Source organism: Petromyzon marinus, chromosome 8, assembly GCF_048934315.1.
Source record: "Petromyzon marinus isolate PM22_M1 ecotype Great Lakes invasive population chromosome 8, UKy_Petmar_22M1.pri1.0, whole genome shotgun sequence".
Lineage (NCBI taxonomy): Eukaryota > Metazoa > Chordata > Hyperoartia > Petromyzontiformes > Petromyzontidae > Petromyzon > Petromyzon marinus.
The window spans coordinates 1043649-1115737 of record NC_133674.1 but is presented as its reverse complement, the minus strand read 5'-3'; the positions used below and the strand labels follow the sequence as shown (position 1 = coordinate 1115737).

At 45.7% G+C, this 72089-nt stretch overlaps 1 protein-coding gene across 1 annotated transcript; it reads left to right on the top strand.

The window, feature by feature from the left end:
- The first annotated feature begins 29500 nt into the window (after nt 1–29500).
- Nucleotides 29501–51851, top strand: LOC142924066 (fructosamine-3-kinase-like). The gene is made up of 7 exons (XM_076065513.1): nt 29501–29634; nt 39944–40061; nt 43169–43291; nt 44149–44306; nt 45047–45235; nt 48001–48129; nt 50448–51851. Exons 3-5 carry the CDS (start codon nt 43235–43237, stop codon nt 45063–45065), a joined length of 234 nt encoding a protein of 77 aa, XP_075921628.1. The 5' UTR covers nt 29501–29634; nt 39944–40061; nt 43169–43234; the 3' UTR covers nt 45066–45235; nt 48001–48129; nt 50448–51851.
- Nucleotides 51852–72089: the final 20238 nt, after the last annotated feature.

The window sequence follows — 72089 nt, the reverse complement described above, 5'->3', positions numbered from 1 at the left end:
ACCACCCACTAACTCAACCACCGATCCACTCACCCACTCAGCAAGCCACCCACTACTATATCTCTAACCCACTATTTCACTCACACACCGACTCACTCACCTATCCACTTATGCACTCACTCACCCACCTCCCACTCACCTACACACTAAACTAAATCTAAATTATGTTTATTTTTTTAGGTGTTTATTTTACCAGGTAAGGCACACTGAGCTATACAGCTCGTTTTCAAAAAAACCTTCACCACAAATGATAGCTCAACAATTTGGCGTATCACGGATACATTTATAGCAGACAACTCCTCTAAATGCATGTTTCTAAATGTTTAGGGAAATAGAGACGCAACAAGGTAGGGATTGAACCTAGAAGCTCCTGGATACCAGGCAAGATAGTATCTCGTCACCATGGCGCTTCGCTCTTGGACTCTCTCACCCACTCAAACACCTACCCACTAACTTAACCACTCACTAACTCAACCAGCCACTTACTCAACCACCCACAAACTCAACCACCGAGCCATTCACACACGCACCCACTCACCATGCCACCCACTGTTGTTATTCTGTCTCTCACTGTTCAAATAAACCTACCATTAAAATTATAGACTGATCATTTTTTTTGTCAGTGGGCAAACGTACAAAATCAGCAGGGGATCAAATACTTTTTTCTCTCACTGTATATGTGATAAACCACTTTTTTCCTGTCATTTGTAACAAGGTCGCTTTTGAAAAAGATCTATATATCTCTGTGGGCCTTAGCTAGTACGATGAAAAATAGTTCAGTTTTAGTTTATTGAGTGGGTAGGTGTGTGATTGAATCATGGGTGGTTGGGTAGGTGGGTGAGTAGGTAAGTGGCTGGGTGAGCGGGCGTGTGAGTGTGTGAGTTAGAGAGTGGGTGGGTGGATGGGTGGGTTTGTAAGTGGGGGAGTGAATAGGTGAGTGGGTGGGTGAGTGGAGTCTTGAGTGAGTGGGTCAGTGATTGAGTGAGTCGGTTGGTGGGTGGGTCGTAGAGTTAATGAGTGGGTGTGTAGGTGGGTGCACAGGTAAGTTTTTGAGTGGCTGGCTGTGTCCATGAGCGAGTGGGTTGGCGGCTGAGTGGGTGGCAGGGTGACTGGATTTGTGAGTGAGTTTGTGAGTAAGTGTGTGGGTGGCTTTAGTAGTTGACTGGGTGGTGAGTCAGATAATGAGGCGCCACAGTGGCGAGATGTTAACTCCCTCGCTTGGTATATTGGACATTGTAAGAAATAAAATTAATCCCCTCTTATGGATGATATTGGTCGCGAAAGCTGACGTGTTAAACTGGTATATTGGAATTAATAGGTTTGACCCCAACCCTGATGGCTGTTTATTTGGAGTTTGCATGTTCTCCCTGTGGTCGTGGGCATTTTTCTCTGGGTTCTCTGGGTTTTCCCTCCACATTTACAAACATGCCTTTATAGGAAATTAGCTGCTATACATTTATATGTGCTAACCCACTTGGTTGAGCCATCATTTGTGGCCACGTCGCTGCTGAAAAAGATCTATATAACTAACTTGTAGTTTTTGTTTATTGAGTGAGTGAGTGGGTTCCTGGGTGGTTGGGTGGGTGGGTTTGTGGGTGTTTGAGTGAGTGGGTCATTGTGTGAGTGGATAAGTTAATATGTGAGTGGTGAGTAGGTGAATGTGTGGGTGGTTGAGTGAGTGGGTGTTTGGATAAATGGTTGGGTGACTGGTGGGTGGGTAATTTAGTGTGGGAGGTTGAGTGGGTGAGTTAGTGTGTGAGTGGGTGGTTGAGTCAGAAAATGGGTCACTACGGTGTTGAGATGTTAACTACCTCGCCCAGTATACAGGAAGTCATCAATCCCAACCCTGAGCCTGTATATTTGGAGTTTGCATCTTCTCCCGTGGTTGCGTCGATTTTTCTCTGATTCCTTCGGGTTTGTTTAACACGTAGACTTTCATGACCAATATCATCCATAATAGGTTTCTTTGGGGGTTAGATCGCGTAAATCTATAAATGTGTCGTTAAAACCCACCACCACCCGACACAGCCAACTAGTAAGGGTTGTCACGTAAACAAAACATTCCAATTTGTAACTAGTACAGCACACCGGTGTGTTGGAGAGTCAAGCCACAACATTTACAATCTGAGTACGACGTTTCGCCAGTAATTACAACTAGCTTCAGCAGGCGACTGCCAGATTTGTGGAGGCGTTCACCCTGTTTCGTTCCTTATATAGAGACGTAGATGTCGTGCCCGTCTTTATCATTTGCCTGTTATCAATTTAAAAGTAGAAATAGTTGTTATTATTGTTGTAATCACGTTATAAGGAGAAAAAATTGTGATTATTTCGTTAAAAGAAGAAATAAATATTGTTATCAAGTTGTAAGTGGAAATAATAATTATTGGTATCATTCGCCTGTTCTTACCATTCGTCTGTTCTCATTCGCCTGTTGTTCTCATTCGCCTGTTGTTATCAAGTTATAAGTAGAAAGTTATTATTGTTATCATTTGCCTGGTGTTGGTAGCGCACGTCTCTAATCCAGCACTGTGGAAGGTAGCGAGGGTTGGCGAATCACCGCACAATGATGTTGTCAAATCCCCTTCCCGTGGGCGTCAAGGTGCTATAACCTGACTCGCCAGGAGAACGCAGTAGAGCAAGTGGACTAATCACCATCTTCACCTTGTTGTATATCTGTACAGGGATAGAGTGTTTCACCCTCGCACGCATGGGTTTTCTATGGGTACTCCGGTTTCCCCCACGTGTATAAACACTCGTAATTAATTGGCGCATAATGCCTCCATAGAGGACTGCAGAGCTTGGACAATCGTTGGTACTGGCTCACCACGTGGCTTCCTTCCTGCACTGTGTGGTTCCTCATGCCTCTGAGTCGTTCTTGTGCGCGCTAATGAACTTTAAATAATTACTATTATTCACCAGGCGGTCGTGTTGCAAGCCTGTAATCCAGCAGTGGAAGGCAGCAAGGGTTAGTGGACCACACAGTGAATGTTGTGAAACCCCCTTCCCGTGGGCGTCGAGGTGCCTTCTCCTGGCTGGCTGGCCAGGAGAAGACGGTACAGAAATTGGGATAATCGCCATCTTTGCCTGTACGATTTAAAGTGCTGCCCCCTCGTATGCGTGGGTTTTCTCCAGGTGCTCTGGTTTCACCCACTTGTGTAAGCACTCATCATTCATTATAGCTTCAACCGAGAGGATGGTTTAAAATTAAGCAACCACTGGAAGGACGTTTTAAATCATACCAAACGTCAACTAATTTCTAACAGTAATTTCAAGTAGTGGTATACCAAGCATATTCCTTCCGAACTTTCTATTTCCCTTTTTTATACTTCCCCCTTACATCACTTTCTTGCCGATCTTTAATTTTTATATATTTTTTCCGTTTCTATTGCACACACACAGTGACCCATCCCACGCACCCTCTACACAACAAAAGACGGATTAACTCAGCCCCGCACCCCACCAAGGTCCCCCTACATGGCTCCTCCCCCCCCCTTAACCTGCATTTAAGCTGTTCTATTTCCACGGTTTTCTACTCTGCACCTTGCAGCACATTCTTGCCGATCTTTAATTTTTTCTATTGTTCCTTTTCTATTGCACACACACAGTGACCCACCCCCTCACCCTCTACACAGCAAAAGACGGATTAACTCAGCCCCTCACCCCACCAAGGTCCCCCTACATGGCTCCCCCCCCCTCCCTTAACCTGTATTTAAGCCAGAGGTTCCCAGAGCCTCGCCACTTGGTGCAGCAATTTTTTGCTGTGACTGTTTCCACCTGAAGACGGAAGCTTGTGTTGCCTCCGAAACGTCGTTTTAATTTTTTCTTTTATTTAATTTTAATTTGTTTTTTACCTACGTGACTTAACCGAATAAAACCAAAGAGTATGAATTCTTGCAGTCACGAAAGCTTCAAATCTAGAATTAACAACTTCTACGGGGAAGATTTTCACCTATCTGTCAGAGCTTTTAACAGACGAGACAAGAAGTCACAGCTCATCGAGATGCTGACCTTCCTCAAAAAATGCCGCGACCAGAAGGTAATACCCATCACTTTCACTCTCACATCTGCAGCTGTATCTTCACCGAACTCTAAACAGATTCTATTTAAGGCAAGTCTATCATTAATCTCAGAGAGGATTAGGTTAATTCTAGATTTAAAGCTTTCGTGACTGCAAGGATCCATACTCTTTGGTTCCATTTGGTAAAGTCACGTAGGTAAAAAATAAAACAGCAAAAATCACGACGTTTCGGCCACAACACAAGCGGCCTTCATCAGGTGAAGGAACCAGGCTGTCTCGAGGACAGCGCTGGAGTGAAACACAGCCACGCTCAGACCGCGACCTTTAAGCTGTGTGCGAGGAAACAAGATGCCTTGACAAAGGAATTAGCATAAAAATAGCATTTGATTGGCCGACTTAGCATGATGAACGGTGTACATGCGGGTGCACATGCCGGTTGGCGCGGGGGGGGGAGGGGGAGTTTACCTATTGATGGTGTGAAAAGGGAATTTTTAAGAGCTGCGAAAGTTTGGGGTACCACTACTTGAAAAATATACTGTACCATTGAAAATTAGTTTAATGTTTGGTTCGATTTAGAACATCTTTCCAATGGTTGCTTAATTTGAAACCATCTTCTCGGTTGAAATTGTGTCTGTGTTTGTAGATCTGAATTGCCTCGTGAACAAATCTCTGATAAAAACCCGTGGGTTTGCAAAGAACCTTGGTATCGGATAAAATTATATCATGATCAATCACAGCGTTGTAACAGTGATCAGCTACGGCAGAAGAATTCGTTCTGCCGTGTTTCAAATCTGATTTGTGCTCGCGAATTCGGCCAGAGACATGTCGCTTTGTCTCCCCGATATAGCAATCACCGCAGGTACAACTCAATTTGTAAACCCCGGGGTACTGTAAGTCAGGAATGACATCCTTCATGGATGTGATCAGATCACGAATTTTGTCTACTGCATTGAACCGGACCTGGATCTTGTGTTTGTTTAGAATTTTGGAAATCTTTTTGTAACGCCTGCTATATATGGTAATGTGATGGTTTTGACCGGAGTATCAAGTGGTTGTTTCTGTATGGAGGGAGAAACAGCTTGGCGGATGGTACGGTCAGGGTATCCATTCCTTTTGAGGGCCAGTTGTACATGTTTTTCATTCACTGGTCAGGTGGTGTTGGTCCGAAATGCAATGAACCCTATGGTATAAAGTTTTGTTGAGATAATTCTTTTGGGCTGGGTGGTGGTGGGAATCAGGTTTCAAGTAGGAATCTGTGTGGGTGGGTTTCCTGTAGACAAAATGCCCCAATGAGCCATCAGGTCTCCTCTCAAACAGAACATCTAAGAATGGTAGCTTGCCATCTTTCTCCACTTCCATGGTGAATTTGATGGCGGGATGTCTGGAATTGATGTGGTGTAGGAAAAGGTTCAGAGCTGGGAGGCCATGTGGCCAAATGACGAAAGTGTCATCCACATATCTCTTCCAAAGGGAAGGTCTGAGGGTGGAAGTCTGGATGGCATCTGATTCAAATTTCTCCATGAAAATATTGGCTATCACTGGTGACAAGGGGGATCCCATGGGGGTACCCTTATTTTGTTTGTAGAAGGAGCCATTCCAAGTAAAGTAGGTATTGGTGAGGCAGTGCCTAACCAGTGCAGGTGTATCGGGGTCTAGTCCATGTTGGACCAAATTTTCAATTATTTCAATGGTATCAGGTACTGGGACCTTGGTGAACAAAGAGACCACATCGAAGCTGACAAGAATATCATCAGGGGACAGTACAACGTCTTTGACCATAGAGACCAATTGGGCTGAGTTAAGTACTGCTGAGGCGGTCTTGCCAGTGAAAGGCAGCAAGGTATCTGACAGAAAATGGGCTAGTCTATAGGTAGGGCAGTTGATCGTGGATACGATGGGTCGTAGTGGGGTGCCTTCTTTATGAATCTTGGGAAGACCATAGAATCTAGGAGTTCTTGCAGTAGAAGGTTTTAGGGAGGGACGTTTAGTTGGGTCGATTAGGGAGGTCGAACTTGTGATGATCTTGTTGGTTTTCATCGCTAGGCTATTGGTAGGGTCATTTTTTTATTTTTGAGTAACTTCCATCGTTGAGCAGATTCTGAATTTTGTTGTTGTATGAATCTTTATCCATAATTACAGTAGTGTTGCCTTTATAGGCTGAGAGGATGACTATATCACTTCTGTTTTTTTTAATTCGCAAGTTCATGACATTCAGTTTTGCTGATGTTACTAATGGGTTTCTTAGCATTCTTAAGAAAAGTGGCTATTTCAGCTCTCGCAACGTCTGCTTGGATGTGTCCTACGCCTTTGAGGGCTACATCGACCTGAGAGATCATATCATCTACTGGTATGTGTTTTGAGGTGACAGCAAAATTCAGTCTTCTAGCCAGTACTGTTTCCAGATTATCCGAAATTGGGGTGCTACTCTGATTAATGACGATTTTGTTGATGTCTAGTTTTGTTATATGTGGAACTGGGTTCTTCTTTGATAGGTGGTTGAATTTAGAAATCAGGTTAGCTTTACATTTGACTGACAGTGAATCAGCAGAAGAAGCAGTCATGTTGTCTACGTGATTCCAATCCGCACCAACCGGCATGTGCACAGGCATGTACACCACCTCTACACCGTTCATCATGCTAAGTCGGCCAATCAAATGCTATTTTTTATGCTAATTCCTTTGTCAAGGCACCTTGTTTCCTCGCACACAGCTTAAAGGTCACGGTCTGAGCGTGGCTGTGTTTCACTCCAGCGCTGTCTTCGAGACAGCCTGGTTCCTTCACCTGATGAAGGCCGCTTGTGTTGTGGCCGAAACGTCGTGATTTTTGTTGTTTTATTATTTACCTACGTGACTTTACCGAATAGAACCAAAGAGTATGGATCTTTGCAGTCACGAAAGCTTTAAATCTAGAATTGATAACCTCTACGGGGAGGGCTTTCACCTATCTGTTAGAGCTTTTAACAGACTACGGGACAAGAAGTCACAGCTCATCGAGACGCTGACCTTCCTCAAAAGATGCCGCAATCACAAGGTAATACCTATCGCTTTCACACTCATTTCTTCTGCTGTATCTTCTCCGAATTCTAAACAGATTCTGTTTAAGGCCAGCCTATCTTTAATCTCAGAGAGGATAAGGCTACTCCGATTTGAACTCGATACTTTAGACAGGACTCTCCTACAAGCTCATTTAATGTTAACACAAAAAATGTCACCTTCTGATTGGAATCACATAGACAACATGACTGCTTCTTCTGCTGATTCACTGTCAGTCAAATGTAAAGCTAACCTGATTTCCAAATTCAACCACCTATCAAAGAAGAACCCAGTTCCACATATAACAAAACTCGACATCAACAAAATCGTCATTAATCAGAGTAGCACCCCGATTTCGGACAATCTGAAAAAGTACTGGCTAGGGGACTGAATTTTGCTGTCACCCCAAAAAACATACCAGTAGATGATATCATCTCTCAGGTCGATGTAGCCTTCAAAGGCGTGGGACACATCCAAGCAGACGTTGCGAGAGCTGAAATAGCCACTATTCTTAAGAATGCTAAAAAACCCATTAGTAACATCAGCAAAAATGAACGCTCTGAACTCGCGAATTAAAAAAAACAGAAGTGATATAGTCATCCTCTCAGCCGATAAAGGCAACGCTACTGTTATTATGGATAAAGATTCATACAACAACAACATCCAGAATCTGCTCAACGATGGAAGTTACTCAAAAATTAAAAATGACCCTACCAATAGCCTAGCGATGAAAACCAACAAGATCATCACAAGTTCGACCTCCCTAATCGACCCAACTAAACGTCCCTCCCTAAATCCTTCTGCTGCAAAAACTCCTAGATTCTATGGTCTTTCCAAGATTCATAAAGAAGGCACCCCACTACGACCCATCGTATCCACGATCAACTGCCCTACCTATAGACTAGCCCGTTTTCTGTCAGATACTTTGCTGCCTTTCACTGGCAAGACCGCCTCAGCAGTACTTAACTCAGCCCAATTGGTCTCTATGGTCAAAGACGTTGTACTGTCCCCTGATGACATTCTTGTCAGCTTCGATGTGGTCTCTTTGTTCACCAAGGTCCCAGTACCTGATACCATTGAAACAATTGAAAATTTGGTCCAACATGGACTAGACGCCGATACACCTGTACCGGTTAGGCACTGCCTCAACAATACCTACTTTACTTGGAATGGCTCCTTCTACAAAAGATATGAGGGTACCCCCATGCGATCCCCCTTGTCACCAGTGATAGCCAATATTTTCATGGAGAAATTTGAATCAGACGCCATCCAGACTTCCACCCTCAGACCTTCCCTGTGGAAGAGATATGTGGATGACACTTTCGTCATTTGGCCACATGGCCTCCCACCTCTGAACCTTTTCTACACCACATAAATTCCAGACATCCCGCCATCAAATTCACCATGGAAGTGGAGAAAGATGGCAAGCTACCATTCTTAGATGTTCTGTTTGAGAGGAGACCTGATGGCTCATTGGGGCATTCTGTCTACAGGAAACGCACCCACACAGATTCCTACTTGAAACCTGATTCCCACCACCACCCAGCCCAAAAGAATTATCTCATCATAACTTTATACCATAGGGTTCATTGCACTTCGGACCAACATCACCTGACCAGTGAATTAAAACATGTACACCTGGCCCTCAAAAGGAATGGATTCTCTGACCGTACCATCCGCCAAGCTGTTTCTCCCTCCATACAGAAACAACCACTTGATACTCCGGTCAAAACCATCACACTACCATATATAGCAGGCGTTACTAAAAAGATTTCCAATATTCTAAACAAACACAAGATCTAGGTCCGGTTCAATACAGTACACAAAATTCGTGATCTGATGTCATTCCTGACTTACAGTACCCCGGGGTTTACAAATTGAGTTGTACCTGCGGTGATTGCTATATCGGGGAGACAAAGCGACATGTCTCTGGCCGAATTCGCGAGCACAAATCAGATTTGAAACACGGCAGAACGAATTATTCTGCCGTAGCTGATCACTGTTACAACGCTCTGGGTGATCACGATATAATTTTCTCCGATACCAAAGTTATTTGCAAACCCACGGGTTTTTATCAGAGATTTGTTCACGAGGCAATTCAGATCTACAAACACAGACACAATTTCAACCGAGAAGATGGTTTCAAATTAAGCAACCATTGGAAAGATGTTCTAAATCGAACCAAACATTAAACAAATTTTCAATGGTATAGAATATTTTTTAAGTAGTCGTACCCCAACTTTCGCAGCTCTTAAAAATTCCCTTTTCACACCATCAATAGGTAAACTCCCCCTCCCCCCCCCCCGCACCAACCGGCATGTGCACCCGCATGTACACCACCTCTACACCGTTCATCATGCTAAGTCGGCCAATCAAATGCTAATTTTTATGCTACTTCCTTTGTCAAGGCACCTTGTTTCCTCGCACACAGCTTAAAGGTCGGGGTCTGAGCGTGGCTGTGTTTCACTCCAGCGCTGTCCTCGAGACAGCCTGGTTCCTTCACCTGATGAAGTCCGCTTGTGTTGTGGCCGAAACGTCGTGATTTTTGTTGTTTTATTTTTTACCTACGTGATGTTACCGAATAGAATCAATGGATTAGGTTACTCTGATTTGAACTCGGTAGTTTAGACAGGACTTTCTTACAATCTCATTTAATGCTAACACAAAAAATAACACTTTATGATTGGAACCACTTTGATAATATGACTGTTTCTTCTGCTGATTCACTATCAGTCAAATGCAAGGCTAACCTAATTGCTAAATTCAACCACCTATCAAAGAAAAACCCAGTTCCACAGATCACAAAACTAGACGTGAACAAAATTGTTATCAATTAGAGTTGCACCCCGATTTCGGACAATCTGAAAACTGTATTGGCTAAAGGGCTAAATTTTGCTGTCACCCCAAAATATATACCAATAGATGATATCATTTGTCAGGTCGATGTAGCTCTCAAAGGTATAGGACACATCCAAGCAGACGTCTCGAGAGCTGAAATAGCCACTATTCTTAAGAGTGCTAAGAAACCCGTTAGCAACATCAGCAACCATGAACGCTCTGAACTCGCTAAATTAAAAGAGAGAGATGATATAGTCATCCTCTCAGCCGATAAGGGCAATGCCACTGTAATTATGGATGAAGACTCATACAACAATAAAATTCAGGACCTACTCAATGATGGGAGTTATTCAAAAATTAAAAATGTCCCTACTAACAGCCTAACGATTAAAACCAACAAGATCATCACAAATTCGACCTCCCTAATTGAATCAACCAAAATTCCCTCCCTAAAACCCTCCGCTGCGAGACCTCCTAGATTCTATGGTCTTCCCAAGATCCATAAAGAAGGTACCCCACTACGACCCATCGTGTCCACGATCAACTCCCCTACCCACAAACTGGCCCGTTTTCTGTCAGATACTCTGCTTCCTTTTACTGGCAAGACCTCCTCAGCAGTACTTAACTCATCCCAATTGGTCTCTATGGTCAAAGACATTGCACTGGCCCCTGACGATATCCTCGTCAGCTTTGATGTGGTTTCTCTGTTCATCAAGGTCCCAATACCTGACACCATTAAAATAATTGTGGATCTGGTCCAACACGGAGTAAACCCCGAGGTACCCACGTTGGTTAGGCACTGCCTCACCAACACCTACTTTACTTGGAATGGTACCTTATACAAGCAAAATGAGGGTACTCCCATGGGTTCCCCCTTGTCACAAGTGATAGCCAATGTTTTCATGGAGAAATTTGAATCGGACGCCATCCAGACATCCACCCTCAGTCCTTCCCTGTGGAAGAGATATGTGGATGACACTTTCGTCATTTGGCAACATGGCCTCCCAGCTTTGAACCTTTTCCTGGACCACATCAATTCCAGACACCCTTCCATCAAATTCACCATGGAAGTAGAGAAAAATGGCAAACTGCCATTCTTGGATGTTCTGTTTGAGAGGAGGTTTGATGGCTCGTTGGGACATTCTGTTTACAGAAAGCCCACCCACACAGATTCCTACTTGAAACCGGATTCCCACCACCACCACCCGGCTCAAAAGAATGCTCTCATCAAAACGTTACACCATAGGGCTCATTGCATCTCGGACGAACACCACTTGACCAGTGAATTAAAATTGGTACGGCTGGCCCTCAAGAGGAACGGATACTCTGACCGTACCATCCGCCAAGCTGTTTCTCCTACCACACAGAAACAACCACTTGATACTCTGATCAAAACCATCACACTACCATACATAGCAGGCGTTACAAAAAGATTTCCAAAATTCTAAACAAACACAAGATCCAAGTCGGGTTCAAAGCAGTACACAAAATTCGTGATCTGATCCCATCTGTAAAGGATGTCATCCCTGACTTACAGTACCCCGGAGTTTACAAATCGAGTTGTACCTGCGGTGATTGCTATATCGGGGAGGCGAAACGACATATCTCTGACCGAATTCGCGAGCACAAATCGGATCTGAAACACGGCAGAACGAATTCATCTGCTGTGGCAGATCATTGTTACAACGCTATGGGTGATCATGAGATTGTCTTCTCCGATACCAAGGTTCTCTGTAAACCTCTAGGTTATCACCAGAGATGTGTTCACCAAGCCATTCAGATATACAAATACAGGCATACCTTCAACCGAGAGGATAGTTTCAAATTAAGCAACCACTGGAAGGACGTTTAAAATCATACCAAACGTCAACTAATTTCTAACAGCAATTTCAAGTAGTGGTGTACCAAGCATATTCCTTCTGAACTTTCAATTTCCCTTTTTTCTACTTCCCCCTGACAGCACATTCTTGCCGATCTTAAATTTTTCTATTTTTTTCCGTTTCTATTGCACACACACAGTGACCCATCCCCCGCACCCTCTACACAACAAAAGACGGATTAACTCAGCCCCGCACCCCACCAAGGTCCCCCTACATGGCTCCTACCACCCGCCCCCCCCCCCCCTTAACCTGCATTTAAGCTTTTCTATTTCCACGGTTTTCTACTCCGCATCTTACAGCACATTCTTGCCGATCTTTAATTTTTCCGTTTCTATTGCACACACACAGTGACCCACCCCCCACACCCTCTACACAACAAAATACGGATTAACTCAGCCCCTCACCCCACCAAGGTCCCCCTACATGGCTCCTCCCCCCCCCCTCCCTTAACCTTTATTTAAGCCAGAGGTTTCCAGAGCCTCGCCACTTGGTGCAGCGATTTTTTGCTGTGACTGTTTCCACCTGAAGACGGAAGCTTGTGTTGCCTTCGAAACGTCGTGTTTAATTTTTTTATTTAATTTTAATTTATTTTTTACCTACGTGTCTTAACAGAATAAAACCAAAGATTATAAAATAAAACCCCAATTCAGGACCCTACTGTGACTCAGTGTGGATTTCTTGGAGTAAGTCTTTTATTATTATAAAGAATTACAGGGGCTGTTTGATGACACGACTAGGGAGCTGGCTTGCACTGCGGGGAACTTAATATTCAACTTGGATTCTGCAACCCTCAATGGCCTTTTTAAGTTCCATTTGTGCATGTAAAACTCGCACAAACAACCATACCCAGAAACCCATAGACTCCAACAGAGACCCACACATTCCTACAGACACTCAGACTCACACGGCAACCCCATAGACTCACACAGAGTCATTTTGACATGCACAGAGACCAATAGCCTCACACAGAGATCCATACACTCAAGAGACCCAAAAACTCACACAGAAATCCATAGATTCGCACAGAGGTCAATAGAATTTTAATCTGAATATTTATTTATACTGGATGAATCTGATGAGCCATAACGATCTGTTTTCACAGACGTCCAATCGGGCGGGTCAGAACATAACAAAAATACAATACAAAAACACGACAGGAAAGGTAAACAAATTGTTTAAATATATACAAATTAAACTGAACTGTTTTTATCTTACCATAGACTAAAATAAACCTGTTGGACTTGCACAGAGACCTTAACCACTAAACCTCGAACAAATAAAACCCTCTAAACCTCTAAACCCCGTAACTATCTAAATCCCTAACCATTTAAACCCATAACCATCTAAACCGCTAATCCTCTCAAACCCTTTACCCTTAACCCTAACCCTCCAAAAACCCCTCACTCTCCAAACCCCTTAGTCTTTTAACCCTAACCTTCAAAGCCATTAAAAACCAAACCCTCAACCCTCTGAATCCCTAACCCTCTAAACCTTGAAACTCTATCCTTCTAAAACCCTAAATCCCTAATATTCAAAATACCAACCAATCTAAACCACAACCCTCTAATGAACTAACCCTCTAGACCCCTAACCCTCTGAACTCACAACCTTCTAAATCCTCAACTTCTAAAACCCTAACCCTCAAAACCCTAACGTTCTAAAACCCTAAATCCCTAATCTAATCCCAACACATTTAAACCCCAACCCTCTAAAGAACTAACCCTCTAGATGCCTAACCCTTAAAACACCTATACCCCTAAAATGCTAACCCTCTAAACACATAACCCACTAAACCCCTAACCCTCTAAACCCATAAATGTTTTTTGGGGGTTAGCTTGTGTAACTATAAATGTGTCGTTAAACCAGCCACCACCCGACACAGCCAATTAGGAAAATTTGTCACATCAACAAAAAGTGCCATTTAGTGTTGGAGACTAACCCAATATTAGTTGTGAAAGTCTAGGTGTTAAACCCTCAACTCTCAAACCACTAAACCCCTAACACTCTAAATCCCTAACCCTTGAAACCCCTATACCTCTAAATCCCTAAACACATACCCTTATAACCTCCTCAACTCCTAACCATCTAAACCATTCAACCTCTAACAATCGAAACCCATAAACCTCTAAACACATAACTCTCTAAACCCTCTAAACTCAAAACGTTCTAAACTCTAACCCTCTAAACACCAAATTCTCTAAAGGACTTTACCCTGAAGACTCCAACCGTCTAAACACCTCACCCTTTAGAACCCTAACCCATAAACCCCAAAAACTCTTAACTGTCTAAACCCTTAACCTTCTAAACCAGACATGGGCAAAGTACGGCCCATTGGGCTTTTTAATCCGGCCCGCCGAACGTGTACAAATATTATTATTAAATTAAATTTTACCTTTCTCCTGTAATGCCCCCATTTCCCCATTAGATGGTGCACTTTGACCGGGAGTTACGACATGTTTTTGTATTTTTCATGTTGGTGCAATTTGTTAAATTGCCTTGCAAATAAATGCTTTGCTACCTGTTAAAGGCCAAATCCTTTCATGTTATTATTTTTACATGACATTTATATTAGTTCACACAAACACTCCATCCATCTGTTCCTGGCCCGGCCCCTCTGTCAAATTTTAGAACCCATTGTGGCCCGCGAGTCAAAAAATTTGCCCACCCCTGTTCTAAAACCCTTAAACCCCAAATTGTCTAAACCCATAAACCTGTAAAACCATAACCCTTTAAACCCCTCACCTTATAAGCCTCTAATCCCCGAAACCTCTAAACCCATAACCTTCTCAAACTCGTAACCTTGTAAACCAAAACACCGAGCAATCAAAACCCATAAACCCCCTAAACCTCTAAACACCGACAGTAACTCTAAACCCTTAACCCTCTAAACCCATAACCTTCTAAACTCTACCAAATAAAGACCTCAACCCCTTCACCATTAAAACCCTATCTGTCTAAACTCCTCACCCTTTGAAATCCTAACCCAAATACCCCGAAAACCCCAACCCTCTAAACCCCTCACCCTCTAATCCCCTAACCCTCTACACCCTTAACCCACTAAAACCCTAACCCTCAAAACCCCTAATACGCTCAAACCCTAAACATCATAACCCTTAAAACCCCCCAAACCTCTAAACTGCTTACCCCCTAACAACCCCAAAACCTCTAAACCCCTAAGCCCATAACCTTATAAACTCCTAACCCTCTAAACCACTAACCCTTTAACAATCAAACCCCATAAACCCTCTAAACACCTAATTCTCTAAACCGAGAACCCTTTAAAACCATAACCTTCTAAACTGTAACCCTCTAAAACTCAACCCTCAAAACCTCTTTACCCTTAAAACCATAACGGTCTAAACCCATCACGCTCTAAAATCCTAACCCATAAACCCCCAAACCTCTAACCTACTGAACCCCTAACCTAAACCCTTAAACACAAAATCTTTAAACCCAAAACCCTCTAAATCCTAACCCTCTTAACCCCTCTACCCTTAAAACCATAACCCTCTGAACCCCTAAACCCCTAACTCTTTAAACCCCTATACCCATAATAGCCTAATCCTCTAAACACCTAACCCTTTAAACCCCTTTACCCTTAAAACCCTAACCCTCTAAACCCCTAACTCTAGAATCCCCTAAACCCCTAACACTCTCAACCCCTAAACCCTATAACCCTCGAAATACCTAAACATATAAACCCCTTATCCCCAAAATACCCCAAAACCTCTAAACCCATAACTTTATAAACCCCTAACCCTCTAAACCCCTAGCCCTTTGTGTAGTGTGTGGTGGGTGTCACGGGGTTGGTGGGTGCAGGGTGTGTGTGGTGGGTGGTGGGTATCACAGGGGGGTGTATGTGTGGAGTGTGCATGTGGTGGGTGTGGTGATAGTGGTCGTGGTTCACAACGATCCATGACCACCACCTCTACTGTGTGGTGGACCGGCCACCACACAGCAGCGCGCGTCGGAGGAGTGAACGGATGGTTCTCCCTATGCGGGCCAGGCCCCCTCGCTTCCTCTTCTCCTCCTGCATCACCATCGCCTGATCCTCTTTCCTTGTCATCTCCTTCTCCTCCACCAATATCTCCTGCACCACCATCTCCTCCTCCTGCTCCTTCTTCATCTCCACCTCCTCTGTCTCCCCCTCCATCTCCTCTTCGTCCTGCACCACCAGCTCCTCCATCAAGGTCTCCTCCTCCTGCACCACCAGCCCCTCCACCAGACTCTCCTCCTGCACCACCAGCTCCTCCACCAGGGTCTCCTCCCCCTCCTGCACCACCAGCTCCTCCACCAGTGTCTCCTCCTGCACCACCAGCTCCTCCACCAGGGTGTCCTCCTCCTCCTGCACCACCAGCTCCTCCACAAGGGTCTCCTCCTCCTGCACCACCAGCTCCTCCACAAGGGTCTCCTCCTCCTGCACCACCAGCTCCTCCACTAGGGTCTCCTCCTCCTCCTGCACCACCAGCTCCTCCACCAGGGTCTCCTCTTCCACCACAAACGTCAGCATCCATTTAGAGGCCAGGGCAAGCGCGGAGGATGGGGGCAGCGCCGGCTCCGCTCTGTAAAGAGATGCGCACGACACCGTTCCAACTTCCTGCTACAGCAGAGATCACAGCCCCCCCACCATCGTCCGCGTACGGACTAACTGTGTGCAGAGATAGATTAACCAGGCTAATAACGATGCTGCAATAATGCAGCATACCTTTGCCCATCGTGGGTCTGGTTACAGAATGGGCATTAGTCTTACGATATCACAAAGGATGAAGGGCTACATGGCAAAGATATGGCTGTCTCATTATTTGTCCTCACCCAGGAACCAATTATAAAAATACATCCGTATATAACCGAATGTATACGTGGGGTTTGAACTGTACATGTGTTCGTTTGCAGGCGGCAGGGCTGGAACTCATTCAAAGAGGGACCTGGGTTTGATTCCCATACTTGGGCCACTTTCTCCGTGTGGAATGTGGAGTGTGTTCTACCCCCTCCCCCCCCCCGTTTTGTCCTGCATTGGTTTCCAAAATCAGAATACATTATTTAGACTGGATGAAGAGGAATCCGATAAGCTATGAAGCTCTTCTTTCACAGATATGCAGTCGAGGCACACGGTCAGCAAGTTACAACAACAAACAAAAGGAGTGCAACGTGTAAAAATGTAAGCAAGTCACAAAAAATTGAGCACATAAGCACAAAGTACATAAAATTCTGCCAGATTTTCAACACTAAATGTAAACTTGGGCAAGGCAGCAAAACATCAACAAAAACAGCCCCAGACCCCTCCAAGACAACACACAGTCCCTCAATAAAATTGTACATTAAAATGTAACTTTCATTCCTTTGGGTTTGGCATTTTCCTCCACGTAACTGAACCCTGACACACGCCACGCAACCAGTGTTGGATGGACATCCTCGCCAGTGTTAGAAATTGAACCTCCAAATCATTCAATCGGGATCGCATAGCAGCAGTAGCAAAAGCAAATTTGTTCTGTACTGCAAACAACTTGGCAGGACTCTACTGAAAAAGAGTCTTGAGACTGAGTGAGGCTCATGCTGGCTAAATAAGGGTAGTAGTAATAAATATAAATACATTAACAGGAGCAGAGCCGTCCCCCGGGTACGGTGTACTGGGGAAACCGCCCCAGGCACCGTGCTTTTGGCGGCCCTGTGCTTCGATGTCACGGTGTCAGACGTCAAATGTCTTTTTAACACGTAGGCTTTTGCACCAGATTGGCTCACAAATGATGACATCACATTCACATTTATCACTATTTACGACCGAAACAGGAGTATTTCTCCACAATTCTGGCCGTCACCTTATGAGGCTGGTTGCAATCCCCGGCAAAATGTCGAAATCGAATAGTAAATGTGGTGGGTTTACTTTCCAACACTGGTGTGCTGATCTAGTAACTAATTGGCACATTTTGTTTACATGATACACCTTACTAATTGGCTGTGTTGGGTGGTGGTGAGTTTAACAACACATGTATATCTATGCGATCTAACCGAAAAAACCCCTGTATTGTTGCTAATACTTCCGATTTAATTGTGACTTGCCCCGGGCCCCACACCTCCCTATGGACTGCCTTGAACATTGGACAAGCAGCTCGTGGCTTACCGTCGCTCAGCAGCTCCAAAACACTGTACCCTGCCAGGAGCAGCAATGGTGGTGGCGGTGGCGTTGCTGGTGGTGCTGGTGGCCACGGTCCGGAGCCAGCTGTGACCCAGCGCCTGCGCTGGCGTCATACGACAATCCGGATCCCATCTGTTGAGAGACGCACGGGGGTCACACGCAGCGCACATGGTGAGAGAGGCGTGGTGAGAGGATTGACGTTCCTTCCCTTCTCCCACGAGGTCCAGGAATGCACGGCAGCAGCGGTAGTCTTGGTAGCAGCGTCAATCCTTCAATACGCAGTACTCTAAAAATGCCCTGAGCCTCACACTGCCGAGGAGCATCTTTAACGGACCTCCAAAGAGGGCGATCTTAACACCGGTGGTACTGGTCATCGGCAGGTTAACTCAGCTCCACATCTTCCTGGTTATCGGTGGAGAGCGATCGTTGATCACCTTGGTGGGGGAAATCCTCATGGGGAGGGGGGAGGGAGTGGGGGATGATTCTTACCGCAGGCAGGAGCTGACAAAGTCAACAAACTCCGGGTCGTGGCTTCTGAGTGCCCTCTGAAGTGACAAGCTCCCTGGCACCCTTCTCTTGACTGGGCAGAACATCATGCCCAAACGATCTGCAGGAGACATGCACAGCAGGAGAAACACACAGTCACCAACCACCACTTTGCCCACCTACCCACTCGCCCACGCCCCTATTTACCCACCCACTCACCCAAGGAATTGAAAATACAAAGAGACCCCCCCCCCCCATGGCCACCCCCCCAAAAAAACTACAACAGCTCCAGGCCACACCCTAACACTGAATTCGGTCGGATGCTCGCCCCACCCTTCAACTCACCAAAGTAGTGCATTCCGTCAGGAGCTGCATCCATCATGCATTTTGGAGGCAACCCGAGGATCTGCACATGGTTGAGATAAAGGCAAAAGTCACCCATGTAGCCGCAGCAGACTGTAGGGGCAAGTGTTTTTAGTAGTGAGTAGAAACAGCAGCAGCAACAGTAGCGGCACCTGTTGAGGGCTAGGACTGTGGCACACACAGAGAGGGGATGGTTGGCCATATTGAAGCAGGTACACACGGCACCAGGTACTCATTTGAGGCTGATTTGTACTAGGGGATGCCCAGTACCGGTTCAGATAATCCTCACTGATGTTGGCCGTGAATTGGAATCAAACTCGCATTAGCAGGTTTGTAGCTGAGCACGCTAACCGCTACACCACTGCTCCCCCCACACGTACAAGACACACACGTGTACACACATAAAACATACGATGGCTGCCATTCGCCAGATCACCAAGTAGCCAATCGCCCCCCCTCTCCTGGCACCCCCCCCATAGCCTACAACTTCAAGAAAGGAGGGGGGAATCACGAGCGGGTGAACGGCCAGTTGGAAATACCTCCATGCAGCACGGGAGGTGGTCGTCGCAGCTGTCCGACTGGAATAAATTCCTGCCGGTCGCCAACTTCGCCACTGTGCAGCCCAGTGCCCACATGTCCACTGCACACGTTAATCTGTAGCCCAGCAATACCTCCGGAGAGAGGTATTGCAGGGTCCCACCCACATGCAGAGCTGCACAACAACAACAAATATATATGTAGGTGTGTGTGTATACTCACTGTGTCATGAACAGCATCGTTATCACACACTGTCACATGTACAGACACTAAGAGACTTGCACACACACACACACTGGAACACAGACACACCCACAGGCAGAAACTCACACCCAGGTGAGGTTACTCACGTTGCCTTTTCACAAAAAAGCTGGTGCCAAAGTCCGTGACCCTGACGGTGCCGGTTACGGGATCCTTGAGTAGAACATTTTCCTAAAGGAAGAAAGGCAGAAGGAATTCACACTCGGAGGTTACGCCGATAGCATTCAGCCAGCAGTGGATCAATCACGTACCACGGTACAAGCTAAACAGGGGAACTAGGTGAGGCGTAGCGCCGTCATCAACCTTGAGTCCAGTGCAACATTCGCTGTTTTCTGACAGCTGCCACTGGGGGTGCCCCTTTCAAATGCGTCAAGATGAGCGATGTTAGTCGAGGCTCTATAGACAACTTATCCTAGTTGCTCAGCTGCCCGATAACGAGTTACGGACCAAAAACCACGCTCGAGGGCGCATGGATTTCGTGACGCCTTCCACCGCGCGTTTGTCTTGGGAAGTTTTCCATTTACAGCATGGAAGCTGACAACGGGCAGCTGTCAGTTCAAACGCGTGTTTGGCACGTTTTGAAAATCATTCTTTTCAGCTCCGGTTTGTGTTTCCCAAAGTTTGGGGCAACGCTGTGATCTACATTGCTAGTTTTATCTGTGGTGAGTCCCCCAATAGCGACACGACTCTACACGACAGTTTAATTCATACCAGATCATCACCAGAGGTAACGTGACCCTGCTTCCTTCCAGATAGACGGACAGAGCTAACACATCGACCCTGTGACCAACGTGGTTAGTTTTCTCTATGGACCGAGTCCCCAATAATGACACAACTCCGGAACAAAGTCACGCTGAATGCTGTGTCCACTCACTGGCTTGATGTCCGCATGGATGATGCTCCTGGCCTTGGTGTGGCAAAGGAACTTGAGGATGCCCCTGGTGTAAGTTTTCACCATCCCCATGTGCAATTTCCGGAACCCCGCTTCCGTAATCACATCATAGAGGCTCTCCCTGTGAAAGAGGCAGCAGCAGCAACAACAATGACAACAACGAAGCAGCGTCAGTGTCATACCCTGCAATACTGCGTGGATTCTGATAACGACAATATTAATATTATATTTGCACATTCACGACTAATATGATTCATAGCTCAGTGTGGGTTTAGGTCATCGGTTTGCTGATGAACCAAATCAGTTAGCACATCTGTCCACTTGCTTTCATTGGCTCTGTTTCTGGGTGGTGGAATTATCCATTAGGAGATACAAACTCCACGCAGAAAGGCGTCCGAGTTGAGAATCGAACTCAGGGATTTTCACCGAGGGGCACAAGCGTCACCACTGTGCTGCAGCCAACCTGCTGATCGAGTGGAGGCGTGGCTATATAAAAGTGGGCAGGGCTGATTGAGAAAAGAGGAGTGGCCTCGTGCACCCGGGACACATGACAGCTCCACAGTACCGCAATGCGTGGGTGGCACAGGAATCCCAAAAGTAACATCTAGCCCCGGTGGTGTGACGTTACCACCCTCCCCTGGTGTGGAAGAGATCGGGGCTTTGATCCCGACCGTGACGCATGTATATTTTGAGTTTGCATGTTCTACCCCTGGTCACGTAGATTTTTCTCCGGGTTCTCTGGTTTGTCCCTCCACATTTAGAAACTTGTGTTTAGAGTATTTGGCTGCTATACATTTCCACATAAGCCACTTTTTTTAGCTATAATTTGTAACCAGGCCGCTTGTGAAAAATAACTGATAGGGCAGTGGGCTTTACCTGTTAAATAAAAGTTTTAGTTTAGCTAATGTAGTTAACCACGCTATGGGGGGTGGGGGGGCGGTGGGAACACATGGTACGTACTTCAACAGCTCCAGGACAATGCAGTGGTGTCCTCTGAAGTCAAAATGGTTCAGGACTTTGATAACGTTGTACTCCTCATCACTGCCCTCGCCCTGAAGTTCCAGAGCCATCTGGAGCTCCTTTCTCTGAAATGTATCATCCTTGGAGCTGTGCAGAGAAAATCCACAAATGAATCATGACTTAGACTTGCTAAAGGAATGACCAGAAACAAATTCTATTCCGAATTAAATAAATAAATATGCGTTCCCCAAGTGTAATGGCATTGTGAGTTCCGATAGCGCGCTCATGGAAGGTTCCAGAAAGGAAGGGGGTTTGGGGTGTTGCCTGAACGTAGTGATTCCCTAATGTGTGAATTGAGCCGACTCCGAGCATGGCCCCAGCCACACTCAGGATTCCCAGAAGCTGAGCCAAGCCACGGCTGAGCCACTCATGTATCTTTAACAGCAGCTGAGCGGCTCAACCCTGAGCCAAACCACGGCTGAGCGAGAGCTGAGCCTGAGTTTTAGAGACTGAGCCACAGCTGAGTCGTGACTGAATGTGGCTCTCACAGAGCAAGGCATTATAACGTGGAATATCATGGGACCTCCTTTGCCAGTACCAAAATATCAGAATAGATTTTCCATTTTTTTCTGGCAACAAAACAGGTGTTAAGATGTTAAAACACCAAACTGAAACCTTTTACAAGGAATCATGTCTGCATTAACCATAATACTTGTGGTCAGAATGCAAACAAAAACATACTCTGATAATATATGCATTGTCTTTGAAACTGATTGGTCCACACCAGAGACAGCTTTCTTTTGAGCCTCGTCTCAAAAACGATGTTAGACCAGAGGACGCCAAAAGGCGTACAGCACAAAGACAAGCGTTATCAGAGTAATGAGAGCTCAGGGTGAACGGCTACATCATGGACCTTCTTTGGGAGTATATTTTGGTATTGGCAAAGGAGGTCCCATGATGTAGCTGCTATAACGCAGAACGCACACGTTATAACACGGAACACGCCCGTTATGACATGGGACAACCCCATTACAGCGTGGAACACGCCTTTTATAGCGTGGAACGTGCCCATGATAACATGGAAGGCTCCCGTTATAACACGGACCGCACCCATTATAATCCGGAATGCTTCTGTTCTAATGCAGGAAAGCGCCCATTATAACGTGGAATGTGCCCGCTATAAAATTGCAAAGCTGAGCGGTATGACACAGTAGGCGGAATGCGGAATGATCACGTGACGTGACAGCATGCCCTCCGTTATTGATCTCTTTACATCACTGTGTGCGTGTATTTTATCTTGCAAAACTTTATCGTTACATTATATATGGGGATATTATGTTTGCTTAATGTGCTTTCCCTTAATGCGGCACTTTTCAGGAATGCATCTACCGGGTTAAATGAAGACTTAATGTAATGTAAGAGTGAACTGATCCAGAACAGGGGGAGAACATACAAACTCCACACAGGAGGACACCCGAGTCAGGAGTCGAACCGGGGACCCTCTACGTGAGGCACGACTTGTCACCACCTCATCACACGGCCGCCCACAGCACTTGACGTAACAACAACGTCGTCCTTGTGACGACACCACTCTGAATTCTTACCTCAATGGTGATCTCAAGATCTTCACTGCCACCAGGGTGTTCATCTTGTGGTCAAGGCACCGGATCACCTGGCCTTGAGCTCCATCCCCAATCTTCTTCAGCACCTCATAGCGGTAGTGAAGGTGCTCATGGTGGACCTGCACAAAATTACACAAATTTAGACTGACTATATTTTGAAAATCACAACATGTGAGCATTATTTTACGGAATAATTGCTTTTATTAAGTATTTGGTTTTCTTAAATCTGTAATTGTGGAATGCTCTGATGTCTGCTGGCCGAGTCACCCTAAAAAAAGCTCTTTAGCTCAATGGGCTTAACTTGGGAAATAAACTTGTGATTGTGAAGTGTGTGGGAGAGTGCACGTGTGCTTTCTCTGGTTGGTTGCTGCTTAAATTGCAATGACAAGAAGCCACGAACCCCGCGACCGCTGCGCCCTGTGACCGCCCTCACGGCGCGGGCTTTGTGGCGAGTCTCACCGGAATGTAATGATGTTCGTGGTCGTCGTATCCATCGTTGTTGTGTCCCCGGGATCTGTTACGGAGCGCAAAGTACCATACTTCCTGTATGGCGACAAGCTCCAGCTTCTCCCGGTGGGTCATTTGTGGGCCAAAGAGAGCCAGGATTGCTGCAGGCAAGAGAATAACAACAGCTGTCGGTGATCTTTCATTTAAGCAGCACAGCCTCAAAAAGTCTCAAGATTCCTTTTCAGGAGGTTCCTGCAGATGCTTTACAGAGAATGGGGGCGACGCTGCTGCCATTACGTCTGCTGTGTGATCCCAATTTGAGGAATTTGCAGGGGATTTGGATGTTTTGGCCAATACCAGTTATGTCCGTATGTTAAACCGTGCTTCGGCAGCCCTGCTAATCAGAAGTGAGGGGGAAAGGCAACAAACTAACAAGTTCGCAAAAATTATTGATTTAAAAGTGCATCGCTCCAGTGGCTGCCTAATGTCGGAAGAGCATTCCAGATGACTGCAGAAGCACATCTGAAAGCGTGCCATGCAGTGATCATCTTTGTTCGATGTCCAGCTATATGCAGCTCTGAGGACATCTTAGGTTGCTTGGGTTTGAAAACGGGGTTAACGAATTAGATAAATATAACACAGGTATGCCAAGAAGGATTTTATGAAATAAGAATAGCTTTTACCCTTTCTGGCACAAAAACAGGTGTTAATATGTTCAAACACCAAATAGATACCTTTTGCAAGGCATCAAGTCTGCATTTACCACACGTACTTGTTGAAAAATATGCAAACAAACATGCTCCGATAATATATGGGCATTGTCTTTGAAACTGACTGGCCCGCACCAGAGACAGCCTTCTTTATGACCTTGTCTCGTCGGTGTTAGACCAGAGAACGGCAAAATTCGAACGGTACATCACCCATGCAACATGGCCACCATGAAGTCCCCCATGCATCATGGTCACTGTGACGTCCCCCTTGAAACATGACCGTCGTGATGTCCCACCATTCAGCGTGGCCATCTTGACGTCACTCATTTCTATTCTTACCTTGTGGCGATTTGCTGTGGATGGAGCCGGTGCGCGCTGAGGACAGCGCACTCCACGTGGTGCAAGACTCGCCGTTACTCCGAGCCTCTCCAGCTCGGCTGATCTACACACACAAAAACAAAGGTCCACCACATGGGCTTGATTAAGATGTTGGAGCAAGTGCAGTGGGCGAGCACTGAGCCAGCATCTCTGACATCCTGGGCTCCACATTCAGGAGGGTCCTGCCGAGATGTTGCCAGTTCTCAGCGTTGGGATATTTGGCCAATATCAGTTGCCATGCTTGGATTTACAATGAAAGACGTGTGGATTTCGAGGTCACACGCAGGTCAATGGGATCGTTCAAACTGTTAAGAGGAGTGAGTGGGACTCGGGCCGGACGAGCCATGGCTAGGAGGGACAACAATGGCTCACGGTCAAGAATAATAACGGAGCGACAACCAAGGAACAGAACACATCAGAGAGGAGAGCCGCCAGAGAGATGGTGCGACGAAATCGGCGCTTGGCGGATTATTCCATCACAGGATGTGAGGGGTAGTAGGGTCTCAGGGAGGGAGGCGTTCATCCATCAGTGGATAGATAACAGCGCTGTAGATGCTCACGCGTAGACGGGCACGTACACCAACAGGATCTCGGAGAGACACTCTGATAGACCCGCACACACTTAGGCGGGCAAGGAGAAGCACACCCAGGTATACAGGTGACAGGTAGGCACACGCAGAGGGGAGAACACACGTCCACCCATACTTCACCACACGAGTCGAGGAGCCACATGTACCTCCATGGTAGCAACTTGCAGACGAGGGTGCTCAGAGCTCACGGTGTCTCTCGCGCGGTCCGGGTCTCTGCGTGGAGAGCGGCAGACAGAGGCAAGGGACACGCAGAGTTGAAGGGGCATGACACACCCACGTCTAAACCCACGTCACGTCACAATGCGGACTCTCATCAACACGGACTCACATCCTCACCAGTCACACAATACGAAAAATACAAAAAACAACAACTGCCATTCGCCACTAAGTAGCGGTGATGTGACCACGGCGCCTGTGCCAGGCCAGGTGCACTTTGAGACCACGTGAAGTGCCGAAGGCTCACTGACAGGCGGTCACAGGTCAGACCCAGGTGCCATGAGTTGTCTGACTGAGATGACTGTGCCAACTTGCTGCATTTTAGATGCCCGGCTCAAAGGTTGTTGTCGTGAGCGTTGCTCCTCTGTTCGGACACCACTACTAACACTACTCCTAACACCACCAACACCACCACTACGAACACCACCACTACGAACACCACCACTACGAACACCACTACTACGAACACCACTACTAACACCACAATTAACACCACGAACAAAGATCCCCCGTATAGCCTTAACAGACTGTTGGGGTAAGTGCTGTCCGCGAGCACCTATGAAGGCCGCCACGGCACACGAGGGGGTGGGTAGCCAACACCACGCCCGGCCGCCTTTGTCTCCCCAGTGGCAATGTTTGCACCTCGCACCAGATACTCATTTAAGGCTGAGTCAATCTAGGGTGAGGCCCAGGACCAGTTCAGATAATCGTCACCAATGTTGACTGTGAGCGGGAATCAAACCCAGGTCGCCAGGTTCTTAACGCAGCGCGCTAACTGCTACACTACCCCACTAACACCATCACTAACACCACTACTAACACCACCACCAATAATACCACCAACACTAACACCACCACTAAGACCACCACGAACACCACTACCAGCACCAATAATACCACCATCACTAACACCACCACGACTAACACCAGCAACAAAAATTCCACCATCACTAACACCAACAACAATCGCCATTCGCCACTAAGTGGCGGTGATGTCACCACGACGCTTGTGCCAGGCCATGTGCACCTTGAGGCCACGTGAAGTGTCGAACGCCCGCCCGCTGGCAGGAGGTCACGGGGCAGACCCAGGTGCCACAGGTCGACTGAGTGAGATGACTGGCTGATGCACCACCTGTGCCCCTTACTGTGCCAACTTGCTGTGCTTTAGCCATCCGGCGCTCTGCTCGTTGTTGTGAGCGTCGTTCCTGCGCTCTCCGTTGTTGTTGGAGGGCGACTGCCTCCAACTGCCCAGTAGCGTCCTTCACGAGCCTCTTCCACAGAGGCCGATCTTGACACAGCTGGTACCAGTTATCGGCAAGTCCACTCAGCTCCACATCCTGCTGTACCACATCATTCTATCTCTTCTCTAGCCCGTGCTGCGTCCCTTCAGCCCCCTCGATCCGGCCAAATAAAAGCTGCTTGGGCATGCGGTGATTGGGCATGCGGGCTACATGGCCCAGCCAACGCAGCCTTGCCTGCCGGAGGAGCTCACTGATGAGGCTTTGTCCAGATCTTTCGAGGATTTGTGAGTTCCTCACACAATCCAGCCTGGTTAAACCCAGGATTGATCAGAGGCAGGCCAGCCTCAACGTTTCTAACCGGCAAAGATGTTCCATTAGGGGGGTCCACGTTTCACAAGCTTAGGGAAGGGAGGGAATGACTGTGGCTGAGAAGACCCGAAGCTTCGTGTGGAGCGACAGACCAGGTAGCTTCCACACAGCGTTACGCAACTGCTGAAAAGATAATGCCGCTCGACTGATTCGGAGTGAGACCTCTGCTGTTAAACCGGAGATGGTCATGAGCACACTGCCCAGGTATGGGAAACTTTCCACTCTCTCCACAACTGCCCCATTTACCGATTGGGAGTTGTGGAGGTGGAGTGCCCGATGGTACAAAATACTCAGGCAGGCGCTTCGTTTTGGTGGGGCTGATGGTAAGGCCCCACCTCTTAGTGGCACACTCCAGTTTTAGCAGCAGCGCCTCCAACTCCTCCTCTGAGTGAGCCGCAATTATCACGTCATCGGCATACATAACGTGGTTGACCAATAGGGAGCCATCCCTTGACGGCATCCGGGCATTGATCAGCCTCCCACTGTATCTGTACCAGATGGAAATTCCTCCGGTACAGCTACTGAAGGCCTCATGAACTACGTGGTCGAAATAGATGTTAAATAATGTTGGAGCCAGAGGACATCCCTGTCGCACCCCAAGGTGAACAGGGAATGGCTCCGACTCCCGGCAATGTAGTTTTACCCGGGTCCGCTCACCATAATGAAGGTCCTTAAAGATCGTGAGCAGCGGGTCAGGGACTCCGAAAGCACGAAGAACCCAGAGCCCAGGCCTACTGATGGTGTCATAGGCCTTTACCAGGTCAATAAAGCAGAGATGTAGGTCTTGTTGGAATTCCCTACACCTCTGCTTTAGCAAACGGACAGAAAATATGGCATCTGTGCAGGACCACCCTTTCCTGAAACCACATTGGGGCTCCGCAAGCCTCTCCTCAGCATGCCTGGTAAGGCAGTGTTGAATAATCCTTGCCAGGACCTTTCTCAGCACACTGAGGAGTGAGATGCCCCTGTAGTTGTTACAGTCTGTGCGGTCTCCCTTCTTAAAGATGGGGACCACCATGGCATCCAATCACCTCACTTACACCACCATCACTAATACCACCAACACCAACACCACCATCACTAACACCAGTAACACCACCACTATCACCACTACTAACAACCACAATCACTAACACCACCATCACTAACACAACTAACACCACCACCATCACGAGCACCCCCACCACTAATACCACCAACATTAACACCACCACTCCTCCCCCTGCCAGTATGGGACACCAAAGACAAAGATCCCCGTAGAGACTTAACAGGCTGTAGGGGCAAGTGCTGTTAGCCAGCAGTACGTATGAAGGCCGGCACGACACACGAGGGGGTTGGATTGCCAGCACCACGCCCGGCCGCCTTTGTCTCCCCAGTGGCGATCTTTACACACCACACCAGGTACTCATTCGAGGTTGAGTCGATCTAGGGGAGGCCCAGCACCGGTTCAGATAATCGTTACTGCTGTTGGCCTTTAGAGGGAATCCAACTTGGGGTCGCTGGGTTCATAGCGCGGCGCGCTGTCAGCTCTACGACCGTTCCACACACACACAGACTCACACAGAGACTCGCACACATACAGACTCACACACACAGAGACTCACACAGACTCACACACACACAGACTCACACAGAGACTCACACACACACACAGAGACTCACACAGAGACTCACACACACACAGAGACTCACACACACAGACACAGAGACTCACACACACACACAGAGACTCACACATACAGAGAGTCACACACACACAGACTCACACATACAGAGAGTCACACAGAGAGTCACACACACAGAGACTCACACCGAGAGTCACACACACAGAGAGTCTCACACACACACAGACTCACACAGAGAGACTCACACACACACAGACTCACACAGATAGACTCACACACACACAGAGAGTCACACACACACAGACTCATATAGAAAGCCTCACACACACACACAGACTCGCACAGAGAGACTCACACCACCACCGCCACCACTCACCCACAGCCCGGTTCCACTCCTGCTCTGGGGTCGGTCCGCGTCTCTCTAACGGCCAAACTGCCAGTCGGAAGCACGTGGCGCGAGACGCGGGGGTGGTCCAAGGTAACCACGCCCCCGTGACGTCAGAGCCATGAGCTCCTCCCCCTCACACCTGAGCTCCTCCCCCCCTGCCCCCCCTCGCGACCACGCCCCATGGTCCGCCATTTCCCTCCCCCTCGCTACCCCCTGCCCCCCCTGCCCCTCCTCGTGACCCCCCTTCCCCCCCCGCCCCTCCACATTCGCAACCCCCCATGCCCCCTCACAACCCCCCATGCCCCCTCACAACCCCCCATGCCCCCTCACAACCCCCCATGCCCCCTCACAACCCCCCATGCCCCCCCTTTTTCTCCACCTAACGAACCCCCTCTATGCTCCCCCTCACCCCCCCCCCTTGCTCCCCCATGCCCCCCCTTGCGACCCGCCCCCTCACCCCCCATGCCCCGCCCCCCTCCCCCGCTGCTACTTCCGCTTAGGCCGGGGCCGAGTGGAGGCGGCGCGCGCTGTGGATTGTGGGTGGCGAGCGGCTGATTTGGATTCCCGCTCACGGCCACCGTCAGTGGCTCGCGAAATCTTCTGAAGCGGCGGCTCGCTGGGCCTCCTCTACGTCGACTCAGCCTGAAGGTGAGAACCTCGCGCGGTGTGTCCACATCAGCAGTGGCGGCGGTGGTGGGGGGAGACAGAGGAGGCGCCTGGCCCACAGCCGTCACGTTCTGCTGAGTTCACGGCGCTGCTTCAAGCAGAGCTCGGCCCTGCTGCTGCTGCTGTTGAGAGGCACTCCCAGAGGGCCGTGTGGCTGATGGGAATTATAGTTGTGGTTAAATTATAGTTGTGGTTACAGTTGTTGGTCGTGGTTATTGTTGTGTGGTTGTTATTGTGGTGGTTGTGCAGGTGGTGGCACACGAGTTAACCCATAGCACCAGGGTCTAGCCCTCCTCTTGTACCTAGCCAGGCAGAGCAGTCAACCCACGGCACCTGAGTCTGGCCCGTGGCCTCCTCCTGCACTTAGCCTGGCACAGCCGTCAAACCTTGGCACCTGAGTTATTGTGGGGACATCACCGCCACGTAGTGGTGAATGGCGACTGTTGATGTGTGTGGGCTTGTGTGTGAGTATGATGGTGAATGCGTGAGTATCATGGTGAGTATCATGGTGAGTGTATCATGGTTAGTTAGTAATACTGAGTGTGAGTTTGACTAATTCTCCCTCTCGCTGTCTCGGCTTTCCCCCCTAACTACCTCGCCTGGTGTACAGGAGGTTGTGGGTTCGACCCCGACGCTGATGCCTGCTGTATATTTGGAGTTTGCGTGTCTCTGTCTCTCCCCGTGGTCGTGTGGACTTTTTCTCCGGGTCCTCCGGTTTTTCCCTCCACATTTAGAAACATTCGTTTAAAGTTTTGACTTAAAACTTTAGTGACTGTGATGATGAGCCACTTCGTTAAGCTATCATTGGTGCCAAGTCGCTTCTGAAAAAGAGATGTTTAGCTGAGTGGACCTTAGTCTAGTTTTCTCTCTCCTTCCCGAGCACAAGAACAAGCAGGAGCAGGGGTAGGAGCATTCTCCACTTAGTGGTGGTGACGACACCACGGCGCTTGTGCCAGGATATGTGCACCACAGATATCCATCACATAGAGACCCATAGAGTCATCACACATAGACCTATACACTCACCACGCACATACCCTCAGACTTGCACAGAGAACCATAGACTCACCACAGAGACCCATAGACTAATCAGACAGAGAACCACAGACTCAAACAGATCCACAGACTCGCACAGAGCCGTATAGACTCACCAAACAGAGACATAAACTCACCAGACAGATACCCATAGACTCAATCGTACCCATACTCACACAGAGACCCATAGACTCACCACAGAAACCCATGGACTCAGAGAGAGACCCATAGACTCACCATACAGACCCATAGAATCACCACATAGAGACCCATAGAGTCATACAAAAACGCATAGACTCACCACACAGAGAACCACCGAATCAAACAGACTCGCACAGAGCCCTATAGACTCATAAAACAGAGACACATAAACTCACCACACAGAGACCCACGGACTCTCACAGAAACCCATAGACTCACCACACACAGATCCATCGACTCACAGAGAGACCCAAGGGCTCGCGTGTGTGGTTATTTAGTTGAAGGTGGAGGGGGATTACCAGCCCCTTGCACCCATCCAGAACTCCCTGTTGCCACTGTGTGGCTGCGAGGCGACGTGAGGTTTACAGCTGGTCAGGTTTGGCGCCCCCCCCCCCCCCCCCCAAAATAGCATTTCTCACAACCACCACTGCGTTATCGACCGTCGCCATTCGCCAATAAGTGACAGTGACGTCACCACGGCGCCTGTGCCAGGCCAGGTGCACTTTGAAGCCACGTGAAGTGTCGAAGGCTCGCTGACCGGAGGTCCTGGAACAGGACCTCCGGTCAGCGAGGTGCCATGGGTTGGCTGACTGAGATGTGCCATGGGTTGGCTGACTGAGATGACTGGCAGATGCACCACCTGTTCCCTGTACTGTGCCAAATTGCTGCATATTTATCATCCGGTGTTCCGCTCGTTGTTGTGAGCGTCACTCCTCTGTTGTTGGTGGAGGGCGACTGTCTCCAACTGCCCAGTAGAAGCGTCCTTCACGAGCCTCCCTCGCAGAGGCCGATCCCGACACCGCTGGTACCAGTCGTCGGCAAAGCCCACTCAGCTCCACATCCTCCCGTACCGCATCAGTCCACCTCCACTCCAGCCCATGGCGTGCCCGCCCATCTACTCTCAACCACTTACACCACATATTCGTTAACGATGCGCACCCTAATCTGCCACTACAGTTGTGTGCAGGGTGTTGTGATGTCACGTAGTTAGACGTTTCTCCTGGTCCCCCCCCTCCGTTATAACGCGCCGTCTATCTATGGCCTCGTCGCATTGGCCTTCATGGACGAGTGGTGATGGTGAAAGATGATTCAGCGGTGGACACTGAATTACCGGGGCCCCATTTAACGTTCAGGTGACACGGGGCACGGTACGTGAATAACCTCTTATCTGTCCTGTAAGCAGACTCCTCTGCGTGGGATATTTAACACCTCTTAATGCACAGACAACAGCCAACTCAACCTTGCCTGCCGGAGGAGCTCGCTGATGATCGGACAGTGTCCAGATCTCTCAAGGATCTGTGAGCTACTCGCACACAAAGATCCCCCGTGTAGCCTTTAACAGACTGTTGGGGCAAGTGCTTTATAACATCATCAAAGGGGCGCTGCAATATGATGCAATCAAAATCACCGATCAGAGATTTTCCTATATATTGTCTTTGTTGATCGTGAATCGAGACTAATTGTATTGATTCCACTCAATCGATCTGGCAGCAAGCTCAAAATGTCCGATTTTATCTGCAATATTCTGCATTTCACAGATCATTCAAAGCAACGGTATTGATGCCCGATTTGTATGAGTGGGTGGGTGGCAGGGTGAGTGGGTTTGTGAGTGGGTGAGTGAGTGTGTGGGTGGCTTTAGTAGTTGAGCGGGTGGGTGAGTCAGATAATGAGGCACCGCAGTGGTGAGATGTTAACTCCCTCGCCCAGAATACAGGATGTAATCAATTCGATCCCGACCCTGAAGCTGTATATTTGGAGTTTTCATCTTCTTCCGTGGTCGCGTCGATTTTTTTGATTCCTTGGGGTTTGTTTTACACGTAGGCTTTCGCGACCAATATTATCCATAATAGAGGTTTTTTTTTTGGGTTAGATCGCGTAAATATATAAATGTGTCGTTAAAACCCACCACCACCCGACACAGCCAACTAGTAAGGGTTGTCACGTAATCAGAACATGCCAATTTATCACTAGTACAGCACACCGGTGTGTTGGAGAGTCAAGCCACAACATTTACAATCTGAGTACAACGTTTCGCCAGTAATTACAACTAGCTTCATCAGGCGACAGCCAGATTTGTGGAGAAGTTAGTCTGTTTCGTTCCTTATAAAGAGGCATAGATGTGGTGACCAAACTTTGGCGCTCTTGATGCAAAGTGGGGAGGGGGGGGGAGATTAATGAGTCAACGTACATTATGCATGCGCATTATGCGAACCCTTTGCGCTTGTCCTTCCGGTCCATTGTGTGCATTAAAATAGCCGGGTTTTCCCTCCGCATTTAAAATCAACATGCGTTTAAAGGCTTTGAATGCAATAAATGTTTACGTGATAAGCCACTTCGTCGACCTATTATTTGTAATCAGGTCACTTGATATACCTCTGTGGGCCTTACCTGGTAAAATAAAAAAAATTGTTTAGTTTCAGTTTATTGGATGGTTGAGTGGGTAGGTGGGATTTTGAGTGCGTGGGTGTGTCAGTTGGAGATTGAGTGGGTGTCAGGGTGAGTGGGTGGGTAAATTGGTGAGTGAGTGAGTGTGTTTGAGATCCAGTGGGTGGGTTTGTGTGAGTGGGTGGGTGAGTAGGTGGCTGAGCCGGAGAGTGGAGTGCCATGGTGGCGAGATGTTAACTGCCTCGTCTTTTATAAACTAGGTCATGGGTTCGATCCCGACCCTGACGTCTGTATATTTAGAGTGAGTGGGTGTGTAGGTGGGTGCATAGGTAAGTTCTTGAGTGAGTGGCTTGGTGTGTTGATGAGTCAGTGGGTTAGTGAGTGAGTGAGTGGGTTTGTGAGTGGGTGAGTGAGTGTGTGGGTGGCTTTAGTAGTTGAGTTGGTGGGTGAGTCAGATAATGAGGCGCCACAGTGGCGAGATGTTAACTCCCTCGCTTGGTATATTGGAGTTCGTAGGTTCCCCCCAACCCTAAAGCCTGTATACATTTGGAGTTTGCATCTTCTCCCCATGGTCGGGTGGAATTTTCTCCGGGTTCTCCGGGTTGTCCCTCCGTATTTAGAAACATGCATTTATAGAATTTGGCTGCTCTAACGTTCTACGTGAAAAGCCACTTCATTGAACTGTTATTTGTGGTCACGTGGCTTCTGAAAAATATCTATTTTGCTGTGGGCCTGACCTGGTAAAATAAAAAAATATTTTTAAAATGTAGTTTAGTGTGTGGATAATTGGGTGGGTGGGTGAGTGGGCAAGTGCATGGGTGAGTGCCTGGGTGGGTTTATGGGTACTGAGTGGCTGGGTGAGTCAGTGCCTGGATGCATGTGACGGTGGGTGTTTAAGTGAGTGGGTGACTGTGTGGGTTAGTGGGTGGGAGAGTCATATAGTGGGGGGCCACAGTGGCGATATGTTAACTACCTCGCCTCGTATACAGAAGGTTGTGGGTTCGATCCTGACCCTAATGCCTGTATATTTCCCTCCACATTTAGAAACATGTATTTAGAGGAGTTAGTTGCTATAAATGTATACATGATAAGCCTCTTTTTTGAGCTATAATTTTTGGCGATGGTGCTTCTGAAAACAATATTCATAGCTCAGTGGGCCTTACCTGGTAAAATAAACCTGGTTGAGTTAGTGGGTGGTTGAGTTAATGGGTAGTTTAATTATTGGGTGGCTTTATTATTGTTTGGTTGAGTGATGGGTGGGTGGATGATTAGTTATTTGGGTAGTGGGTGATTTGGTGAGTCGGTGAGTGGCTGAGGGAGTGGGAGGTGGTTGAGTGAGTGTGTGGGTTAGAAATGGAGTGGGTGGCAGGGTGAGTGGATGTGTAAGTGGGTGAGTGAGTAGGTGAGTGGCTGGGTAATTAGGTGAGTGGCTCGGTAAATAATTGAGCAGCTGGGCGAGTAGGTGAGTGTATGGGTGAGTGTGGGTGGGTATGTGGTTGGGTGAATGAGTGTGTGGGAAGGAGGTTAGGTGGGTAGTGGGTGGGTTATACATTGAGTGAGTGCGTTAGTGACTGGGTGAGTGAGTGGGTGGGTTAGCGATTGAGTGGCTCGGTGAGTGAGTGCTGGGTCGGTGAGTGGGTGAGTAGGTGAGTGTGTGGGTGTTAGTGGGTGGGTGATTGATGGGGTGGGTGTGTGAGTGAGGAGATGGGTGGGTGGGTTGGTGAGTGCATGAGGGAGTAAGTGGGTGGTTGGGCGTGTGCATAAGTGAGTGGGTCAGTGAGTGGGTGTGTGGGTGTGTGTAGATTAGTTTGGTATGAGATTGAGTGGGATGCTGGGTGAGTGGTTGAGAAGATAGGTGGGCAAGTTAATGAGTGAGTGGGTGGGTGAGCGGAGGGGTGAGTGACGGGTTGGGTGAGTGAATGGGTGAGTGACGGCTGGGTGGGTAATTTAACATGGGAAGTTGAGTGGGTAAGTTAGCGTGTAAGTGAGTGGATGGTTGAGTCAGAGAGTGAGGCGCCAAGGTGGTGAGATGTTCACTATTTTGCCTAGTATACAGGAGGTGGTGGATTCGATCCCGACCCTGTCGCCTGTATATTTGGAGTTTGTAAGTTCTCACCCGTGGTCGCCTGGATTTTGTTCTAGATCCTCAGGGTTTTCCCTCTGCATTTAGAAGCAACATGCGTTTAGAGGATTTGGCTGCAATAAATGTATCTGTGATAAGCCACTCGTATATCTATCATTTGTAGCCAGGTCTATTCTGAAAAGGATCTATATAGCTCAATGGGTCTTGCCTGGTGAAATAAAAAGTAAATTTCGGTTTAAAGCTTTCATGACTGCAAGGATTCATCTTCTTGGTTCTTTCGGTAAAGTCACGTAGAATGGTAATAAAATAATAAAATAAAATAAGACAATAAAATTCTCACGACGTTTTGGCCACAACACAAGTGGCCTTCTTCAAGTGAAGAGACAGGTCTGTCCGGAAGACAGAGCTTGAATGAACGCTGACATGCAAGGACCGCGTCTATTAAGCTGTGTGGGCGGAGTTAATATATGAATTTGCATGTTACTTGCATCACCTCCGGAGAGGAGGAGGGAGGGGGCTGGGAACACAGGCAGAGAGGAAACAAGAAAAGGGGCAAGTGCAACAGCCAAGGTGCGCTGTTGTGTCCTGAGTTGCCTTATGACTATGCTGTAAACTGGACTACTATATAATACAATATTATACCTTCCAATCTAAACTACATGGTATAACATCATATCATAGACAAATTCCACTTTTGAATTATGCAATACGTTACTTTACACTACCCTATACTTTAGATTATAAACTATTAGACTTGTGATATTACATTATGTCTTATTCTTTGAACCCAACTATATACCACACTGATGTATATTCATTATGCAATTACGATGCTATATATTGCCTTATGAGTTATGTTAAACATTACAATGTTATACTATTAATTATTATACTACATGTTGTAAACCATACCATTGACCGTGGTGTAAGAAGTATTAAGAGGCAGTGCCAGCGAAAGGGCTGCGGTCTGAAAATCACCATAAAATACAATCAATTAAGAACCGAAATGGTTTAAAACATCTTTCCAATGGTTACTAAGCCAGAATCCATCTTCTCGGTTGAAATTGTCTCTGTGCTTGTATATGTGGATGGCCTCATGAACGAATCTCTCATGGTAGCCGGTTGGCTTGCAAAGAACCTCTGTCTTGGAGAAGTCAATGTCATGTGAGCCCACTGAATTATAACAGTGATCTGCCACGGCAGAGGCGTTCGTCCTACCGTGTTTCATGTCTGCTTTATGTTCGCGGATGGGGTCCGATATATGTCGTATGGTTTCTCCAATGTAGCTGCTACCACAGAGGCACTTTAGTTTGTAAACGCCCGGGTACTGTATGTCTGGAACCACATCCTTTACAGATGGAACCAGATCACGGATTTTTTGTACTGTGTTGAATCGGACCTGGATCTTGTGTTTATTCAGGATTTTGGAGATATTTTTGTGACCCCCGCAATGTACAGTGAGGGAAAAAAGTATTTGATCCTCTGCTGATTTTGTACGTTTGCCCACTGACAAAGAAATTATCAGTCTATAATTTTAATGGTCGGTTTATTTGTGGTGAAGGTTGTTTTGAAAACGAGCTATGTAGCTCATTGGGCCTCACCTGGTAAAATAAACATAATTCATTGTGTAGGTGAGTGAGCAGTGTGTGAGTGAGTGCATACGTGTGTAGGTGAGTGGGCGGTGGGTGAGTGAGATATTGGGTTAGAGATATAGTAGTGGGTGGCTTGCTGAGTGGGTGAGTGGCTCGGTGGTTAAGTTAGTGGGTGGTTTAATTAATAGGTGATTTAGTTTGTGAGTGGTTGAATTATTGGGTGGTTGACTGATGGGTGGGTGAATAATTCCGTGGTAATGGGTGAGTAGATGAGTGGGCGGGTGGTTGGGTGAGTGGGGGATTAGAAATTGAGTGGATTGCAGGGTAAGTGGATGTGTAAGTGGGGTGGGTAAGTAGATGAGTGGCTGAGGGAGTGGGCAGCTGGTTGGGTGAGTGGGTGGGTTAGAAATTGAGTGGGTGGCAGGGTCAGTTGATGTGTAAGTACTGGGTGAGAAGGTGAGTGGCTCATTGAGTAAGTGAGTGGATGGGCGAGTAGGTGAGTGGATGGATGAGGGAGTGAGTGGGTGGGTGAATTAGTGGGTGGGTGAGTGGATGTTTGGGTGGGTGGATGAGTGAGTGTGTGGGTAGGTGGTTAGGTGGTTAGTGTGTGCGTTAGAAGTTGAGTGGGTTAGTACCTGAGTGAGTGAGTCGGCGGGTGGGTTGGTGAGTTCGTTGTTGGATGAGTGGGTGAGTATTAGTGGGTAGGTATGTAGGTGAGTGATTGACTGTATGGGTGGGTGAGTGAGTGAAGAGATGGGTAGGTGGGTTGGTTGGTGGGTGCGTGAGTGAGTGAGTAAGTGGGTGCGTGAGTGCATAAATGGCTAGGTGAGTGAGTTTGTGGGTATGAGATTGCGTGGGTGGTTGGGTGAGTGGTTGAGAATTAATTTTGATGAGTTAGTGGGTGGGTGAGTTGGTGAGTGAGTGGTTGGGTTAGCGTATGGGTAAGTGAGCAAGTGGTTGGGTGAGTGTGTGGGGTAGTGAGTGATTGAATAAGTGGGTGAGTGAGGGGCTGGGTGGTTGGCTTGGGTAGTGAGATTGTGGGTGGGTAAGTGAGTGGGTGAATGGGTGTATTGGTCGGTGAGTGTGTGAGTAAGTTAGTCGGCACATGATTGAGCGGGTGGCTGGCTGAGTGCGGGAGAAGATGGGTGGGTGAGTTAGTGGGTAGGTGAGTTGGTGCGTGGTTGGGTGAGTGAGGGAGTGACTGGTGGGTGGGTAAGTTAATGTGGGAGGTTGAGTGGGTGAGTTAGTGTGTAATTGGGTGAGCGGGTCAGAGAGAGGGGTGCCACTATGGTGAGATATTAACTACCTCACTGAGTATACAGGAAATCGTGTATTCGATTCTGACCCTGCTGCCTGTATATTATGAGTTTTAATGTTTTGCCTGTGTCCTCGTGGATCTTTCTCCGGGTCCTCCAGATTTATCCCTCCACATTTAGAGTCAAGATTTGTTTAGACGATTTGGCTGCACTAAATGTCAGCTTGATAAGCCACTTCGTTCACGTATCAGTTGTAGCCAGATCACTTCTAAAATGTTTTATATAGCTCTGTGGTGCTTACCTGTTAAAATACAAAATAGTTTAGTTGTAGTTTATTGGATGGGTGATTGGGTAGGTGGGTAGTTCGGTGCGTGGGTGGGTTAGAGGTTGGGTAGGTGGCAGGATGAGTGGGTGGGTGAGTAGATAAGTGGCTGGTGAGCAGGTGGGTGGGTGAGTGCATGAGTTATAGATTAAGTGGGTGGATGGGTCAGTGTGTGATTTGGGGCATGAATAGGTGAGTGGGTGGGTTAGTGGAGTGTTGAGTGAGTGGGTCGTTGAGTTAGTGAGTGGGGGGTATGCAGGTGGGTTCGTAGGTAAGTGGTTAAGTGAGTGGCTGGGTGTGTTGATGAGTGAGTGGGTTTCGCGATTGAGTGGGTGCCAGGGTGATTGGGTTCATGAGTGCTTTGGCTGGGTGTTTGAGTGGTTGGGTGGGAGGCTGAGTCAGAGTGGAGCGCCAGGGTATCAGAATGTTAACTCCCTCGCCATTTGTATAGGACATCGTGGGTTCGATCCCGATCGTGACGCCTGTATATTTGGAGTTTGCATGTTCTCCCTGTGGTTGCATGGATTTTTCTCTGGGACCTCAGAGTTTTTCATGTATATTTAGAAATATACATTTAGAGGCTTTGGCTGCTATAAATGTCCACGTGATAAGCCACTTCTTTGAGCTATCATTTGTTTGCCATGTCATTTCCGACAAGGATCTGTATAGCTCAGTGGGCCTTACCTGGTGAATTTAAAATAATTCAATTGTAGTTGAACTATTTTAAGTGAATAGGTGGATGAGTGGGTCGGTGGGTTGGTGAGTAGCTGGTTTAGTAAGTGAGAGGTTGGATGAGTGGGTGGGTGGTTGAGTTGTTGGTTTAGAGATTCGGTACGTGGCAGGGTGAGTGAGTGGGTGGGTGGCTTTACGAGTGGGTGGGTGGGTGGATAAGTCAGAGAATGGGGCGCCATGGTGGCTAGGAGATGTTAACTACCTCGCCTGGTATATTGAACTTCGTAGGTTCGATCCCGACCTTGACGCCTGCTGTATTTTTGAAGTTTGCATGTTTTCCCCGTGGTCGTGCAGGTTTTTCTCCAGTTTCTCCAGTTTTTCCCTGCACATTTAGAAACATGAGTATTTTGAGCATTTGGCTGCTATAAATTTCCCTGTGATAAGCCACTTCGTTAGGCTATCATTTGTGGCCAGGTCAGTTCTGAAAAATAGCTCTGGTAAAATAAAAAATGGTTTCATTTATAGTCTACATAGGATTGACTTCCCAGGAAGTAACACTCATTGTATAAACCCCAGAAGAATATTGTTTTGAGTCACCCAAACCAGAATGTGAACTGATATATTCGTATTTTCAAGCGAGGTTCTCGGCCACAGACCACCTGGACAAATATGATGTAGTTTAGTTTGCATATGAATTATTACTTGGGGTTTGTTGACATGATAAAGTTAATGTTTTCTTTGACAGGTCTATTGTGTTGTACACTCTGACAGGGGCTCAGGCTTGTTGGGGCAGCATCTGGCTGAAATGCACCTTCACAACAGGAAGATTGGAGAGAGGCTTCACAAGGAAGAGAAAACTATCGGTATTGAATCATGAAAATGTAAAACATGTGGAAAACTAGGCCCACCGATCCAACCCTAGCATCATGTCAACTATGTATTATGTTGACATTCCTTCGCACTGAGAGTAGGCATGCTAATCGGATCTAATGAATATGTGTAAACAGGCGATTTGTGTGTAAACAAACACACATTTCATACAGCTGTTTATTAATCGTAAAAATCAAGCGATTGAGCTAGTGAATGAGATAGACACATGCTGTCATTATTTCATACATGAACACAACTAACCAGCCAGCAGTCATGCTTTTCCACACCTAATCACATTCATCTCTTTGTTTTAGCCATCTTTGTGATGAAGGGAACTGTATTGTTCATGTGTGTGCAATGTACTTTTCAGAATATGAATTATGTTGGGTAATATATGAATTATGGCTATTAAAAGTATCTGTATTTAAGTCCATCAGGGCAAACTCTTCTGCAAAGGAGACTTAGAGCATTCAACATTGCGTCCCTTTATATTTTTGCTAATCGCAATATTTTTCGATTTAAAGCTTTCGTGACTGCAGGGATTCATATGCTTGGTTCTTTCGGTAAAGTCACGTGGAAGGGAAATAATAAAATAATACAAATAAAACATTATATAATAAAATTTTCACGAAGTTTCGACCACAACGCAAGCAGACGTCCTCAGATGAAGAAACAGAGCTGTCGGAAAGACAGCGTCTTAATGAACACTGGGCAGTGAACACTGGGCAGTGTTCATTAAGACGCTGTCTTTCCGACAGCTCTGTTTCTTCACCTGAGGACGGCTGCTTGCGTTGTGGCCGAAATGTCGTGAGAATTTTATTATATTATGTTTTATTTGTATTATTTCCCTTCTACGTGACTTTGCCGAAAGAACCAAGAATATAATCGCAATATGTTCAGGAGATAAATGTCAAGGTCTGCTAGCCAAAAGAAGGCTTTAGGAGAGAGTTCATGTAGTTTTGCTATTCATTCATTAAAGGGCAATAGAGTAAATGCTAAAATAAATGTTTCCAGCTAATTTTTTTATATACGCTAGATTTACAAGTCTATAATGTACAGAAAATACCATGGTTGGCCAGACCATCGCTCGGCATCTGCATGTGGCTCCTGGGCAGTTCAAGTGTGGCTCTGCAGAGGCGCTGCTAATTTGTAACTCTTCAATTTAACTTTATATGAAGTGAGAACAATCTGGTATCGGAGGCAGGCCATGAGTACTCCCAGGGAACTGAGATTTCTAAACTCAAAATTCCACAGCCAGTCAACACGAGTCAACTTCTGTATGGCTAATCTTTATCTCTTGTGGCTCCCGTGGCCATCTAAAGATTATGGTATGCTGCTGGTAGGGTCAGGAAAGTTGGTCACCCTTGGTATATGCGTTGATGATTTTGTGCAATGTTCAGCTGCTCCGTCACGACAGGGGTCCCAGTCAGTTTGAGACTGCTAAATTAAGGTTCTCATGTGCTTTACAGATTTTGATACAAATTTCAGTCTTGAATTTCTCCCAACAGGTATGGACCCTGGGCAGGAGGATGTAGAGTATGTGGGTTTCATACGGCTATATGCTGTGGTTACATCCCACATGTGATCTCCGCTTTAAAGTCATGAAACTGGTTGTAGCCCATTTAAATTTTAATATACCCGTTTAACACGTAGGCTTTCGCGGCCAATATCCATAATATCGGTTTTTTTGGGTTGGATCGTTGAAATAGAAATTTGTCGTTATACCCGCCACCGACACAGCCAATTCGTAAGGTTTGTCACATAAACAGAACATTCCAATTCGTGAAGGGCTCACAAGTGACGTCATCACATCTATCCCTCCAAGGAATGAAACAGGAGGATTTCTCTACGAATTTGGCTGTCCACCTAATGATGATAGTTGTAAATACTGGCGAAACGTCATACTCAGATTGTAAATGTTGTGGATTTTCTCTCCAACACTTCGGTTTGCTGTACTAGTAGCGGATTGGCATGTTCCGTTTACGTGACAACCTTACAAATTGGCTGTTAGGTGGTGGTAGGTTTAACGGCTCATTTATTTTTATGCGATCTAACCCAGAAAAAAGCATATTATAGATTTAATATACCCTTTTGTTGAAGGACAGCCTGGGTGACCAAAGTTTTATAGGAGCGGCAATAATGTTTACTTGATTAAATTAGTTTTATCATGGAGCGGTAAAATCAGCTGTTGTTCAGATGTCAGTCTAATTAGTATTACATCGTAGAAATATGAGAGTCCTTTGTGTAATAGTCTATTAACCACTGATGATGGTAACATTGGTTTAAGGTTACATTTTAAGAACTAGATTGACGTACATTTTTTCTTGCATAAGTACACAAATTTATAAAACAGTATATTTGATGAAAAAATGCATATATTTTCTTCAATTGCACAGAGTTGTACCTTTGATAACAGGGCACACAGTTACAACTGACATCACCAGATGTCACTCAAGTTCCCTCAGAGATCGATCTTGCATAACCAGTGTTCACGTAATCAGTTATGTTTTCGCTAATTACCAATTACACTCAGCCGGGTTTGACAGACTTGTATGAATGTATGTTGCACTTCCTTTCCACCGTACATAGCCAACCGTGCTAAACGGAGGTGCGGGAATTAAGCGCAGAACCTATCGTTAGGATCAATGCTGTTGTAATTTTTTATGAGGATATCAATTGGTGGCTAGAATGAGATGTTCAAAGACTACAGCATGATAATCGGTACATAACATGAGTGTCGAATTATGTCTTAAGAATTACCCAGCCATTTGTACATAAAATTCAACGTTTCTGGGTGACCGTGTTCTTCATTGCAAGGCCCGCGGGCCGGTGGCAGTCCCTGGTGTCCTTTTTACTGCGACCCCTGACGTGCAGTCCTCGACAATACACACAAGTGAAAACACCCCATCATGCTGTCAAACCCCCCAATGGTTTCAAATGTGAGATGGCTCTTTCACTGATAATGTCTTATTCGCGAAAGTGGCCCGCCTCCGAAAATGAGTGAATATCACTGTTTTAGGTCAAGGATTAGCCAAATAAAGTAGGTATTATTTGCTTATGTTTTTAAATGTCTGTAATAAAACTATATTTATGCCACCAGCTGAATGAGTGGCAGGAGGACTGGGTGACGTTCTTCTCACGGCAGCGACTGCAGCTTCAGCTGGACATGATAGAGAAGGACTACGGTGAACGGGAAACCCGCGAGCTCTGGTCTCGGCTTCAGGTTCGTAAGCCGTTTCACTCTCGCCCTTAACCCTTTCCTGTTCCGAGACGACTGCTCATTTCAGGATGGGTCTCGTTCACCACCGAATCTCGGAACGCGCAAGTGGTTCAGCGGTAATATTTTTTAGAGAGGCATAGCGCCGTTGTTTTTAAAGACATTGTACTCGCCGCAGAGCACCGTAGCGACAGGACAGCACTCTATTATAGCTGGTACCAAACTGTGCTACACACCTTCCCGCACGGCCTTGTGGGATCCTCGGTACCGATAAAGTTATTTAATATTTACTTCCTATTACGTTCCGATGACGTACACGAGATTCAGCGGTGAACGGGATGCACCCCGCAACTTGCAGTCATCTCGGAGCAGGAAAGAGTTAATACATGCAGCAGTGTAGCTCATCATGTGCACAGCCATATGGGAAACCCATTTGATCGCAGTGGGTTTTCGAGGTGACTTTAAAGGTAAAGTGGTGTTTCACACGCAGGCTTTCGCGACCAATATTATTCATGATAAAGTTTTTTTTGGCTTAGATAGCGTAAGTGTAAATGCGTCGTACACCCACATCCACCCAACACAGCCCATTAGTAATGTTTCTGACATGAACAGAACGTGCCATTTATGTTATTGCTCGGCACTCTGGTGTGTTAGAGAGGAAACGCAGAACATTTTCAAACGAGTACGACCTTTCGCTGGTGATTACACCCAGCATCATCAAGCAATTGCCAGAAGCGTTCTGGCTTCTGGCAATTGCCTAATGGCAATTGGAGTGGGTGTACGACGCATGTAAATTTATGCGATCTAACTCTAAAAAAACGTTATCATGAATAAAGTGGTGTTGTTTTTTGCGTGGTGTGCAGCTTCGGTTGGGGGAATTTTTCCGGGACGTAGAGGTGGTTCCGGCACTGCTCCACGGTGACCTATGGACTGGGAACGCTGCAGAGATTAATGAAGGGCCCGTCATCTTTGACCCAGCCTCCTTCTATAGGCACTCGGAGTACGAGCTTGCCATCGCTGGGTAAGAAAAAACTACAAACAACCAAAACAATTGCAGCAACTGCCGTTCACTGCCCTGTCTATGGCATGCAAGGTTCATTCGTATAACCTCAGTGTGGCAAGGGCTGACTCATTAAATAAATAACAGAGACCAGGTAGAGTTGTGGTTGAGATGTCTACATGCTTAGGTCTCCACCCTCTCTATTTGCTAACTTACAAAGACTCATCCTTCCTTGCTAAGGCTTTTTGGGCAAATCCTGTTAAAGCTGATACGGTGCACAAAACACTAGTGGAACGATAAAACTCTTACTTATCCACGGCACTTGAGGATGCTTGAATGTTCCAGAAACACAGTTTGTCGAACAAGGAAGACAAGTTGCCACTGATGTGCTTTACCAGAAATCCAAGCTGAAGATAATTCATTACACGTCAAATGGAATTCAAACCCTCAGAGCTGGGATATGCTTCAGTGAACAAAAACACATTTGACATGATGTTTACTGTGCAGCCATTGGTGACTAAGTTGAGACCACAGCATTCCTGCCCTCAATTCGCAGGAACGTTTGTTGATAGATGGCTCACTGAATTTTGAACGGAGGACCTCAATGGCATTGGCTCGGTGCTCTGACATTGAAATTAACCTCGAGCCACTCAATTTCCTGCATTACGTTGAATTTGTGAAAATGTTGTTCATTGTTATGTTGTTCATACTGGAACAGCAGCATTGTAAGATTTTGAATGTTTGGTGTTGTTTGGGTACAGGATGTTCCAGGAGCTTTAGCTCCACGCTTCACTCATCCTACCACGCTCTCATCCCAAAGTCACAAGGCTTCGGCAAGAGCCAGAAGCTCTAGCAACTCTTCCACTACCTGAACCACTGGAATCACTTTGGGACAGGATACCGAGGGTCATCCATCTCCACCATGCGCAGTCTCCTCAAGTGAATGAACGGTGCAGGAAATCGTGGGCTATGGTGTATGACTATAAAAATTATTATCGGCCATGATATACATTGTTGAATAAAGGCCTTCCCTAAGCCACCACTCAATCTCACAAAACTAGTCCATTTAAATGCTGTGCAATGCCCTAGGCATTCCACGTGAGTGTGACCGGGGGTCCCTTTGTTCCACATCCTGGCCGTGATCTCCACGCGAAAACTGGGTCAGTTAATGTCCGAATCAGAATCTTTAATTAGGCTGGACGAATCTGATGAGCTATGAAGCTCTTTTTTTCACAGATGTCCAGTCGGGGCGAGTCAGAAAGTTACAACAACAAACAACAGTACAAACAGATAGGAGGGCAAAGTAAAGGAACGCGAAGCAAATTTTGACTTAAAACTTTCGTGACTGCAGGAATTCATATTCTTGGTTCTTTCGGTAAAGTCACGTAAATAGAAAACAAAAAACAATAAAATAAAGACCGCTTGTGTTGCGATTGAAACGTCCTGGGTTTTTTGCTTTTATTATTTTCAATTTATTTTTTATTTGTTTTATGTATTTAATTATTTAATTTGAATTTGATTTCTTGTTTTCTATTTACGTGACTTTATTTACGTGACTTTACCAAGAATATGAACGCTAAGCAAGTCATGAAATAAAAATATGTAAGAGTTCAAATTGCATTAGTGCATCAATTCCTGCCAAATTTTTTTATCACCAAATGCCATTTTGGGCAATGCAGTATAACAAAAACAATCCCAGATGTTTGGCTAGTACCAGTTACAGTGTATGTTTTTGTTGTTGTTTTGCTATGGGAGTAAACCCATGCAGAGAAAGGGACCAGAATTAGGAAAGCGAAACCAGGCACTCCTTCAGAAGATGCCATGCACGGGCGTGACCACTGCACCACCCTGACGCCCAAACAAATGTAATTCAAATAATCTACAATACTGGCAAATAAACCCTATTAGTGTCAACCGAATATCCGGACAATCTGGCCTGTGTATAGCTGCATCGGTGTTTCTATAAGTCGTATTCAAATTGCCTGCTATGAATAATATTTTAAAGTACAGGTTGCCCACCTCTGGTTTTATTTAACTTACCAGTTGTACTCATTCTGTTTGTCACAGGTAATATGGCAAGGAAAATATTTCGCAGCACGATTAGGACAATTATGGTGACACATGTGACCCCCTCTACACAAGTAACAGTTGAGAGTCAATGCTGTGATGTTGTGCGATTGGTGCAAGCGACCCCATCGTTGTGTTTTAATGTTGAGCAGTTAAACTTGCACTGTTGTGGGGTGAGGTCAAGGCCGATGTCTGCTTGCAGCGGTGTCAAGATGAGCGTTTTGAAGAGGCTCGCGAAGGATGATACTTTGCAGTTGGGTGCAGTCTCCCTCCATTAACAACAGAGGGCAGAGGAGCGACACTCACAACAATTGGCTGAGCACTGGGCGTATACAACGCATGAAGTCGGCAGCAAGTTTATCTCAGGGAGTTGACCCGCACACGACAACTGGGTCTGTCCCGCGTGTTCACGCTATAACGCGGTTGCCTTCATTTAGGGAACGCGCACCGCCATAAGGCGACTTGTGAGCGGTCGACGCCGAACTACTTTCTTGAGCTGCGCGGTTGAGCGAGACGAGACGGTAACGCGGCGGCGTCCCCTCAAGTTGTTTGTAACCCAATTCTGACTGCGCAGTAAGAGGCGGTGGGGGGGTCACCAAGTGACACGCAGCTTGACCGTGGAGTAGACCGCGAGGACGCCAACGTCGCCTAGGCAACGCCGCCCCCCCCCCTCTGGCTCTGCCTGCCTCGCTCTGTGCACGTGAGGTGTCAACCACGTGACGCGGGCCACTGCGCGCGTTGCGTCACCGCTCACCGTGGGGGCCCCTCCGCTACGTCCACATCGTACAGTCGCACATTCATTAATAGTCACACTCTTAATCATGTTTATGGTCATCGTCATTAAAGGTGAGTTTAATAATACTACTACACAATGTGTGCATTAATATATACGGCATGAATAAAACGCACCTGTAAATATCCTAAGTAAGTTTGACCTGACATTATTGCACAACAATTGCCCAGCCACCGTGGGATGTTTATCCTCCAATGTGTATCTGGCTCTGACCTGACTTATATAAAAGTGCAGCTCTGCAATTGCTTGGTCACACCACCGCTGGTGAAAAGACCTTCATGAGAGCAAACTCTTTACGAGTATTTGGTCTACTTTTCCATATAACAATAGGTTTTACCCTTTCTGGCAATACAACAGGTGTCAATATGTTAAAACACCAAACAGAATCCTCATTCAAGGAATCCTGTCTGCATTAACCACACGTACTTGTGGTGAACATTCTTTGAAACTGATTAGTCCACACCAGGAAGGTCCCATATTCTACTTTTCCACGTTGACCAGATGTGTTGGAAGAGCCGGCTGAAAGCCACACTTTGCTGCATCACACACGACTTGCCGATCAGCTGTGGTGTGCCCATTTAGCGACCTCTGGTCTGTGAGTTCCGTTTACTAACCATTAACAGCATGGCAGCTTTCTAATTGGCTTGTGTGACAATTCACCTGTGTCATTATCTCTTGCACTGCCTGAAATAAGTTTTGGCGTAAGGGAGGGAAATTATGACTCACCCACCTGCACCTGCCTTGTGCTCCCAGACACCTAAGGACCTTACTACCGCTGTGAGAAATTGACGGGCGTAGACTGCTGTATGGCGATGATGTATTCACGTCGTTCCTGCTGTTTTCCTCTTTTGCTAGGTGATGCAATTGGTGTGCCAACACCTCCAGATGCAGTTCCTGAAGGACCTGGGCATTCGGGACATGTTCGTTTTGCCTGTGATGAATGAGTTTGTCCGAACACACAGGGAAGTCAGCCTGTTCATCGAGGTGCGTTTCCCATGTTTATTTCACTCGATTGGTCGTCTGTTTGCAAGGTCATGCTCTGCCCAGAGGTCACCCACTGAGATTTTTTTTACCGTAACATTACCGTCACTTGGGTTTGGTGATCGATTCAACGGGGCAAAAATATTTGTAAGAAGCGTAAACATGGCAACGTGATCATTGTCAGACCACGGAGAACCTTCAGAATGCCGAGTATGATCTTTAAATTGATCCTGGACTCGTTCGGGGGATATTTGAACAATTTGAATATTGGGGCGATATTGTCTTGCTACGGGTCTGAGTGAGAAGTCTCCCAGCGGTTTTTTGAGTCCATAATCGAGATTTTTGGGTTAGAGCACGTAAACATGCACTCAATGATACACTAAATATGCACTATTTATTTATATATATGCTAAATTATTTTGTTGATATGTAAACTCTGACTTTAACATAGCCACTTCCATGACCAGTTACATGCTAATTCCTCACATTAACATTATGTTAATCTCCCATTTACATGCTAATTTCTGACTTTAACATCCTGCTAATATATCACATTAGCATAGCTACTTCAATGCTAAATCGTTCTGTTGATATGTAAACTCCTTTGTCAAGGTGCTCCGCTCCTCCCACCCAGCTTAAAATACGCTGCCAAGCTTAGCAGTGTTCATTGGAGCGCTGTCTTTCCGACAGCTCTGTTTCTTCACCTGAGGACGGCTGCTTGTGTTGTGGCCGAAACGTCGTGATAATTTTATTTAATAGTTTTTATTTTATTATTTTATTATTTCCCTTCTACTTGACTTTACCGAAAAAACCAAGAAGATGAATCCCTGCAGTCACGAAAGCTTTAAATCGAAAATCAACACACGTGGTACGAAACAAGTATCATATGTTATAAGAATAATATAAACATGCAATATTCACGGCAATGGCAGTGTTGTTCAGCGTGCCCTGCTGTGGAAGCCAGCCACATGAGTTTGATAACCAGTCATGACTAGTATCAGTGGAAAGCAAAATCTGAACTGGTTCAATGCTTTGCTGACCCAGACTGAGCAGTATGGAGTGCTAATAAGTTAACCGGATGATACATTATTATTTGGCAATGCTGCTGCTGCGTTGGCAGTGGTGCCCAAGAACAATTAACTAAAAAACTCAACACATTAGTCAGTAATGTTGTGGCCTCAATAGACACAACATTATATGCAACGTTTCGGGCCATGGTCCTTCTCCCATTTGTACAATGAAAAAGGGCCATTGCCCAAAAGTCTACATTTTTTCATTTTTATTTAATTTTAAGGTCATTGTTATTGACGAACGTGTTGAGTTACCATGATAATTAAGAACAGATTTTGGTAGAAAGGTCCTGTTACTATGATGAATGTATCCTCTAGACAAACATACAAATTCATCACAGGGTTGCCTAAAGCTTGCCAATAGAAAATAATGCCGATTAAGTTGTGGGCACCCGACATTCACTTGCCCTGCGGCCACTCCCTCAACGACACGAGTCGCATTGACTCAGGGTCCCGCGGGTAGTTCCATGACTCGGTGGTCCAGGAGAGTGGCACGAGCGATGCGGGCATCAGCTGGGCGCCACAAGGGCAGCCATGCTTCGAGTCACTCGCACAGCTCCCTGTTCAGCACGACGTGAACGCATTCCCAGCCTTCTGATCTATGTGGCTTTTCCGAATCAAGCAAATTGTCACTGATAATTTAGCACATTTGCTATGCTATTTAAAAAATATCTAGCGATTCATTTTATATAGCGTCGTTCATGATTATTGCATCTCAGAATTTCTGAGGAGCCAAAGACCAAGCTGGAATATTGCAAGGGAGGTGAGCCTGCACCAACAATTGCCCTGCATTTCTATATATGTTCAGATGTTGCCAGCCAATTAGTGAGTGTGTATATATGTGGAAGGAAACTGGAGCACACAGATAAGTCACTGCTGAGTGCATTAATCACCCTTTGTGAGATTTGACGCAGCATGTAATTAAAATATATTTCCAATTTGTCTTCGGGTGATTTTGTAGGTGTTTGTTTTAAGCAAGAGGAGAGTGGAGTTTTAATGCCATGTCCTGAATGGGCCTTCCATTACAAAGTCCTCATTCAGGATCCCAGTCCCACAACATTTCAAGCCTCCCTCTCAGTTCTACTGCTCTTTGCACTGAACATTTAAACCTACTTATTGGGCCTTCTGATATGCCCTCTTTGGTATCATGACATGCCATTTCCTATACTGGATCATTGTAATCATCGCTCCATCATGCCTCCTTGTCAGTCAGTAAACTTCTAACATTGGTGTCGTGTGTGTCTGTTGCAGGGATACTCTGGGGGGCCCTTTCTTTGCCAGGACTCAAACGGCCGCTGGTTGCTTTCTGGAATCACCAGCTGGGGTGTTGGCTGTGCACGGGCATACCAGCCAGGTGTCTAGCGCACAGTCGCCAAGTTCATGGACTGGATTCACCAGAACATGCAGTAGTCTCTTATACATTTCTGCACAAGCAGAATACTATAGATCAGGGATATAAATATTTTGGGAACTAAACATCAAAATAATTAATTAAGGCAATAAATATATTTTTCTAAAACTGATTTAAAGTTAATGTTAAAAGGTTAATTTAATGAGCTGAATGCTATATTTTAACTGCACCATAATGCAAAAAAAAATTCCAAGTGAACACAGATTTTGGGTCAAATCAGAAAAGTATTTTTTTTACATGCGTTGTCAATAGCGTTTTTATCTTTTGGGTTTGCCACACATGTCAACGGGCCTGGCAAAGCAAACATGAGCATGATGTTGGCATTGGCAGGAGATGAAGACAGAGCTTGCTATTTTTCAATGTTGCTTAATTCTTTCAAAACTGACACAATGGACAATGAATGCACTGTCTAAATATTTGGCCCAACCTGATTATACATGCTAGCAAAGTGAGTGTTGTCCAAACTACGTATGATACATTTATATTCTTGTTATATTTTGACCTGGGTCATCAACTCGCATCTCCCATACATTAATTGCCATGGATGTTGAGCAGTAGGGGTACTCAGAGGGGGTCTATTGGCCTTCTAGGGGACCACTGCAATGATCGGGGCATCCAGAAGGGATGATGAGTTCCACAGGGAGAACGTTCTTCATTGCCTTTGAGTGTCCATGGCAAGGTTATTGGTGATTACCTTCACCTCCCCCGGTCAACACAGTCCATGAGTTTGTGAGTTTTGCTTTACTAACGACATGAAAACAAGACTGGTTTGCACAAGGAGCCTGCAAAAATTTTATTTAGAAAACCTCATGAAACGTGATGCATGGCACTTATCTGAGACGCCCCTTATCTGAGACGCCCCTGTGTAAATGGCGTGATATCAAGACCATTATTATCATAGTGAACTACATGACGTGTGTAAGAAAACTATATAAACATCTATTGGAAACATTTCATGAAAATATGTACAAAAATGAACACTTTAATAGTGTTTCATGGTATTCCAAAAATTTAGACATTTGATTGGTTAAGATGGTTTACTCGTTGGGATGATAAATGGCAATGATCCTTCATCATGTAAAAGACTGTAAGCTGCTTTCAAAAATATATATTTTTTGAAGATCGTATTCACACTCTGCAACAGTCTATTTTCCACATCAAACCATAACGTGTCTGTCGACTGCAATTGAAAATTGATGCATGCTTAGTAGCGATCGGGTGAATAAACATTGCAATGTGTCACATGTTCGTGTCTGGGTGGCTTTTGCTTGAGATTAGGGATCTTGTGAAAAAAGTTATAAGACTTTATATGAAAACCTCCACAGAGGCCGATTTTGACACTGTTGGTACAAGTCATCAGAAAGTCCAATTAGCTCCATCCACATCCTTCTGAACCGCATAATTCCATCTCTCTTCTAGCCTATGACACATCCATTTAGCCCCATCCAGCCAAACAAGCTGTATCATGGGACCTTTTTCCAGAATCAAAGTGTGAAAAATAATAAAAGGTTTTATCCTTTCTGGCAGTAAAGCAGGAAGTGGTGTTAAAATGTTCAAACAACCAATTAGAAACCTGTTGCAAGGAATCAAGTTACTGCATTAACCACACACGTGACTTGTGGTCAATATGCAAACAAACATGCTCTGATAATATTTGAATTGTCTTTGAAACTGATTGGCCTACACCAGAGACAGCCTTCTTTATGACCTAGTCTCACCACCAGTGTCAGATCAGAGATCGCCAAAAGGGGAACAGTGCAAAGGCAATGCCACACGTATCGGAGCATTTATAGCTAACCACTGCCCACAGCTCCCCAATCACTCGGTGTGCTCACCGCGGTGCCACCACTCCCCCCTCACAATGTGCAAACCACTACGCCACCAATCTCCACATTCTCACAGTGCGCTCACCGCTGCGCCACCGGTCCCCACTCACAGCTAGAATATGAATTAAATGTCCACAGTCATCGTTTTCTGATTTCCGAAATAATACGAGTTGCATTTCATTCAACATTGGGGAGGGGTCTGCCCTTCATTTAAGGCCCTGGCTGCTTACAGAATTGTCACAGACTGTTTTGCCTCAGCAGCTTTCCTCTTTTCTCCTGATGATGATCGAAACGTCGTAGTTTTTTGTTATTTTTAAAAATTATTTTCTCTCAACTTATCTACGTGACTACCGAAAGACCCAAAGAATATGATTTCATGGATGTTTATGAGGTCTGTTGCTGAGGGTTTCAAAGAAGTGGAGGCCTCTCTCAGTACATAAGAGTGAGGGGTTGTAGGTTTCGGCTTGGGTCATGGGTACGGGTTATTTTTTGGCATATTTTATTTTAAAAAAATCGAATTCCAACGTCGTGGATATTGTGATGTTTGGATTATTGACGGTAGAATTAATATTATTGCGAATATTTCTTATATTCTCGTTTTATGCCACTGATTATTGATGTAAAAAATAGGTTCAAATTTAAACGGCATGCAAAGAAGGTTTCAGTTAATTATGAAACAATTCGCAACTGTTGATTTATGTGTTGTAGTGTATGATTGTCTGCTCGACTCAATTTCTGAGGATCTCACGTTTATTTCTATATTATTGTACATTTTACAGTAGTGCTATAAAAATGAAATGAAAAAAATGTTAGCTTTTCACCACAAACAAGGCTACAATGGTTATGATATTGTGATAATTAGATTTTCACCACAAACTAGGCTACAATGGTTATGATGTGATAATTTGATTTTCACCACAAACAAGGCTACAATGGTTATGATATTGTGATAATTAGATTTTCACCACAAACTAGGCTACAATGGTTATGATATTGTGATAATTAAATTTTCACCACAAACTAGGCTACAATGGTTATGATAGTGATAATTAGATTTTCACCACAAACTAGGCTACAATGGTTATGATAGTGATAATTAGATTTTCACCACAAACTAGGCTACAATGGTTATGATATTGTGATAATTTGATTTTCACCACAAACAAGGCTACAATGCTTATGATATTGTGATAATTAGATTTTCATCACAAACAAGGCTACAATGGTTATGATATTGTGATAATTTGATTTTCACCACAAACTAGGCTATAATGGTTATGATATTGTGATAATTTGATTTTCACCACAAACTAGGCTACAATGGTTATGATATTGTGATAATTTGATTTTCTGCCACCAATTTACAATTAGATTCGTTGCTTCGCATATTCCCTGATATTTTGTTTAGACCGCAAGCGTGTATCCATTTAAACTTTTGCTAACTAGCTTGTTTATGTCATCTAGAATATGAATACAATTTTCACCATCATCGTTTTCTTATTTCTGGGACAATTGTGCCCTAAATAATAGGAGTTGCATTACATTCAGATCTTGGCTGATGACGTAGATGAATCCAGTCTGTGATGTCACAGTCATGTGGGAGGTACCTTTGACATCATGATGTCTATGACGTCATGCACCACGTGTCATTCATATTGGAAGAACTGCGTTTATTGGTGGCTGTGTTTCTTGTCTCAGCTAAAATAAGCGTGATATTATTTAGCCTCGTGGTTATTAAAGCCTCCACTACTGTTGATGAAACTGAAATTAATCTCAGCAGTTGTCAGCCTGCACATCATTTAACCGGTGAGCCTGAAAGGGGTGGTTTAAGGATTGTTTGCGTGTTAATGGGGTTTATTATTGAGGCTTTCAAGGGTGTGGGGGTCTCACTCACTACATGAGCATGAGGGGTTTGGGGGTTTCGCTCAGCTTATGGTAACGTGTTGTAACAAATACGTTTAAATATATAATTTTAGCAAATGTTATTAGAAAATCAAACTGAAAGGGGTGGTTTAAGGATTGTTTGCGTGTTAATCGGGTTTATTATTGAAGCTTTCAAGGGTGTGGGGGTCTCACTCACTACATGAGCATGAGGGGTTTGGGGGTTTAACTTAGCTTAAGGTAACGTGTTGTAACAAATACTTTTGAATATACAATTTTAGCATATGTTATCAGAAAATCAAACTGCAATGTCGTGGATATTGTCATTCTTGGATTCTTGACGGTAGAATTAATATTGATGTGGATATTTCTGACATTGTCGTTTTATGTGACTGATTATTGATGTAAAAATTAGTTTCAAATAGAAACGGCATGCAAAAAAGGTGAACATTAATCATTAAACAATTCCCAATTGTTAATTTGTGTTGCAGTGTATGATCATCTGCTTGACACAATTTATGATTTTCTCTTTTATTTCTATAATATTGTAAATGTTACAATAGTTTTTTTTCATAAGATGCCATTTTAAAAATATAATTTTACATTGTCACCTCAAACTAGACTCAAATATTCATAATATTGTGGTAATTGGATTGTCTGCCATCAAATTAAGACAATTAGATTCGTAACTTGGAATATCACTTCATATATTGCTGTTTCTAACATTGTTGAGACCGTAACCGTGTAACCTTTCAAAACGTTGATAACGAGCCTGTTTAAGTCATCTAGATTACGAATAAAATGTACACAATCATCATTTTCTTATTACTGGGACAATTGTGCCCGAAATAATCTGAGTTACATTACATTTAACATTGCGAAGGGGTCTGCTGTTCAGGTCAGATCTTGGCTGATGACGTAGTTGTCTCCAGTCTGTGATGTCACAGTAATGTGGGTGGTACCTTTGACATCATGATATCTATGACGTCATGCACCACGTGTCATTCATATTGGAAGAGCTGTGTTAATTGGTCGCTGTGTTTCTTGTCTCAGCTAAAATAAGCGTGAGATTATTTTGCCTCGTGGTTATTAAAGCCTCCACTATTGTTGATGAAACTGAAATTAATCTCAGCAGTTGTCAGCCTGCACATCATTTAACCGGTGAGCCTGAAAGGGGTGGTTTAAGGATTGTTTGCGTGTTAATGGGGTTTTCATTGAGGCTTTCAAGGGTGTGGGGGTCTCACTCACTACATGAGCATGAGGGGTTTGGGGGTTTAGCTCAGCTTATGGTAACGTGCTGTAACAAATACGTTTAAATATATAATTTTAGCAAATGTTATTATAAAATCAAACTACAATGTCGTGGATATTGTGATTTTTGGATTCTTGACGGTAGAATTAATATTGATGTAGATATTTCTTACATTGTTGTGAGAATTAGTTTCAAATAGAAACGGCATGCAAAAGAGGTGAACATTCATCATTAAACAATTCCCAATTGTTAATTTACGTGTTGCAGTGTATGATCGTCTGCTTGACACAATTTATTATTTTCTCTCTTATTTCTATAATATTGTAAATGTTACAATAGTTTTTTTCATAATAATGCAGATACTCCTGCATTTTGTCTTGTTATTCAACAATTATTTAATTGATGGAAAACATTGTTTGTAAAGCAAAATTATGTAAATGCATTTACAATTAAATAATGTGCAACTGGACGCGATTATTTCGCATTCTAGTTTTTAAAAGATGCACAACCGGTGATAAAAGTAAAGTTAATCTCGTCAGTTGTGAGCCTGGTCTTCATCACATCTGAAAAGTGAGCCCGACACGGGCGTTTGAAAAATGATCAGGGATCGTTGTTAATAATTAGGGGTGAAAAGTTGTGGTTATGGGCTACAGGCTGAGTTTTAGTGTTTGGGGATAGAGTTAAGGGTTAGAGTTCACAGTTATAATTAGAGGTTGGAGTTTGCCATACGGGCAAGTGTGATACATATTCTTAGTTTTTTCGGTAAAGTCACGTTGAAGGGAAACAACTAAATAACAAAATATATATATAAAACAATAAAAAATTCTCACGACGTTTCGACCATAACTCAAACGGTCATCATCAGTTATGGTCGAAACGTCGTGAGAATTTTTTATTGTTTTATATATATTTTGTTATTTAGTTGTTTCCCTTCAACGTGACTTTACCGAAAAAACTAAGAATATGAATTACTGCAGTCACGAAAGCTTTAAATCAAAAGTGTGATACAGTTACGGTTTAGAACTTAGAGTTACGGTTGTGTATTAGGGTTTGTGTATTAAAGGTTAGTGTTCGGTATGACGGGTTAGGGTTGCCTATCAGGTGTTCGGGTTATGCTTGAGTAATAGTATTTTGATGTTTGGGCGAGGGATATTGCTCAGGTAATTCGATTGGTTGACCTCTGATTAGATTACCCGTTATGTTCCTAATTTCATCAGGTCTCAGAAGCTAAGCAGGGTCTAGCTTGGGGAGTGATTGGATGTCCTAGCATTGGGTGGCCACCACGTGCTATAAATGGTGTAATAGCCATTGTGAGCATTGGAGGGCAGTGCAGAAATATATTTTCTTTTGCAGTCTCCCCGACCTTCACCAACCCACACTGACCAGCGTTTTTAAGTATGGTTACATAACCCTCATCATCCATGAGGCATTGAGAGGCGTTTATCAACCAGTGGATTAATACAAATGGGTTCTACATGAACAGGGTTAAGTCTGACGATTATGTTCAATGGAATAGTGGATTGGAATAAACATGTGTGAGTGGCTGAGTGAATGAGTGAGTGAGCGGGTGCACAAGTGAGTGAGTTGGCGGTAAGCAAGTAAATGAAGGGGCTTGTAAATCAACATGCACAAGAGTGAGTGAACTGGTACTGTGAGTGGAAAATGGTAATTATTGAGAGGATGAGTGATTAATTGAGTTGATAAATTTGATCCTTGTTCTAACCCCTCCAGGCCACCAACATCAAACAGACACAACACCTACAACATGGACAGACAACTTAAGTGGGCTGATATCTTGGAGCACTATGAGAGTAAGTTACATATACCTACATAAAATAGTTTGTTAGAATCAGAATATTTATATATTCTGGAGAATTCTGATGAGCTATAAACTTACTTTTCACAAATTACTAGGAAATGCAGAGGAGAACTCCATAATAATGGCATTCAGCAGAACTGGCTTGGTGGGTAAGGGATTAGACACTGATCCAGCATGGCAGAGAACGTTTATTAAGCTCTGGGTTTCAGCAACCTATAATTAAACTAGGGTCTCAAGTTTATGGAATGAATGATCTCAACATGCTCACAAAAATATGACATGTAAAGTGTTAATGCCATGTGATGAATATTTCTCAATAGCAGGGCCTGTAGTGTGATAAGAGGTAACTAGAGGGATCTCAGAATGAGTTCTGTGAAATCTCCATGTGCTTCATTCTCTAACCCATCACTCATCCTTTGAATGAAATGTCTGTGCTCCGTAGTCCGGAAGTCGCAGCTCCAAACGACCACGTGGGGGGACATTATGGACAGAGTTGACCCTTTCCCGAACCAAGGTGACAAGAATTGCGACCAAAAGGTGTGTATATGGTCGGTGAGGGTCAAGGACACCGTCTGTACACGATAGTACAGCATGCCACCACACGATTAAACTACAACATGACTACACATCACATCACCAAACCATCTCTCCACACCACCTTTCCCATCATACCACCCCATCATCCAGTCAATAACCCATCACAGAACCTCACCATGTGTCTACACCATCACACGACACGATCTCTCCATAACATTCCAACACATCACATCTAAATACCACCACATCATCTCCCGACATCACCCCATCTTGCCACCATGTCACGCCATATCCCACTCGTGCATGCACATAAATTGGCCTTTTTTTCAGGCAGTGACGCGACCTCTGTCTGTGAGCTCATTGGAAGGTGCTATTCCAGTTGCCCACGATGAGCGCTGCTGTTAGATTTTTCCAGATTATGGGCAGCTAGATCCTTACAATGGAACATTCTGTGGCACCTATTGCCCGTGATGAATGTTAATAACAATCGCCATTAAATTATCGCAGTTGATCAAGGCCTCAATGGGGTTCATGAGGTCTGTGGGGTCGATAGGTGTCTGTGGGAATATATGAGGGTGTAACATGTATCATTAGTTTGTAGGGTTTAGGCGAATTAGTGGTTAGGGATACATTCATGCTTTGTTCAAAAGTACTGATTGGTAAAGGTTTGTTTTAACATCGGGTGATTGTGTATATGTATGTGTGTGCTCAGCATATTTGGATGAGCCAATATACATGTTTGCCTCCATGCATAGGTGTGTGAGTATGCATTTGTGTATGGGTGGAAATGCATGTTTGCGTGCGTGTGGGTATTATTTTGTGCATGTGTGTGCATGTTTGAATGTTCCTGTGCTTATCGTTGCGCATATGCACGAATAGAAGCAGCTCAAGTGTAGGCGCCCCAAGAACCAGAGGAGCATTCGGGAGATGAATAACCTCGGCGAGGTGAAGCCTCTCGAGGAGGAGAAGCGCTTCACCAAATTGAAGCACCACTGCCTCCGGACCACGGCCACCAGCACCACCACCAGCACCACCACCAGCACCACCGCCAGCACCACCACCAGCACCACCGCCAGCACCACCACCAGCACCACCACCAGCACCACCACCAGCACCACCGCCACCTCCTCCGCTACCGCTACAACCACCACTACCACTCCTATACAGGGCCCAATCACACTGCACATTGGAGAAGATGTCTTTAGAGAAGGAGCCGCTGAGCCAGGGTAAGCAACTCTGCGTGTGTCCTGTGTGTATTTATTATGATTGTTTACGCAGGATAAGCATCAGTGAGTCTCAAGACCTTTTTTCAGCAGGGTCCTGCCAAGTTTTGTTAGTAATCGGGAACAAAATGACTGTTGTTTGCGATCCTAATTGAGTGATATGCATTGCTTATGTGGGTTCAGTTATGGGGAGAAAGCTGCAGAGCCCACCCAGAACAGGGGGAGAGAACAAACTCCACACAGAGAAAGTGGCCCAGTTGGGAATCGAACCTAGATCCCTCTAGTTATGAGGCAAAGATGTTCCAGCTCTGCCACCCGCACAAACACACAGACAATGCAAACCCCACATGTACATTCGGCGATAGAAATGTTCTCCATAATTGCTTTCTGGGTGAGACCACGTAACAATTCGGTAATATATTCACCATGTAACCCTACATCCACTATATTGTTGCCAGACTAATGCCCGTTTCCTGGCCAACTACCAAGTGTATTTTTACTGCACAAGGATAGCTGCCATTGGGAGGAGGGGGGTGCCCCCTTTCAAATGCATTAAGACGAGAAATGCAAGATGTGAGTGGCTCATCACGTGTAAAGCGCTCTGAGATGCCATCAAAGTCAAAGGGGGCAACTTAGTCGACCACGAATCACCATAGATATTTTTCCACAATCGTGCATGGGTGAAGCGGGCCAGCGATAGCGGGTTCATCACTCACTGCTTACAGTTCAGCTCTGGCGTCCTGCCCTGGGTATTAGTGCTGCTGCGTAAACCACAAAGACACGCACACCCTCTCCTTCATAGCACACGTTAAAAATCTCCCCTGATGTCATTGGAAATGAGTATGCCATTGTGTGCCAGGGATCAATTATAGTACACATATACAAATGTCACTGCAAGTTATTCCATTGGATTTACACAGCAATTCCAGCCACTACTGTGAAACTACAGCAGTCTGTGTTAGATTCAGCAGCACCTTTCTTCGTGCTAGCCTTGCATTGAGAGAATGACAGCTGCAATGCCAAGCGTACTCACTGATTGTGATGTTTTCTGTGGTTATTAAATTCGAATTAATCCGCCACACAGTCCACCTACAGATTGTAAGGAGACGACTGCGATGTCTGCCATAGCAAGAAGGTTGAACGGTGTCATGCGCGTCTCTTCACAGAGCGGAGTCAGCGCAGCAATCCTCGCAGGCCGTTGAAGAGAAGAGAGAGGTTGTGGAGAAGAAGATGAAAGAGGAAGTGAAGGAGGAGGTGAAAGAGGAAATGGAGAAGGTGGAGAGGGAGTTGGAGAAGACAAATGAGGAGATAGCGGTGGAGGACGAAGAGGACGACAAGGAGATGGAGGAGAAGATGGCTGTGGAGGAGGAAAAGGAGAAGATGGTGGTGGTGGTGGTGGTGGAAGAGATGGTGATGCAGGAGGTCGAAAAGACGGAGAAAGAGAAGACGGAGGAGACAGAGGAGGCGACGGGGAAGGAGACAGAGGAGGAGACAGAGGAGGAGACAGAGTGGCAGGAGGCGGTGGTAGTGCAGGAACGAAAGGGCCTGGCTCGTGTGGCGAACGCGATCCATGCGCTCTTCCGCAGCATGATGCTGTTTGGTTGCGGCCGGCGACCGCACAGTTGGGGTGATGGAGGTGCCACTGGGACCGCAGCCGGGGAAGGAAACTGAGCAGCAGATGCCAGGACTGTACTGGACACTGACTGCTGCCAACAGACTAACTCTGTTAAGAGTTAGCATCAATCCAATGCATTATGTAATAATTATCATTGTTGTTTTTATTATAAACTTTATGACATAAACCTATGAGGAAACAATGTAACTTTGCATTGCTCGTGAGCTCTGCCTGGGTTGGTTCAATGTGCCTTGGCTCGTGTGCAGTGTCCCGGCTGTGTGTGCGGCAGTACAATGACAACTATGTCATGAGAGAAGTTTCAGGCAATGGCCCTTCTTCAGAACGTGTACAAGCAGTGGTGGGAAAAGATCATCAGGCGATTCGTCTGACACATCCACCCCTTCACTGCCCCACTGCCCCTCTGCCAAGCTGCTTCCGCTGTCCTGCTGCCCCTCTGCCCACTGCCCCATTGCCTCACTGCCCCTCTGCTCCGCTGCCCCACTGCTTTGATGCCACTCTGCCCTAATGCCCCGCTGTTCCATTGCTCCACTTTCCCACTGCCATCACATCCATCACGAAGCAGCGAGACGTCCATACCACCTCATTAAATATTACCCTGATGTGCACGCAGAGAGAGAGACCCTCGTTTAGCATTGCATACTGGAGGGGGCTGCTGTGATGCAATGGCTCGTAAACTTCACTGGCAATAGAGAGATTGCTGGTTCCACCTTCTGGCACAGCAGTTGAAACAAATGGTCGAGTATCTGAAGTTCCCCTGCCTCTGTCCGCCAAACAGTACAACTGGGTACACCAAAATCGAGTGGCAAGTTGCGTGTGGTGGGTAAAAGTGTGGGTACTCCTTCCTCTTCAAAATCATCTGACGAGTATGGAAGAATAGACCAAAATATCGTTCAAACGCCTTTCTAGAGGTCTCTCTTGTGGAAATTCTTCCTGCCAGCAGAGGCATGAGAAAGCAATTGCAGGACTGCTCCACAATACCAATTGTGTTGGCAAAGTATTCCAATAATGCTGCGTTCTAAACAGGCTGCATATGTATTTAACATGGGGGGAGGTGTTGATTGTTTAGAGATGGTCCAGTGGCTCAGAGGTCAGAGCACTAAAATGGGGTTGAATCCAGGCATTCACCTACGATTAAAGCAGGTTCTCAAGTCTGGTGAATTAATGGTCTCAGCGCGGTTGCCATTGACTGCACATTATAAACCATCACATTACTGCTTGGGTGAGTGGGAAATTGAGTAAGTGGGTGGGTAGGTGGTGGATGAATGAGTGCATCGGTGTGTGGATATGTGGGTGAGTGGATGGGTAATTGGATCAGTTGGTGCCTGGTTGAGTGGATGGTTGGTGGTTGAATGGGTGGATGGGTAATTGAATGAGTTGGTTAGTGTGTAAATTGGTGGATGTGTGAATGTGTTAATGAGTAAGTGGATGGTTGAGTTGGTGAATTATTAGGTGGGTGGATGAGTGAGTGGGTGGGTCAGTGAGTTAGTTTGAATGAATCAGTGGTTGAGTGGCTAATTAAATGAATGGGGAGCTGAATACATGATTTGGTGCTTGGGTGGGTCAGTGGGTAATTGAGCGAGTGGGTGAATGAGTATAGGGGTGAGTGGATTTTTGAATGAGTGATTGGGTGAATGGGTGAGTTCGTGAGTCTGTGTGTGAGAGGGTAATGGAGTGGTTGGATGTGTGAGTGGGTAAATTAGTGGGTGAATGAGTGGTGGGTGAGTGGGGAGGTGATTGAGTGAGTGGGTGAGTTAGCTGGTGGGCAAGTGGGTGCGTGGGTGGGTGGGAGAGCGGGTGGGTGAGTTAGTAGGTGGGTGAGTGAGTGAGCGGGTCAGTGAGTGAGTGAGTGGGTGGCTGGGTGAGTGGGTGGTTGAATGGGTGGGTGGGTGAGTGGGTGGGTGAGTGAGTGGGTGAGTGGGTGGGTGAGTAGTTGAGTGGGTGGGTGAGTGGGTAATTGAGTGAGTGGGTGAATAAGTACGTGGGTAAGTGGTATTTGAATGATTGAGTGATTGGGTGAGTTGGTGAGTGTGTGTATGAGTGAGTGAGTGGGTGGGTGAGTGAGAGTGGGTGGGTGGGTGAGTCAGAGTGGATGGGTGAGTAGGTGGGTGGATGGGTGGGTGAGGGTGAATGGGTGGGTGGGAGATTGAGTGAGTGGATGAGTGGGTGGGTGAGTGAGTGTGTCGATATGTGGTGAGTCTGTCCCTGGTGAGTGTCTCTGGTGAGTCTGAGAACCAGACACTGTTCTGACCATTCCGTCCCCTTCGAGCGCCTTGCTGGCCTTCATCGGGGCTCACTACCAACACGAGCTGCCCCAGATATGTATATAAGAATCAAAATCTGAATATGTAATCATACTGGAGGAATCCGATGAGCTATAAAGCTTTTTTCAGAGATGTCCAGTAGGGACGGCTTTGTACGTTACATCAACAAACAATACAAAAAAACGATCGGAGTGCAAGGTATAGGAAATGTAAACAAATCACTAAAAAAAGAATAAACTAAGCAATTTTTAAAAATATTATCAGGTAAAGTCCAATGAGGTATTAGCTTATTTTTCAGAAGCCACTTGACCACAAATGATAACTCATGTCTGGGGGCAGCTATTGAAGGCTGAATTTCTTTCGCACCGTACATAGCCAACCGTGCTAATCGGAGGTGCCGGGGAAGGACACCAAAAGTATTAGGTTAGGGTCAGGGCTATAGGGTCAGGGCTATAGGGTCAGGGCTATAGGGTCAGGGCTATAGGGTCAGGGCTATAGGGTCAGGGCTATAGGGTCAGGGCTATAGGGTCAGGGCTATAGGGTTAGGGCTACAGGATGTAGGGGCACTGCAGGTTCTCCACAAGGCACGTGATGCCCTCTAGTGGACAAACGCATAACTACAGCTGCTGCAGCTCAAGGAACAAGATATCCGAGCTGTACAGCCTCCACATCGCCACTTCTCCACGCACACAATGCGAGTGGTGCTACTCTGCCGCACAAGCTTCTAAGAGTGCATCTCATCATCAACATTAACTCAACACAAGCAGCACCCTGAAACAGGCTTCGTCTCTCAGTGTCTCATCAGCAGTCAGGCTCGCTTGAACTGGTGAACTGCCAGATGTTACTGAGATGGGGGGGGGGGTTCCATGTGGAGGACGTAACCTGTTCATGATTATTGAGGGCGGCTGTTCGATGTGGAGTGACGTCACTTGTTCATGATTATTAGTGAGGGGGGGAGTACTGCATCTTGAGTGACGTCACCCGCTTATGATTATGAATGAGGGGTGGGGGTGTGTCCATTTGGAGGACGTCACCTTCTCATGAATATTAATGAGGGGGGCTGGTCGATGTGGAGTGACGTCACGAACGTTAAGGACATACATTCCTGGGTGATTACAGTAGATATATAACAACAACCGCCATTCGCCACTAAGTGGCGGTGACGTCACCACGACGCTTGTGCCAGGCCATGTGCACCTTGAGGCCACGTGAAGTGTCGAACGCCCGCTGGCAGGAGGTCACGGGGCAGACCCAGGTGCCACGGGTCGCTGCCTGAGATGACTGAGATGACTGGCTGATGCACCACCTGTGCCCCCTATTGTGCCAACCTGCTGTGCCCTAGCCACCCGGCGCTCCCCTCATTGTTGTGAGCGTCGCTCCTCTGCCCTCCATTGTTGTTGGAGGGCGACTACCTCCAAATGCCCAGTAGCGTCCTTCATGAGCCTCCTCCACAGAGGCCGATTTTGACACTGCTGGTACCAGTCATCGGCAACTCCACTCAGCTCCACGTCCTCCTGTACCACACCACTCCATCTCCTCTCTAGCCTGTGCCGCGCCCGTTTAGCCCCCTCGATCCGGCCGAACAAAAGCTGTTTCGGCATGCGGTGGCTGGGCATGCGGGCTACATGACCCAGCCATCGCAGCCTTGCCCGCCGGAGGAGCTCACCGATGGGACCTTGCCCAGATCTTTCAAGGATTTGTGAGCTCCTCACACAATCCAGTCTGGTTAAACCCAGGATGGATCGTAGGCAGGCCTGTCTAAATGTTTCTAACCGGCGAAGATGTTCCATTAGGGGGGTCCACGTTTCGCAAGCGTAGAGAAGTGAGGAAATGACCGTGACCGAGAGGCTTTCAAGGGTGTGGGGGTCTCACTCACTACATGAGCATGAGGGGTTTGGGGGTTTAGCTTAGCTTAAGGTAACGTGTTGTAACAAATACTTTTGAATATACAATTTTAGCATATGTTATCAGAAAATCAAACTGCAATGTCGTGGATATTGTGATTCTTGGATTCTTGACGGTAGAATTAATAATGATGTGGATATTTCTGACATTGTCGTTTTATGTGACTGATTCTTGATGTAAAAATTAGTTTCAAATAGAAACGGCATGCAAAAGGTGAACATTAATCATTAAACAATTCCCAATTGTTAATTTGTATTGCAGTGTATGATCATCTGCTTGACACAATTTATGATTTTCTCTTTTATTTCTATAATATTGTAAATGTTACAATAGTTTTTTTCATAAGATGCCATTTTAAAAATATAATTTTACATTGTCACCTCAAACTAGACTCAAATATTCATAATATTGTGGTAATTGGATTGTCTGCCATCAAATTAAGACAATTAGATTCGTAACTTGGAATATCACTTCATATATTGCTGTTTCTAACATTGTTTAGACCGTAACCGTGTAACCATTCAAAACGTTGATAACGAGCCTGTTTAAGTCATCTAGATTACCAATAAAATGTACACAATCATCATTTTCTTATTACTGGGACAATTGTGCCCGAAATAATCTGAGTTACATTACATTTAACATTAGGAAGGGGTCTGCTGTTCAGGTCAGATCCGGGCTGATGACGTAGTTGTCTCCAGTCTGTGATGTCACAGTCATGTGGGTGGTACCTTTGACATCATGATATCTATGACGTCATGCACCACGTGTCATTCATATTGGAAGAGCTGTGTTTATTGGTCGCCGTGTTTCTTGTCTCAGCTAAAATAAGCGTGAGATTATTTAGCCTCGTGGTTATTAAAGCCTCCACTATTGTTGATTAAACTGAAATTAATCTCAGCAGTTGTCAGCCTGCACATCATTTAACCGGTGAGCCTGAAAGGGGTGGTTTAAGGATTGTTTGCGTGTTAATGGGGTTTTCATTGAGGCTTTCAAGGGTGTGGGGGTCTCACTCACTACATGAGCATGAGGGGTTTGGGGGTTTAGCTCAGCTTATGGTAACGTGTTGTAACAAATACGTTTAAATATATAATTTTAGCAAATGTTATTATAAAATCAAACTACAATGTCGTGGATATTGTAATTTTTGGATTCTTGACGGAAGAATTAATATTGATGTAGATATTTCTTACATTGTTGTGAGAATTAGTTTCAAGTAGAAACGGCATGCAAAAGAGGTGAACATTAATCATTAAACAATTCCCAACTGTTAATTTACGTGTTGCAGTGTATGATCGTCTGCTTGACACAATTTATTATTTTCTCTCTTATTTCTATAATATTGTAAATGTTACAATAGTTTTTTCATAATAATGCAGATACTCCTGCATTTTGTCTTGTTATTCAACAATTATTTAATTGATGGAAAACATTGTTTGTAAAGCAAAATTATGTAAATGCATTTACAATTAAATAATGTGCAACTGGACGCGATTATTTCGCATTCTAGTTTTTAAAAGATGCACAACCGGTGATAAAAGTAAAGTTAATCTCGTCAGTTGTGAGCCCGGTCTTCATCACATCTGAAAAGTGAGCCCGACACGGGCGTTTTAAAAATGATCAGGGATCGTTGTTAATAATTAGGGGTGAAAAGTTGTGGTTATGGGCTACAGGCTGAGTTTTAGTGTTTGGGGATAGAGTGAAGGGTTAGAGTTCACAGTTATAATTAGAGGTTGGAGTTTGCCATACGGGCAAGTGTGATACAGTTACGGTTTAGAACTTAGAGTTACGGTTGTGTATTAGGGTTTGTGTATTAAGGGTTAGTGTTCGGTATGACGGGTTAGGGTTGCCTATCAGGTGTTCGGGTTATGCTTGAGTAATAGTATTTTGATGTTTGGGCGAGGGATATTGCTCAGGTAATTCTATTGGTTGACCTCTGATTAGATTACCCGTTATGTTCCTGATTTCATCAGGTCTCAGAAGCTAAGCAGGGTCTAGCTTGGGGAGTGATTGGATGTCCTAGCATTGGGTGGCCACCACGTGCTATAAATGGTGTAATAGCCATTGTGAGCATTGGAGGGCAGTGCAGAAATATATTTTCTTTTGCAGTCTCCCCGACCTTCACCAACCCACACTGACCAGCGTTTTTAAGTATGGTTACATAACCCTCATCATCCATGAGGCATTGAGAGGCGTTTATCAACCAGTGGATTAATACAAATGGGTTTTACATGAACATGGTTAAGTCTGACGATTATGTTCAATGGAATAGTGGATTGGAATAAACATGTGTGAGTGGCTGAGTGAATGAGTGAGTGAGCGGGTGCACAAGTGAGTGAGTTGGCGGTAAGCAAGTAAATGAAGGGGCTTGTAAATCAACATGCACAAGAGTGAGTGAACTGGTACTGTGAGTGGAAAATGGTAATTATTGAGAGGATGAGTGATTAATTGAGTTGATAAATTTGATCCTTGTTCTAACCCCTCCAGGCCACCACCATCAAACAGACACAACACCTACAACATGGACAGACAACTTAAGTGGGCTGATATGTTGGAGCACTATGAGAGTAAGTTACATATACCTACATAAAATAGTTTGTTAGAATCAGAATATTTATATATTCTGGAGAATTCTGATGAGCTATAAACTTACTTTTCACAAATTACTAGGAAATGCAGAGGAGAACTCCATAATAATGGCATTCAGCAGAACTGGCTTGGTGGGTAAGGGATTAGACACTGATCCAGCATGGCAGAGAACGTTTATTAAGCTCTGGGTTTCAGCAACCTATAATTAAACTAGGGTCTCAAGTTTATGGAATGAATGATCTCAACATGCTCACAAAAATATGACATGTAAAGTGTTAATGCCATGTGATGAATATTTCTCAATAGCAGGGCCTGTAGTGTGATAAGAGGTAACTAGAGGGATCTCAGAATGAGTTCTGTGAAATCTCCATGTGCTTCATTCTCTAACCCATCACTCATCCTTTGAATGAAATGTCTGTGCTCCGTAGTCCGGAAGTCGCAGCTCCAAACGACCACGTGGGGGGACATTATGGACAGAGTTGACCCTTTCCCGAACCAAGGTGACAAGAATTGCGACCAAAAGGTGTGTATGTGGTCGGTGAGGGTCAAGGACACCGTCTGTACACGAAAGCACACCATGCCACCACACGATAAAACTACAACATGACTACACATCACATCACCAAACCATCTCTCCACACCACCTTTCCCATCATACCACCCCATCATCCAGTCAATAACCCATCACAGAACCTCACCATGTGTCTACACCATCACACGACACGATCTCTCCATAACATTCCAACACATCACATCTAAATACCACCACATCATCTCCCGACATCACCCCATCTTGCCACCATGTCACGCCATATCCCACTCGTGCATGCACATAAATTGGCCTTTTTTCAGGCAGTGACGCGACCTCTGTCTGTGAGCTCATTGGAAGGTGCTATTCCAGTTGCCCACGATGAGCGCTGCTGTTAGATTTTTCCAGATTATGGGCAGCTAGATCCTTACAATGGAACATTCTGTGGCACCTATTGCCCGTGATGAATGTTAATAACAATCGCCATTAAATTATCGCAGTTGATCAAGGCCTCAATGGGGTTCATGAGGTCTGTGGGGTCGATAGGTGTCTGTGGGAATATATGAGGGTGTAACATGTATCATTAGTTTGTAGGGTTTAGGCGAATTAGTGGTTAGGGATACATTAATGTTGTGTCCAAAGTACTGATTGGTAAAGTTTTGTTTTAACATCGGGTGATTGTGTATATGTATGTGTGTGCTCAGCATATTTGGATGAGTCAATATACATGTTTGCCTCCATGCATAGGTGTGTGAGTATGCATTTGTGTATGGGTGGAAATGCATGTTTGCGTGCGTGTGGGTATTATTTTGTGCATGTGTGTGCATGTTTGAATGTTCCTGTGCTTATCGTTGTGCATATGCACGAATAGAAGCAGCTCAAGTGTAGGCGCCCCAAGAACCAGAGGAGCATTCGGGAGGTGAATAACCTCGGCGAGGTGAAGCCTCTCGAGGAGGAGAAGCGCTTCACCAAATTGAAGCACCACTGCCTCCGGACCAAGGCCACCAGCACCACCACCAGCACCAGCACCACCACCAGAACCACCGCCAGCACCACCACCAGCACCACCGCCAGCACCACCACCAACACCACCACCAGCACCACCACCAGCACCACCGCCACCTCCTCCGCTACCGCTACAACCACCACTACCACTCCTGTACAGGGCCCAATCACACTGCACATTGGAGAAGATGTTTTTAGAGAAGGAGCCGCTGAGCCAGGGTAAGCAACTCTGCGTGTGCCCTGTGTGTATTTATTATGATTGTTTACGCAGGATAAGCATCAGTGAGTCTCAAGACCTTTTTTCAGCAGGGTCCTGCCAAGTTTTGTTAGTAATCGGGAACAAAATGACTGTTGTTTGCGATCCTAATTGAGTGATTTGCATTGCTTATGTGGGTTCAGTTATGGGGAGAAAGCTGCAGAGCCCACCCAGAACAGGGGGAGAGAACAAACTCCACACAGAGAAAGTGGCCCAGTTGGGAATCGAACCTAGATCCCTCTAGTTATGAGGCAAAGATGTTCCAGCTCTGGCACCCGCACAAACACACAGACAATGCAAACCCCACATGTACATTCGGCGATAGAAATGTTCTCCATAATTGCTTTCTGGGTGAGACCACGTAACAATTCGGTAATATATTCACCATGTAACCCTACATCCACTATATTGTTGCCAGACTAATGCCCGTTTCCTGGCCAACTACCAAGTGTATTTTTACTGCACAAGGATAGCTGCCATTGGGAGGAGGGGGGTGCCCCCTTTCAAATGCATTAAGACGAGAAATGCAAGATGTGAGTGGCTCATCACGTGTAAAGCGCTCTGAGATGCCATCAAAGTCAAAGGGGGCAACTTAGTCGACCACGAATCACCATAGATATTTTTCCACAATCGTGCATGGGTGAAGCGGGCCAGCGATAGCGGGTTCATCACTCACTGCTTACAGTTCAGCTCTGGCGTCCTGCCCTGGGTATTAGTGCTGCTGCGTAAACCACAAAGACACGCACACTCTCTCCTTCATAGCACACGTTAAAAATCTCCCCTGATGTCATTGGAAATGAGTATGCCATTGTGTGCCAGGGATCAATTATAGTACACATATACAAATGTCACTGCAAGTTATTCCATTGGATTTACACAGCAATTCCAGCCACTACTGTGAAACTACAGCAGTCTGTGTTAGATTCAGCAGCACCTTTCTTCGTGCTAGCCTTGCATTGAGAGAATGACAGCTGCAATGCCAAGCGTACTCACTGATTGTGATGTTTTCTGTGGTTATTAAATTCGAATTAATCCGCCACACAGTCCACCTACAGATTGTAAGGAGACGACTGCGATGTCTGCCATAGCAAGAAGGTTGAACGGTGTCATGCGCGTCTCTTCACAGAGCGGAGTCAGCGCAGCAATCCTCGCAGGCCGTTGAAGAGAAGAGAGAGGTTGTGGAGAAGAAGATGAAAGAGGAAGTGAAGGAGGAGGTGAAAGAGGAAATGGAGAAGGTGGAGAGGGAGTTGGAGAAGACAAATGAGGAGATAGCGGTGGAGGACGAAGAGGACGACAAGGAGATGGAGGAGAAGATGGCTGTGGAGGAGGAAAAGGAGAAGATGGTGGTGGTGGTGGTGGTGGAAGAGATGGTGATGCAGGAGGTCGAAAAGACGGAGAAAGAGAAGACGGAGGAGACAGAGGAGGCGACGGGGAAGGAGACAGAGGAGGAGACAGAGGAGGAGACAGAGTGGCAGGAGGCGGTGGTAGTGCAGGAACGAAAGGGCCTGGCTCGTGTGGCGAACGCGATCCGTGCGCTCTTCCGCAGCTTGATGCTGTTTGGTTGCGGCCGGTCGACCGCACAGTTGGGGTGATGGAGGTGCCACTGGGACCGCAGCCGGGGAAGGAAACTGAGCAGCAGATGCCAGGACTGTACTGGACACTGACTGCTGCCAACAGACTAACTCTGTTAAGAGTTAGCATCAATCCAATGCATTATGTAATAATTATCATTGTTGTTTTTATTATAAACTTTATGACATAAACCTATGAGGAAACAATGTAACTTTGCATTGCTTGTGAGCGCTGCCTGGGTTGGTTCAATGTGCCTTGGCTCGTGTGCAGTGTCCCGGCTGTGTGTGCGGCGGTACAATGACAACTATGTCATGAGAGAAGTTTCAGGCAATGGCCCTTCTTCAGAACGTGTACAAGCAGTGGTGGGAAAAGATCATCAGGCGATTCGTCTGACACATCCACCCCTTCACTGCCCCACTGCCCCTCTGCCAAGCTGCTTCCGCTGTCCTGCTGCCCCTCTGCCCACTGCCCCATTGCCTCACTGCCCCTCTGCTCCGCTGCCCCACTGCTTTGATGCCACTCTGCCCTAATGCCCCGCTGTTCCATTGCTCCACTTTCCCAATGCCATCACATCCATCACGAAGCAGCGAGACGTCCATACCACCTCATTAAATATTACCCTGATGTGCACGCAGAGAGAGAGACCCTCGTTTAGCATTGCATACTGGAGGGGGCTGCTGTGATGCAATGGCTCGTAAACTTCACTGGCAATAGAGAGATTGCTGGTTCCACCTTCTGGCACAGCAGTTGAAACAAATGGTCGAGTATCTGAAGTTCCCCTGCCTCTGTCCGCCAAACAGTACAACTGGGTACACCAAAATCGAGTGGCAAGTTGCGTGTGGTGGGTAAAAGTGTGGGTACTCCTTCCTCTTCAAAATCATCTGACGAGTATGGAAGAATAGACCAAAATATCGTTCAAACGCCTTTCTAGAGGTCTCTATTGTGTAAATTCTTCTTGCCAGCAGAGGCATGAGAAAGCAATTGCAGGACTGCTCCACAATACCAATTGTCTTGGTAAAGTATTCCAATAATGCTTCTTACTAAACAGGCTGCTTATGTATTTAACATGGGGGGGGGGGTGTTGATTGTCTAGAGATGGTCCAGTGGCTCAGAGGTCAGAGCACTAAAATGGGGTTGAATCCAGGAATTCACCTACGATTAAAGCAGGTTCTCAAGTCTGGTGAATTAATG

Coding starts and splice junctions, on each gene's coding strand:
- LOC142924066 (XM_076065513.1), top strand. CDS start 43,235: ATGATAGAGAAGGACTACGGTGAACGGGAAACCCGCGAGCTCTGGTCT. Junction 43,292..44,148: donor AGCTCTGGTCTCGGCTTCAG/GTTCGTAAGCCG, acceptor CGTGGTGTGCAG/CTTCGGTTGGGGGAATTTTT.